The sequence below is a fragment of the Elephas maximus genome, chromosome 9, assembly GCF_024166365.1.
Source record: "Elephas maximus indicus isolate mEleMax1 chromosome 9, mEleMax1 primary haplotype, whole genome shotgun sequence".
NCBI lineage: Eukaryota > Metazoa > Chordata > Mammalia > Proboscidea > Elephantidae > Elephas > Elephas maximus.
The window spans coordinates 8003678-8075766 of NC_064827.1; positions in this window are offsets into that span (position 1 = coordinate 8003678).

A 72089-nucleotide genomic window follows, 5' to 3' on the forward strand; every position below is an offset into this window, starting at 1 on the left:
AGATTGGACAGGTCCATAAAACAAAATGAGACTAACGGGGCACACCAGCCCTGGGGCAAGGACTAGAAGGCAGGAGGATCAGGAAAGCTGGTGATAGGGAACCTAAGGTTGAGAAGAGAGAGTATTGACATGTTGTGGGGTGGTTAACCAATATTATAAAACAGTATGTGTACTAACTGTTTAATAAGAAACTAGTTTGTTCTGTAAACCTTCATCTAAAGTACAAAGAAAAAATAATTGGAACATGGAATGTACAAAGTATGGATCTAAAAATTGGGAGTCATCAAAAATAATATGGAATGCATAAAGATCAGTATCCTAGGCATTAGCGAGCTGAAATGGACTGGTTTTGGCCATTTTGAATTGGACAATTATACGGTCTTTTACGCCAGGAATGACAAATTCAAAAGAAATAGCACGGCATTCATCATCAAAAAGAACATCTGGAGATCTATCTTGAAGTACAATGCAGTCAGTGATAGAATAATATCCATATGACTATAAGGAGGACCAGTTAATACAATTATTATTCCAATTTATGCACCAACCACTAATGCCAAAGAAGAGAAAATTGAAGATTTTACCAACAGTCTGAAATTGATCAAACATGCAATCAAGATGCATTGATAATTACTAGTGATTAGAATGTGAAAGTTGGAAGCAAAGAAGACTCTGTAGTTGGAAAATATGACCTTGGTGATGAAAATGACGCTGGAGATTGCATGATAGAATTTTTCAAGACCAACGACTTCTTCACTGCAAATACCTTTTCTCAACAGCATAAACAGTGACCACATGGACCTCGCCAGATGGAATACACAGGAATCAAATCAAGTACATCTGTGGAAAGAGACAATGGAAAAGCTCTGTATCATCAGTCATAACAAGGCCAGGTACTAACAGTGGCATATGCAAGTTCAAGCTGAAGCTGAAGAAAATCAAAACAAATCCACGAGAACCAAAATATAACCTTGAGTACATCGTACCTCAATTTGGAAACCATCTCAAGAATAGATTTGACACACTGAACATTACGACTGAAGTCGAGATGAGTTGTGGCATTACATCAAGGATATCATACATGAAGAAAGCAAAAGATAATTAAGAAAACAGGTAAGAAGGACCAAAATGATGTCAGAAGAGACTCTGAAACTTGCTCTTGAACGTAGAGTAGCTAAAGAGAATGGAAGAAACAATGAAGTGAAAGAGCTGAACAGAAGATTTCAAAGGGCAGCTACGAGAAGACAAAGTAAAGTATTATGATATGTGTAAAGACCTGGTCTTAGAAAACCAAAAGGGCAGAACATGCTCTGCATTTCTAAGCTGAAAGAACTGAAGAAAAAATCCAGTCCTCGGGTTGCTATTTTGAAGGATTCTATGGGCAAACTGGAAACCCTGGTAATGCAGTGGTTAAGAGCTACGGCTGCTAACCGAAGGGTCAGCAGTTCGAATTTGCCAGGTGCTTCCTGGAAACTCTGTGGGGCAGTTCTACTCTGTTGTGTAGGGTTGCTATGAGTCGGAATCAACCTGACGGCAACAGGTATGGGCAAACTATTGAATGATGCAGGAAGCATCAAAAGAAGATGGAAGGAATCTACAGAGTCACCTTAACCTTACCAAAAAGAATTGGTTGATGATCAGCCATTTCAGGAGGCAGCATATGATCAAGAACAGATGGTACTGAAGGAGGAAGTCCGAGCTGCACTGAAGGCATCGGTGAAAAATAGGGCTCCAGAAATTGATGAAATACCAATTGAGATGTCTCAACAAACAGATGCAATGCTGGAGGTGCTTACTCGTCTATGCCAAGAAATTTGGAAGAGAGCTACCTGGCCAACCAACTGGGAGAGGTCCATATTTGTGCCCATTCCAAAAAAAAGATGATCCAACTGAATGCAGAAATTATCGAAAAATATTGTTAATATCACAAGCAAGTAAAATGTTGCTGAATATAATTCAAAGACGATTGCAGCAGTATATCACCAGCGAGCTGCCAGAAATGCAGGCCAGATTCAGGGGAGGACGTGGAACAAGAGACATCATCCCTGATGTCAGATGGATTTTGGTGGAAAACAGAATACTAGAAAGATGTTTACCTGCATTTTATTGACTATGCAAAGGCATTTGTGTGTAACATAATAAATTATCGATAACATTACGGAGAATGGGAATTCCAGAACTCTGAATTGTACTCATGTGAAACCTGTACATAGACCAAGAGGCAGTTGCTGGAAAAGAAAAAGGGAATACTGCATGGTTTAAAATCAGGAAAGGTGTGCATCAGGGTGGTATCCTTTCACAGTACTTATTTAATCTGTATGCTTAGCAAATTATATGAGAAGCTGGACTATATATGAAGAAGAGCACGGCACAGGATCGGAGGAAGACTCAATAACAACCTGCAATATGCAGATGACACAACCTGTGATATGCAAATGATACAACCTTCCTTGCTGAAAGTGAAGAGGACTTGAAGCACTTACTGATGAAGATCAGAGGCTACAGCTCTCAGCATGGATTGCACTGCAACATAAAGAAAACAAAAATTCCCACAACTGGACCAATAAGCAACATCATGAGAAATGGAGAAAATACCGAAGTTGTTAAGGATTTCATTCTACTTGGACCCACAATCAATGCTCATGGAAGCAATAGTCAGGAAATCAAATGATGTATTATTTTGGGCAAATCTGCTGCAAAAGACCTCTTTAAAGTGTTAAAAAGCAAAGGTGTCACTTTGAGGTCTAAGGTTCACCTGACCCAAGCTCTGGTATTTTCAATCGCCTCATATGCAAGCAAAAGCTGGACAATGAATAAGGAAGCCCAAAGAAGGATCGATGCCTTTGAATTATGGTGTTGGTGAAGAATATTGAGTGTACCATGGACTGCTAGAAGAACAAATAAATCTGCCTTGGAAGAAGTACAGCTAGAACTCTCCTTAGGAGTGAAGATGGCGAGACTTTGCCTCATGTACTTTGGATATGGTATCAGGAGGGACCAGTCCCTGGAGAAGGACATTATGGCTGGTAAAGTAGAGGGTTAGTGAAAAAGAGACAGACCCTTAATGAGATGAATCGACACAGTGACTGCAACAATAAGCTGGAACATAGCAACATTGGTGAGCATGGTGCAGGACTGGGAAGTGTTTTGTTCTTTCGTGCATAGGGTTGCTTTGAGTCGTAACTGACTTGATGGCACCTAACAACAGCACCACCACATTTTCACTGATTATAACTTACACTGAAGGGCTGACTTATAACGACTAGGACTATTCCTAAATGGGACATGTCCGAGCCATCTTGTTACCCGTAGCAGTTGCTGTCAAGTTGATTCCAACTCATGGGAACCCCATGTGTGTAAACAGGAGAACTGTGATCCCTAGGGTTTTCAGTGACTGACTTTTTGGAAGTAGATCGCCAGACCTTTCTTCCGAGGCACCTCTGGGTGGACTCAAACCCTTTCGGTTAGCAGCGAGTATGTTAACTGTTTGCACCACTCAGGGGCTCCGCCATCCTGTTATCTCCCTTTTATTCTCTTCTCCCTTGTGGCAGTGGCCAGACTTGGGCAAACTGGGCTAAGAGCTGGGAAAAGTCACTCCTTGTTTTCTGTCTGATTATGTTTCTGTCTTGGGCTGATAGGTCAGCTTGCTTTGGTTTAATTCAGAGAGAAAAAAAAGGGGGAGGGGGAGAGCTATTGTTTATACCCAAGCTTTTAGCATTGACTTGGGACTTTCAAATACAAATAATGATAGTCCTTTGCTTTCTGTTTGCCACTGTTTCTTGTGGATTTCTGTGCTTTGCGATTCTGATAAAGCAGGGTAGGGGTGGGGCTGATCGCTGAGGCAAGATTTTGGCACCTTTTGCCATCTAAATACTATCTATACTACTCCAATTTAGACACAATTTCTTTCGCCCTTAATGCTTGAAACAGTTTTGGTAATGAATGTAATTTGAGGTTTTATCTATTTATTCTGTGCCGCCAAATGTCATGCCAGTGCCTCAATTGGTTTTGTTAGAGTGGGCTTGGAGCCTTGGGTACATAGACCAATTAAATCCTTTCGCATTTTGCATCAATCACTGAAGCATGATAAATTTTTGATTGGCTATGTGATGTACGTATTTACTAGACACAAGTACAGTTATGATTTATGGGCGTTCGACTGGGGATGGCCAAGGAAATGCAGAAATGTTTGAGGTTAAAGAGAAATATATCAAATGTCCAGGCATCGATACGATGGCTAGGTGTTGAATCTAGTGGGAAAACAAGGGAAAACTTAGCCCGTCACCTCTGTAAATTATCGTAAGCTTTACCGATTTCACAGCGTGAGCTGGAAGATTTTTAGACGGGTTTTGCATTGTTTTCTAGCTGTTCATTGTGTTTCTGTTAAAATATGTAGGAGTTTATAGAGCTGGTCAGCACTTTGCCACCATATATGACTTCAGTAGTCTTAAATCTGTGGAAGTATAATGGGAAAAGGCGTAATTACGATCCTGGGCTTGAACTAAAATGCTGAAACAAAGACTTGGTTTATTTGTAACCAAGAATCCCCAGGTAATTTTCTTTTTCAGTTGTAGCCTGTACTGGACCATGAAAGAAGAGAGGAAAAAGAGCATTCTTTAGATCCTAACTCATATTACTTGCTCCCTGGGGAAGCCCCTTTACACAGCCTAGTTGCCATGATTCTAGTTCCATTTAATTGGAACAGAGATTGTTCATGGGAAGCAGGGAGCCCATGCAGAATGTCATTTTCTACCAAAGTGCCCAGGAAAAGGCTGCCAATGAAAACCCAAGTAGGTCCTATGCAGAGTGACACATGAGATCATGCGGTGATATTTTCCAGAGAAGGGTCTTTGCTTTTAATTAGTATGTATGTCTAGCTTCCTTTGTGTCCACATAACTGGGCGCAAACTTCAGCAAGACATCTCTTTTTTTTTTTTTAATATTTTATATTTGTTGTTGCTGTTGAGACTATACACAGCAGAACATACACCAATTCAACAATTTTTACATGTGCAACTCAGTGACATTGATTACATTCTTTGAGTTGTGCAGCCATTCTCACCCTCTTTTTCTGAGTTTTTCCTCTTCCATTAACATGAACTCACTGTCCCTTAAGTCTCTCATCTAACCTCTCCAGTTGCTGTATATAGATAGATCTTAAAAGATCACAACGTTCAAGGCAGATATTCTTTACTAGTTAAGCTAAACTATTGTTCGGTTTTAAGAGGACTTCAGGGGGATAATTTTGGTTTAAGGTTTAAGGATTATCTCAGGGCAATAGTTTCAGGGCTTCATCCAGCCTCCATGAATCCAGAAAGTCTGACATCTATGAGATTTTGAAATTCTATTCTGCATTTTCCCCCTTTTGATCAGAATTCTTCTATGGCATCTTTGATTAAAATGTTTAGTAACGATAGCCAGGAACCATCCAGTTCTTCTGGTCTCATGGCAAAGGAGGCAGTTGTTCATGCAGGCAATTAGCCACACATTCCATTTCCTCCTCCTATTCCTGACTCTCCTTCTTTCTCTGTTGCTTCAGGTGAATAGAGACCAAGTACTGTGCTGTGAATGGTCTCTGGCAAGCTTGTAAGACTCCAGGCACTACACAGGGAACTAGGAGGTGGAACCGAAGCACTGAACAAGTCATTAGGCCAACTAACCCTTTTGTGCCTGGCAGTACATATACTGACCACAAACTTTTTCAACCTCTAGGCTTTATTGGGAAGTTGCTGTACCGCTGACAGTGCCTGCTGCCACAAGGCAGGGGCCTTTATGAGTGTTTGAAACTGAAGAAATGGGTGTGCGCCACAAATTACTGTTTTTACAGGTTACTGTATGAGGTATCTGATTTTTGGTAGGAAAAATAGAAATTTTGAAAAATTTTGTTATACATATGTACCAATAGACCCTGGCGGGAACTCTGGGGTATAATTTGTGGTACTTCATATGGACCACTAAACATTTAGGGTAGACTTGTGGGAGGGAGCAACAACGACAACAAAAAAAATACCACTTACCAAAAATTCAGACACGCTCAATGATTCAGCATGCTTCCATTAATGAAAACACATGCTATCAACAAAAAATTCAAAGCAGAAAATAATTAGGTTCCTTGGATTGGAAGTTTAGGGCCATAGTTTCATTAGGTTACCCAAGGCTGTAATCTTTACAGAGAGGAGCCCTGGTGGCGCAGTGGTTAAGAGTTTGGCCGCCAACCAAAAGGTCAGCAATTCAAAGCCACCAGCCACTCCTTGTAAACCCTAAGGGGCAGTTCTACTCAGCCCTATAAGGTCACCATGAGTTGGAATTGACTTGACAGCACTGGGTTTAGTTTTTGGTTTTGTGCTCTCATCTAGGCGGCTCCTGGTCTTTGTCTTTTCTTGGCTTGCCACAGAGGAAAATGGACATGCTCCATCACCTGATGGGGCTGTGAGCTCAGCCCTCTGTTTTTCAGTCTCTCATTGTTAATCCTCAGTGCAGAGAACCCCCAGTGTGGTAAGACCCAATAAAACACTCACAGGCCCCACGCAATGAAGATAAGAAGTAAAAATCTCTGCCACAGAAGCTAATTGTGCATTTTTACTTAATTGCTACAATTAGTCCCACTCTTTTCAGTTACACTTTTCTATAACAATGTCAGCTGGAATGCTTCTGGAAGTGGCAATTCTAACGGTCAGGGACTCTTCAATTAAAACTCTTAATATGTGCACTTAGCTTCTCTTCATGTTTTCACGGCAACCCTAGGAAGTGACAAGTGACATGGTTGAGACCTTACCATTGCTAGAATGAATGGCATCAATCCATTTTCATTGCCTGTAATTTTGATAGCATACAAACTTTATTTTAGAGAAAGTAAATTATCTAACCAAAAAACCAACCCAAGCCCATTGCCGTCAAGCCAATTCCTCGTAATAATGAACCTGTAAGATAGTACGAAATTAATTGATGATTTTACCTTACATTTAGGATCATTTTAAAAGATCTAGTCTTTTCTCCTTTGTTTATTAAATTTTGACAAATAATACAAAGGATAGTAGGTGTTGGATAGTTAAGGATTTGGAGAAAAATGGTTTTCAAGCATCTCAACTAAGCACTTCAGAAGCATCTTTAACATATTATTAATAAACATATTTTCAATCAGCATATTTAACTATTCATTACAGCCAGGCTTCTTTAGGATCACCAAGAGAAAAGAAGAGGCTAGTTATACTTTTTATTATATCCCTGGGACTCATAAAGCTTTTTTCTTTTTTCCATAAATACTTAGACTTTTTGGTTTGTAACCCAAGATTTTATTATACAGTAGAGTTCTCTTTCAAATAGAGCTGGTGCAGGGTGACCATAATGGTATGATTATTAAATAAATGAGACAGAATATTTTCTACCACCATCTATTTTTGAAAATTATTGTGAACTACTCGGTTGGACATACATACAGAAAAGTACACAACACATAGGCCCTGAGATCGGAGTGTGACTGAGAAACAGCAAAGAGACTGGCATGGTTAGAGGAGAAGCAAGTAAAAGAGAAATAGACTGTACTATCAGGGAGGTAATAGGGGGTTAAGTGTGGAACCTAGAGACTTCTTAAGACAGGGAACACAGGGGCCCCCAAATCTGAAAACAAAGTAACAAGAAATGGGCCGGGGTGCAGAAACAAAGCCATTCCCCAGAACAGTGGGGCAGGGTGTCTAAAATTAGCCCACAAACTTCTTTAAAGTTGCCTTTCAGAAGCAGCTGGAGAAAACCAGCCCCAGGGACAAGTGCAGAACATCCACCTGTGACCACTGTGTGACCTTCCACCAGGGGCAGCGAGGGGCTACAGCCCCAGCTGGGGAATTGAGCCCAGGGAGCGAGAGACTGGGCAGGCACGATCCCCCATAGTAAGTCGTGCTACGAATCCCAGAGGCCTCCGGGACAGGAGCCATCTTGGAAAGCTGCTGTGTGGACACCTTAGTTAACATATCCCTGCCTGTGTCCATGAATAAACATAAATCTTTTCCTGCCCAAGAACTTTTAAAAATTGGCCAGTCTTTTTTCTGTGAGATGGGGGTATGTGTTGCTCTAGGCCCTCCTCATCTCCACTTGCAAGCCTCTTTAATAAAGCTTTGCTCGTGTAGAAAACCACGTGCCTTACCTGCTCATTCTTGACCAGTGAGAGGCAAGAACCTTATTCCAGTAACACACATACAAACACACAGCTCAGTGGATTACTGCAAAGGTCTTACAGAAGCTGTAGCTACTTCACGCACATTCCTGAGATGCCTGTCTAAGCTATATGCTCGGCCAGGTTATAAAATCTGGTAAGGGAGACAGACCGCAGACACCTCACCGAAATTCAACATAGGACCTTGTGCTTATAAGGCAGATAAGAGAGAGATAGGCCATTTTTTCTTGCTTGCTTTTTTTTTTTTTTTCCTTTTCCATTTTTTCAATTGCTACTCCTAAAATCCTGGCACCTGGCCCATAGAATATTTGTATTCATTATACGTATTACTCACATGAAGCACTTGGCTCCACTCCCAAGGTGGAAGTTGAAATCAGTAAATGGCCTCTTTATTTGCTTTATAACTAAGCTCCATTTCCTTTCCTCTTTTATATCGTGGAGCCTTCCTAATACATACATGGCATAAAAATGTATATGAAATAACAAGCCATTACTTGCAGAGTACCTTTTTTTTTTTTTTTTTTTTTGCCTCCTGGGGGCCTTATTAGCAATTGATAATCTCAAAATGTCATCTCCTAAACAGGTTCCTCACCAGGTATCTCCTGACCCCATTCTGTTAAGCATCCTGGCCACTCATTGTTAAGCCATCTGCAAAAAAAAAAAAAAAATCTTAGAAAATCCCCGGGGGGTGGAAGGCGAGGAGCTGCAGCATCTAGCTCCTCCTAGCAAGAACAAACACTAAAACTGGTCAGAAGTCACATCATGTACCTTCAGAATCAGTCTTCTGCAGTTTATGCTTAGCTTGACACCCGACCTCAGTAATGATATGCTTGACGTGAGTCACACGCTAATGACTTTATTACTATTCCAGAAGCTTCCTTAGCAGCAGTCCCCTACTCCTGTATACTCTCACACTTGGAAAGGGCTAACACCTAAAAACACCATCTTAATCACATCCCTGAAGATGAAATAAATTCTAGCACGCTCTGTTTCTGTTCACTTCCCCCAACTACAACCTTCAACCATCTACACCAATGACGCTCAACATCAGAATTTCATCACAGTTTCTCAGAGGGAACTCTTGCATCTTTGAATTTAAGAGGGCTTCAAGAGCCTTCCCCTAACTCCGATAGCGGTGACAATTGAATGGTTTTTCTCTTTCCTTAAATTAAAAAAAGAAAAAAAAAATTTTACGCCCTACATTTTTAATTTTGCCAAACAGTTTTCAGCTGTCAGAGGCCAAAAAAAAAAAGTAAATACTGAATTCTGAATGCCAACCTTTAAAAAAAAAAAAAAATTTTTATTTAACCTTTAACTTGGAATTTAAAAGTAGGTCACGAAGACACCTGAGCAGTCAAAATAAATGAACAGCCTCCACGATCACATTCAAATTTTTGTTTAAACAAAAATTTGGTCAACCAGGTCACACAACATTTCAGAAGCGGTAAACTGGAAATAGAAATATGGTAGCCCTACTAAGTCAGATACATCGCCATAGCCAAAGAGGAAGTCGTCTGATAGGAAGGGAGCAAAGAAAAAATGACCATCCTGTTTTATTGTGAGGGGGAGCCACCGGGTGGAGGGACATGTCGCTCTACAGAGGTCAGTGGTTACTGAGGGTACCATGATCGCTGCTGTTCGTGGCCATGAGCCCAAACCATTACGAAAAGTGCCCTCTGTTTAAGTGGTCGGGGAAGAGTGCAATCTATTTTAGAGTTATTTTTTATCAGTGCACGTAAAGTACGGATAAGGACTCCCTGGGTGGTACAAATGGTTAAGGGCTCAACTACCAGCTGAAAGGTTGGTGGTTTGAACCCACTCAGAGACACCTCCACAGACATGCCTGGCCATGTGCTTCGGAAAGGTCGTAGCCTTGAGAACTCTGTGGAGCAGTTCTACCCTAGATACATGGGATCACCACGAGTCAGAATCGACTCAAAGACAGCAAACGACAACAGCAAAGTGTGGGTATTCCTGCAAGTTGTAATCAGTTATGTGAAATATCCATGGATGTGCTACAGTTTATTTTCTGTACCCTGATAAATCTGATTCATTGACAAACACCTAAGCACTGAAAGGACTGACACAATAGCCTCAGCAATGAAGTCACACTTATCGAAATCAGGAAGATGACACAGGGCCGGCAGTCTTTCGTTCCCTTACACCTTAGGGTGCCGCAAGTTGGAGCCACCTCAAAGGCGACAAACAGCGACAAGGATCATTCAACAGGATTGTTGCTGTTAGGTGCCATCGAGCTGGTTCCAACTCATAGTGACCCCAGGTGCAACGGAATGAAACGCTGCCCGGTCCTGCGCCACCCTCACAATCATTGCCATTTTTGAGCCCATGGTTGCAGCCGCTGTGTCGGTCCATCTCACTGAGGGTCTTCCTCTTTTTCACTGACCCTCTGCTTTCCCAAGCATGATGTCCTTCTCCAGGGGCTGGTCCCTTCTGAAAACATGTCCAAAGTATGTGAGATGAAGTCTTGCCATCCTTGATTCTAAGGCACATTCTGGCTGTACTTCTTCCCAGCAGATGTGGTCATTCTTCTGGTATCTAATTCAATAAGATACCATTTTCAAAGAACAGCATTTCTTTTAGACTGAATTATGAAAGAGCTAACAAAACCTAGTGTTGATATTTCAATAACAGATAAGGAACATATTGAAAACAACACACGTAGCACCAAGGGTTGAAAACCTCATTACTGTGCTCTCTTGTCCAGGCATGTGTATGTACAGCAAGTCTTATATGTAAAGGTGATACTACTGATCGTGGTTCAGGTAAAAGAGGAGACCTGTGTTGGACCACAACGCTTTCCCCCGGGCCAAGGAGCAATGATTTCCTCATTTGTCTGCTCTTTTGTTCTTAATGCCTCCTCTCCTATTAATAGCCATTTGCCAAATTCCAACAGCCAGATTTCCTCTATCACTGTCTGCCATACTTACCAAGCAATCAGCATCCATCTCTACAACATGGCTTATCTTGCCAAAGGTCCAGGAGACTCAAAGTCAGTTGGCTTCAATTTCCTATAATAGAGACAGCCCTGCCAATGGGACCATAATAATTGAAATCTCTTGCCAAAAGCTCCCTGTACTTTGGATGGCATCTGGAAAGGTACAGTCAGCTTCTGCCTCTACGTTTCTCTTCTTACACCCATTTGCATGTCTGAGAAACCCCTTTTTGGCCAATATATCCCTTCACTAGTGACATTAAAACCTTGGAAAGCTGGTCTTATGTGGCTGGCATGGTACTGGGCTGTCTTGCTAAGGTGACACTTCTAATCTTGGTTATGAGCCATTATGTTCTGATTGTAGAGTTTATGCCTGGGTGTAATCTTACTCATTTAGATCTGGGTTCTGGAGGATGTTGCCTTTCTTTAGTATCCTCACATCAACACTTACTGCATAGCACTATCTACCACTGCTTTATCTCATCCTCACATCTAATTCATTAGCAAATCCTCTTGGCTCCACCTATAAAATACACCCTGATTCCACCCACTTCTCACCATCCCTAGCCCAGGCCTCCATGATTACTCACCTAGATACTCACCTACTATCCTCCTAACAGGTCTCCATACTTCTAGTCTTGTCTCTTGGTCTCTTATCCACACAACAGGCAGAGTGATCCCTTAAAACACAGATATACTTACACCATACTTCTGCTCAAATAATCCAGCTATTTCCTATGATAGAGTAAAACCCAAAGGCCCATACATTGGCTCCAAGGCCCTACATGATATGAGACCACCTTTTCATCCTGTCCTCTACCATCTCCCCCTTGCTCACTCTGCCTCATCTATGTTGTTGTTGTTAGCATCCATCTAATTGGCTCTGAATCATGGCAACCCTGCGTACAACAGAATGAAACGTTGCCCGATAGTGCAACATCTTTACAATGGTTGATATATTTGAGTCCGTTGTGACTTTTGTGTCAATTTTCTCATTGAGGGTTTCCCTCATTTTTGCTGACCCTCTACCTTACTAAACATGGTGTCTTTCTCTAGTGATTGGTCTTTACTGATGACCTTCAACACTATATTGGGCAGTATTCTGTTGTGATTCATAGGGTTTATACTGGCTATTTTTGGAAGAAGATCAATTTCAGAAGAAAGAAGACAGGTCTTTCTTCCCAGTGTCTCTCAGTCTGGAAGCTCCACTGAAGCCTGTCCACCATGGATCAACCTGCCGGTATTTGAAAATATGGGGTGGCATATCTTCCAGCAACACACACGTCACCACAGTACAGTAAACAGACAGACAGGTGGTGGGCTTCATCTGTACTGGCCTCCTTATTCTTCTTCCAACACGCCCAGTTATAGTCCTGCTCAGGGCTTCTGTACTTGCTATTCCCTTAGGGGAAGAAATGTTTTTCTCCCAGACCCCCATATGTTTCGTTCCCTGCCCTCATTCTGAGCTCTGTGCATGCATCTCTGCACTGGAATAGCTCTCTGACCACCTGATCTAAAACGGCAGCCTCCTGCCCCAGACACTATTGCTCAGCTCTCTTCTCCCTCTCCCGCCACTAAAGTATCAGCCCCTTCCAGGTGGGGCTTTTTCTGCTTTGGTTACAGCTGTATCCCCAGCTCCTAGAACAGTGCCTGACACCTAGTACCCGTTGCCATCGAGTTGATTCCGACTCAAAGTGACCCTACAGGACAGAGTAGAACTGCCCCATAGGGTTTCCAAAGCAGTAATCTTTGTGGAAGCAGACTGCCACATCTTTCCCCCTGAAAAGCAGCTGGTGGGTTTGAGCTGACTTTTCAGTTAGCAGCCGAGTGCTTAACCACTCCTGCACCAGGGCTCCTTTGATACCTAGTGGGTACTCAATCTAACTGACAGGTTGGGTCCTTATCTTATTTAATTCTCACAGTACTTCTTTCAGGTGTTAACCCAGATCCCATTGCCATGGAGTTGATTCCAACTCATAGTGACCCTATAGGAGAAAGTAGAACTGCCCCATGGGGTTTCTAAGGAGTGGCTGGTGGATTCAAACTACTGACCTTTTGGTTAGCAGCCGAGCTCTTAACCACTGCGCCACTGTATTAGGTGTTGGTATTTCCATTTCGTAAATGAGCTCAAAAAGCAGGCTCAGACAAGTGAAAGTAGGGACTCCAACAGATACACGTACACCAACGTTCATTGCAGCCCTGTTCATGAAAGCCTAAAAATGTGGCAACAAGCTAAGGGTCCATCAGCAGATGAATGGGTGAAGAAAATGTCCATACAACAGAATACTGTTCAGCCCCAGAGAGAAAGGAAGTTCTGATATATGCTACAACATGGCTGAACCTTGAAACCTTCAGGCTGAGTGAAACAAGCTAGACACAGAAGGACAAACATCCTATGATCCCGCTTTTATGACATATCTAGAATTGGCAAATACGTAGAGACCAAAGTTTACTAGCGGTTACTGGGGCAGGAGGCAGGTAGGTACCAGACATATGAGAATGGTTGACAAAGGGGAGTCACCACTTTCCGGGCACCCAGGTTTTGTTAAAGGGAAAATTCAGATAGCAGTGAGAGGGGTACAACATGATAAATGTAATTAATGCCACCAAATGCATGTGTGAAAATGTGGAAATGGCAGATACTTTGCTGTTCATATATATTTGATATTGTTGCTAGTTGCGGTCGAGTTGATTCCAACTCATGGAGACCCCACGTGCACACAGTAGAATTGCTCCGTAGGGTTTTCAAGGCTGCCACCTTTTGGAAGCAGGTCGCCAGGGCTGTCTCCTGAGGTACCTCTGGGTAGGTTCAAACTGCCAACTTTCTGGCTAGTAGTTGAGTTCCTAACAGTTTGAGCCACCCAGGGACTCCATATATATATATATATATATATATATATATATATATAATTACCATAGTTTAAAAAACTTTCATTTAAAAAAAAAAACAAGGCTCAGTAACTTGCTTAGAGAATGTAACTACTAGAAATCTGGGTTTTGAACTTTGACCCTAACGACCCTGATTTCTGTGTTCATCACGTCACACTGTCTAGCCCCTTCGAGTGCTGTGGAGCGTGTGAAAATGCTAGATGGCATTGCAGAGCTGGGCCGCTGATGTTCAATGGCTGGGCAGAAGCTTTGAGTTACGGCTGATTTTACTTACAGCTGATACCAGACCCGTTTAAGAAACTAAGATGTGGTCTGTCCACATATCTATCAATCCAGCCTCCTCAGTCTCCATATAGGGAATATGGAGCGTGAATTTCCATTTTATTTATGCTCTGTTCTGAATTAACAGGTAGATGACTTTCTGATTAGTCATTGTGTTATAGTAGCTATTGCTTATTTCCCTAACCCCTCCCAGAGAGATTACTAGGTCCTAAGAGGAACTAGGGACTCCCTGGGTAGTACAAACAGTTAAGGTGCTCGACTGCTTGCTGAAAGTTTAGAGGTTCAAGTCCACCCAGAGGTACGTCAGATGAAAGGCCTGACGATCCTCTTCCAAAATATGAGCCAGTGAAAACCCTATAGAGCATAGTTCTGTTCTGACAGGTGTGGGGCCGGAGTTGACTTGCTGACAACCGGAGCAGGAGCTGGAGTGTGTTAGTCTGGACCCAGAGCGAGAGACGGAAGTTAACCAGATCAGAATCTCTCATTCAGGGAACAGAATGTTAGATGTTAAATTTTCAGTAGCAGGGTCTCCTTCTTAATGGCTTTCTGGCCTGTCTTAGTCATCGAGTGCTGCTATAACAGAAATACCACAAATGGATGGATTTAACAAACAGAAATTTATTCCCTCACAGCCTAGGAGGCTAGAAGTCTAAAATCAGGGTGCCAGCTCTAGGGGAAGGCTTTCTTTCTCTGTCGGTTCTGGGGGAAGGTCTTTGTCATCAATCTTCCACTGGTCTAGGAGCTTCTCAGCACAGGGACTCCGGGTCCAAAGGATGCACTCTACTCTTGATGCTTCTTTCTTGGTGCTATGAGGTCCCTTTCCTCTCTGCTCACTTCTCTCTCCTTTGATCTCTTGTAAGATAGAAGGTGATACAGGCCACACCCCGGGGAAACTCCCCTTACGTTGGATCAGGGATGTGACCTGAGTAAGGGTGTTGCATCCCACCCTAACACTCTTTAACATAACCTAATCTTGCCCCATTAACCACAGGTGGAGATCAGGATTTACAACACACAGGACAACTACATCAGATCACAAAATGGAGGACAACTACATAACACTGGGAATCATGGTCTAGCCCAGCTGACACATATTTTGGGGGGCCACAATTCAGTCTGGAACATGGCCCATCATAGGAATGACTGGCTGGCGTTAGGCAGAGGGGGCACTGAAGACTAACCAAGTGCCCACACTGGCCTCTTGATGCCGCCTCTTAGGCCAGGGCAAAGGCAATGTCAGCAGCCAGGCTGACCCTGCAGGTGTGTGACTTCCAGGAAAGCATCTTGCATGCAAGGCCCCAACAACAGGGAGTCAAGAGCTCCCCCAGAGTGGTTGCTAGCATCTGTTTCCCCATTCCTCTCTGAATGGACAATGCTGACTGTCTCATGGGTCGATGCCCTTTGGTTTTTACTCATGTGCTAAAATTCTACAGACTTCTACACCCTGTCTTAATTTAAACGGCGGCAGATACAAGTCGGTTAAAACTCCAGGAAATAAGTGGTTCTACGTAAACATGCTTTAAAAAATGAAGGGCACAGGAATGATGACTCAACCTGAGTCAGCAAGGTTGTGATATTGCCTAGGGGGCAAGTGTGATTCCGGAACATGAAAATGGGAAGCTAGCACAAGTTTCTTTTTAAGGCACACCTTTTTTTAATGACATATTTTTAGAACATCTCTTATATGCCAGGTAAAGTATTACATGCTGGCAATACAAGATATAAGATCCAGTCCAATTCTCAAGGAGTCTGGACTCCAGCAACTTCTCTGTTGGCCACTTCTAGATGCTTATGAACCTGTTTTCTTTTCAGCTTTCAAGAATTTTACAAGGCGAAATAAAACTGTGAGATAAATGAAAAAGAAATTGATCAGTCTGAAGGCAATTTAATTGTGCATTAGGGCAAAGACACAGAGAGTATACCTGGTAGTTCATCTCCCCTCACACCTAATGAGGTCTAAGGAGCTCTGGTGGTGCAGCAATTAAGCGTGTTAACCGAAAGTTCAGTTGTTCGAACCCACCCAGCGTCTCTTCAGCAGAAAAGCCTGGCATGTGCTCCTGTAAAGATTACATCCAAGAAAATCCTATGGGGTAGCTCTACTCTGTCACATGGGGTCGTTGTGAGTCGCAAATTGACTCGCTGGTACTTAACAACAAGTATGCAACCAGAGAGAAGACTTTAAGACAAGATAGGTGTAAAGATTTTCCCTTCTTGATCTTAAAGCAGTAAAAATATTTACATGTATGTGATATGTAATCATTTATATTTGAGAATTTGAAAACAAAGTGTATATTTTTAAATTTATATACTTTTTAATAAATTGTAAGCATTTTATTTTAAATATTTAAATAAAATTTATATTTTTAAATTTATAAAATTTCTTACAAGTGTATAAATATGTAAGATAATTTCTATTTTTATTGTGTGGACTCCTTTGAGAGTCTGAATAAAGCTACAAATCCTCTCTGTTAGAAACATACACATACACAAATATTTGGCATACAATTATGAGGCTAAAGACTCCAGTTCTTCCCCACTAGTACAGCTACGATTTAAACACACACACACACACACACACACACACACACACACACAGAGAAAACAAGGTGTTGGTGAGGGTGTGCAGAACTTGGAACCCTCATCCATTGCAAGTGGGAATGTAAGATGGTGTAAGGTAAGATTGTTGTGGAAAACAGTTTGGCAGTTCCTTGAGGAACACCCAAGAACATAGAACTACCAAATAGAAAAACCAAACTAACCTGTTGCTCTTGAGTCAATTCCAACTTACAGTGACCCCATGTGACAGTGTAGAGCTGCCTCATAGGGTTTCCAAGGAGCAGCTGGTGGATTCGAACTGCTAACCTTTTGGTTAGCAGCCTTAGCTCTTAACCACTGTGGCACCAGAGCTACCATATGACCCAACAATTTCACTCCCAAGAGACTTGTAAGCAGCTACACAGACATGTGTACCCTAATGTTCATTGCAGCACTTTTCGTAATTGTCAAAAGGTAGGAATGGGAGGATAGAGAGAGAGGGAAGCCGGCAAAACTGTCAAGAAAGGAGAGACTGAAAGGGCTGACTCAAGACGGGGAGAGTAAGTGGGAGTAGGGAGTGAGATGTATGTAAACTTATATGTGACAGACTGATTGGATTTGTAAACGTTCACTTGAAGCTTAATAAAAGTTATTAAAAAAAAAAAAGGTAGGAAAAAACTAAATGTCCCATCAACAGGTGAATGGATAAACAAAATGTGGTACACACGTATGGTGGAATATTACTTAGCCGTAAAGAGAAATGAAACTCTGCTGCATGCTACGGCATGGATTAACCTTGAAAACACCATGCTAAGTGAAATAATTCAGACATGAAAGGACAAGTATTGTATGACCCCACTTATGTTTACTAATGTGTGGAAGGAGGGGTGGGGAGTCATTGCTTAGGGGATACTGAGTCAATGGTGGTGGAATCATTTGGAATTGGATAGTGGTGATGGTTGCATGACACGATGAATGTAATCAATGTCTTTGAATTTTATATGTAAAAAAAGTCGAATTGAAAAATATTTCATAATATACATTTTTTTTAACCACAGTAAAACAAATATTAAAAAAGAAAAAGGTCTCCAGGCCTAAAGATTTTTAAGAACTCAAAAAAACTGGACATCTGCTATATCAGGGCTAATTGAGAAAGCAACATTCTCAGGAGCTGGGTCATGCTGTGCTGGCTAAGCTCCATGGTGGATGGAAACAGTGGCGACTGGATACTCTACCTACGTAGATGGTAACTGCTGTACGTCTTTACTCACTCACTCATCCAGCGAACGATTTCTGAGCTCCTGCTGTGTACCAGGGAAGGAGCCCTGGTGGCACAAAGGTTAAGCGCTCAGCTGCTAACCAAAAGATTCAAACCCAACAGCAGCTCTGTGGGAGAAAAGACCTGGCGATCTGCTCCCGTAAACATTACAGCCCAGAAAACCCTATGGGGCAGTTCTGTGTTCTATAGGGTCACTATAAGTTGCAATCAATTTGACAGCAACAGGGTTGGTTTTATTTTTATGTTAAGAGAAAGGAGCCCTGGTGGTGTAACGGTTAAGCACTAGGATGCTAACCAAAAGGTCGGCGGTTTGAACCCACTGGCCACTCCTGGGGAGAATGATCTGGAGATCTGCTGCTGTAAAGATGACAGCCTAGGAAACCCTATGGGGGCAGATCTACTCTGTCCTACAGGATTGCCATGAGTTGGAATCCACTCCACGACAGCTAACAACAATGACAACATGTACCAGGAAGCCCCTCAATGAAATGGGCTGACACAGTGGCTGCAAAAATGGACTCAGACGTACCGAAGACCATGAAGATGGCACAGGACTGGGGAAGGTTTCATTCTAACTCCACAACAACTAATAACATGCACCAGGCACTCAGCTAGGTACCAGAAATACGAGAATGACTGACGCAAGGATTTGTCTTCAAGGAACTAGTTATCAATGGCCACTTGTACGCTGGGAGAAGCCATGGCGAACGCATGAACAGAACACCCAGCTATCGAGGCGCTCTTCCCGGTCTGTATTACAGTTGGTATTGAACTACAGATGGTCTCTTTCTTACTTATTTTTCCTGTTTTAAAGTCCTGTATTTTCTTTTTTTTACCTTCTCTAGTTCTTCCTCCCCTTTTTTTTTCTAAATAAGTAAGAATTGGATATCAACGCAAGATTTGTAGCCGTTGGGTTCTGCTCACAGGAAGTCATTCAGATCAGAGAACACGATACAGTGATCAGCCTTTGTGTTAACTCTGACCTGGAGCCTTATCATCTGCCTGAGTCAATTCCAGAGAGCGAGCCAACTCCCGCAACCTCTTCCCCGTGTTTAAGGCCATAAATAGGTGCTGGGTCTCTGCCAAGTCTGGGCACCATGGCTCACAAGGGACTCTCATCACCTCACAAACATTATACAACTGTAAAATTACCATGCCACCCGGGGTGACCCATAAAACCTGTCCCTCTTAAAAAGGGAGTACCGGAAATATAACTGCCTGGCCATTGCTACCATGTGGCCATAAGCTCTGGATCTCAGCTGAGTGCCCAGACAAGTCCTCAGAGAAATCTGGGGAACCTAGCACTGATTTACCCTGGGCGGGCATTAGGAAGCAGTCAGAGTAGAACTTTTGGATGTTTTTAATCCAGGATTGTGATAAGGAACCCTAGTGGCGCAGTGGTTAAGCACTTGGCTGCTAACTGAAAGATTGGCAGTTCAAACCCACCAGCTGCTCCTTGAAAAGACCTGGCAATCTGCTGCCATAAAAATTATAGCCTGGGAAACCCTATGGGGCAGTTCTACTCTGTCACACGGGGCCACAATAAGTCAGAAGCTACTCAACGGCACCCAACAACAGCAGGATTGTGATAAAATGTAAATGATGTTTGATATCTACTCATAACTAAAGGGAAATTTGAATTCAGGCCATAAATAGAGGCTGGGTCTCTGCCAAGTCCAGGCATTGTGGCTTGGCATGTTACTGGGGAATAAGAATCTTAACAAAGGCTAAAACATAGCCGCAAACATTCTCTAAGCCTCATACTCCTCAATCCTTGCATGCTTTCTGTCCTGGGGGTCGGGTCACTGCTTCACAAGGCAGGTAGGTCTGTCTTTTGATAACTCTCCGAGTTGACAAAGCCTTGCTTGAATTGAATCCCAATCTCTTTCCCTATAACTGTCAGGGCTCCAGCATGCAGTTCTACCCCCGGGGACAATACTGAAGCTGAATGAAGACCAATTTAATCATAGATAGCTTTTCTCAAAGTGTGTTCAATGCAGTATTCTTTTTGTAGGATCCTCAGTGTGGGGTGGTGGATAGAGAAGGTTCTTTGGTCAGATCCATTTGGGAAACGCTTACAAGCTCTTCCTTTGGAAGATTTGCCATTCTTCAGATTAAATGCTTTTATAATCCTGCAGCAAAGAAAACAGCCAAACTAAATTTTAACTCAGCATTTCCCAGCCACCCTAACTTGGAAAATCCCCTTCTCTTCTTTTTGATAGCCATTCTACAGAGTACAAATGGAAAAGTTCCACAAGATTCTGACCTCATCAGTGCCCAGCCTTTAGTTTGGATACTGTGTCCCACTGGTCACTCTGCACCATGGTCGATGCATCAGTTAGCTCTGTTGTGCAGCAAACCACTCCAGTCCTTAAAATCCAAAACCAAATCCAACACAGTTGAGTCAACCCCAACTCGTGGTGATCCCATCTGTTCAACAGAGTAGAACAGCTCCATAGGGTTTTCTTGGCTATAGTCTTTATAGAAGCAGATCACCAGGCCTTTCTTCTGTGGCACTGCTGAGTAGGTTTAAACTGCCACATGATTGGGCCTTAAAAGCTCACCTAGCTTCCCTAAGTCATTTGGGGGCTGTCAAGTGTTTTTTGAGCCATCCTAGGTAGCTTGAAAAATCCTTTGGCCTCCTTATCTCATGTGTTCTGACTGAATCATACAAATCACTGGCACCAAAGTATATCTTACTTTAAAATAAAATAAAATAATAAGTTCATATATAGATTTTACATCCTGGAATATTGTGATATTAACTTAAAAAATCAAATAGTCTTATTATGTTCACCTTGATCACATGTTGCAATTAAAAAAAAAAGTACAATGTACCAAGCCTCACATCACCAATGAAAGTACTGTTGTACAAGCATATATTACATCTTCTTTATCAATAGGGGCGTTGGATGATTAATATTTGAATGGCAATGCCTTTTTGTCTCAGTATAGTTATTGGAAACTTTTGCCTTCTAAATCTGCAAATTACACTTCACTGGAAGCTAAAAGAAGCCCTGGTGACACCATGGTTAAACACTATGGCTGCTAACCAAAAGGTCAGTAGTTTGAATCACCAGCTGCTCCTTGGAAATCCCTTGGGGCAGTTCTACTCCATCCTATAAGCTCGCTATGGGTCAGAATTGGCTGGACAGCAATGGGATTGGTCTGGGTTTTTTTTTTTTTTTTTGAAGCTAAGAAGATAAGTGTTAGTGTTACGTGGTTAAGAGTGAGGGATCTAAAGGTGTCAGCAAACAATGGCCCATTGGGCCAAATCTCGGCCACTGTCTATTTGTGTAAAAAAGTTTTATTGGAACACAGCCATATCCATTTTTCATGTAGTGTCTATGACCACTTCAGTGCTACAACAACAAAGTTGAGTCGTTGCGACCAAGACCATACGGCTTGCAAATCCTAAAACATTTACTCTTTGGCCCTTTCATAGAAAAAGTTGGCTGACTCTTGATCTACAATAAAGCTCCTTGAGTTAGAACCCTGGCTCTGCACTTTCCAGCCTCTTTGTGCCTTAGTTTCCACAACTGTAAAATGAAGATAATATTACCTGTCTCAAAGGGTGGTTAGAAGCAATAAGTAAACATGTAAAGTTCTCAGCATAGTTCCTGGACCAAGTAAATGCTCAACAATAGCTGTTATTATTACCCAAACAATTAGCCATAAACTAAATTCATAATGAACTTGCTTAACTAGGGGCAATTTATAATTAAAAGGGAAAATTAACAGTAATCAAAAAACTGGACTAACTCAACTCAACAGTGGCAAGGCTCCTTCCTAAGTGTCCTTTCTAAAAATTTGCAGGAATTCTATTTTAAAATGGGGCATGCCCAGTGGAGCCTTGGAACATTGGCAAGCATTGCCTGGCACTCGGCCATCTTAGGAGAATATAGAATTAGTCCATGGTAAACTCTGGCAATACACTAAGTTTAGTTTAATTACAACACGTTAGTAACCCTTAATATTTCACTCAGAAAGTTACCGGTAAATAGCCCCAGCCAGTCATAAAAACAGAAGACGATGGAATTAAATTGTTGTTTGGTTCTGTTCATGGCCCACCAATAGGCTGTGCAGATTGTACTCTGAAGATGTTTAGCCCTAACCCCGTCCAGCATCGGTGCGTCAGTGGTAGAATTCAAGCCTGCCACGCGGGAGGCCCGGGTTTGATTCCCAACCAATGCAATGTTCCGTTTGGAGCCCTGATGGCATAGTGGTTAAGACCTCGGCAGCTAACCAAAAGGTTGGCAGTTCAAATCCACCAGCCGCTCCTTGGAAACCCTGTGGGGCAGATCTACTCTTTCCTGCAGGGTCACTATGAGTCTGAACTGACCCCACGGCACCTAACAACAACAGCAACCCTAACACTTTCCTGTCTGGATGGTGGAGAGAATCCAGTTTATGGATTCAGCGAACACCGTTTCATGGATATGATTAACCAAAGAGTTGCAGTTGACTCTGACTCATGGCTCCACCATGTGTGTCAGAGTGGAACTGCGCTCCACAGGCTTTTCAATGGTTGATTTTTTTTTTAAAGTTGTAGAGAAATTTTATTTTTTTCATTCTTTTTTTTAAATTGTACTTTAGATGAAAGGTTATAGAACAAACTAGCTTCTCATTAAAGAATTAGTACACATTGTTTTGTGACATTGGTTACCAACCCCATGACATGTCAACACTCTGCCTTCTCGACCTTGAGTTTCCCATTACCAGCTTTCCTGTCCCCTCCTGCCTTCTAGTCCTTGCCCCTGGGCTGGTGTGCCTACTTAGTCTCATTTTGTTTTATGCGCCTGTTTAATCTTTGGCTGAAGGGTGGACCTCAGGAGTGACTTAATTACTGAGCTAAAAGGGTATCCAGGGGCCATACTCTTAGGGTTTCTCCAGTCTCCGTCAGGCCAGTAAGTCTGGTCTTTTTTGGAGCGTTAATGGCTGGTTTTTTGGAAGTAGATCTTGAGGCCTTTCTTCCAAGGTACCTCTGGGTGGACTTTAACTGCCAACCTTTCATTTAGCAGAGGAGCTTGTTAATCATTTGCAACACCCAGAGACTTCTTAGGACTTCAATCCCCTACTGATAGCCTCACTTGATTTCTCCTGTGGCCACTGGCTGTACCTTTCACCAAGGTTGGCAGTCACAAATTGACTCCTGGCAAGACTGGAAAAAATAACCCAGTATAGAGTCAGTAGCATCATGTTTGGTGAAAGGGTGTTTATAAACCAAGAGAAGAGGGCAGCGGAGGTGGCTCCCCGTCTTCCTCAGGGTTCATGTGAGGTCGTTTGGTGATTTTTTCCATGACGGGGTGGTTTTGCAATTGTATGGCTGACAACGAGAACTGCAGCCATAAAGGCTGAACTGCATGTTTTAATTAAGAGCTGGAAGCATGCATAGAAAGGTCTTCGCCTGGGCTTTTGGTTGGTAGGATCCTTATCGCTGTCAGAATTCTCTTCACAAAATCTTGAAATGGAACGCAAATAATCACTAACCTGTGAGCAGGAGTGGAAAAGAGCCCCCGAGAACGTCCCTCGGAGGCATGGAAGGACTTGTTCATCACAGTAAACTCATCACGTGGTTTCGTTTTAGATAGCCAACAGATTAAAAGACAAAAGAAAAATCTCACAAATGGTTCTTGCACAAAACGTTCCACACTGAATATCTGGTCTTTTCTTCCTTGGGATCTTTTGTTGGCAACCTCCCCAGAGGCCGTGGGGATTCCACACCTCCTGGCTCTTTATTTCCTCAAGTTCTGCCCACTATCCCGAGACCTCCCTCCTTGGGTCTCCACCCTCCCCCATGGATTGGAATCTTTTTTCAGTCCTGTTCTTGAAGGTTCCTTGCAAGGCAGGTCTCACTTCTAGCAAGTGAAAGTCAGCTGTCCACACCCACTTGTTTCCCCAGGTCCGAAGTGATTAGGTGACAGAACACTGACAGAAAAGAGGATGTGAGGTGACGTGTGGCACAAAGGTTAAGCGCTCCACTGCGAACTGAAAACTGGAGGGGAGAGGGAGGGAGGGAGAGAGGGAAAGAGAGAGGGAGGGTGGGGGGAAGAAGGGAAAGAGAGAGAGAGGGAGGCAGGGAAAGAGCAAGAGAAAGAAAGAGCACCTAGTGGCACAACATTTAGTCACTCAGCTGCTAACCGAAAGGTTGGCAGTTCAAACCCATGCAAGAGCTCCACAGGAAAAAGACCTAGTGATCTGCTTCTGTATAGATTATAGCCAAGAAAACCCTATGGGGCAGTTCTCCTCTGTCACATGGGGTTGCTATGAGTCACCTGACAATAACAATGTGTTTGTTTACAGTTCTTGTTCACCTGGCTTCGTTTTTAAGACAACATGTATATTCTGATTATAGAAGAAACACCTGTTGTAGGAAATCTGGCAAAATAAAGAAAGCTAACAAAGGAAAACAAAATTACCCATAATCCTGCTACCTAGAGGTTGTGGTGGTATCGATCCTGACTGATGACGGCCCCATGTGTGCAGAGTAGAACTGTGCCACATGGTTTTCAAGGCTGTGACCTTTCAGGAGCATATTACAGGCCTGTCACTGGGCCTGGCATCTCTGGGTGGGTTCAATTTGACAACCTTTTGGTTAGTAGTCTAGCACTTAAAGGCTTCTACCACCTAGGTACTCCTCCACCCAGGAGGGACTATTACCCAGAGGTAACCACTATTAATATTTTGTTGTGTTTCTTGTATTCTTCATGTATATATTAATCATATATATACACCCAGATAGTTACCTGTTAAAAAAGTTACATCATACTAATACAAAAAACCATTGCCTTGAGTTGATTCTGACTCCTGGTGACCACAAGAGTGTCAGAGTAGAACTGTGCTCCATAAGGTTTTCAATGGCTGATTTCTTTGGGGGGGGGGTGTAAGTATATTGCCAGGCCTTTCTTCCACGGTGCCTCTGAGTGAGTTTGAACTCCCAATCTTTTGGTTAGTAGCTGAATACTTAGCCTTTTGGACCACCCAGGGACTCCGACATCATACTGATAGTCCATATTTATAGAGTGCTTACTATATACTGGAAACACTGGTGGCATAGTGGTTAAGTGCTATGGCTGCTAACGAAGAGGTCAGCAGTTTGAATCCACTGGGGGCTCCTTGGAAATCCTATGGGGTAGCTCTACTCTGTCCTATAGGGTTGCTATGAGTTGTAATCGACAGCAGTGGTTTTTTTTTACTATGTACTAAATGCTGTATGAAGCATTTTATGCATATTACTTAATTTAATCTTCACTATAACCCTATGAAGTGTGACCTATATTATTCCCATGTTACCAAAATAAAATAAAATAAAATAAAAAACACTGCCGTCGAGTCGATTCTGACTCATAGCAACCCTATAGGACAGAGTAGAACTGCCCCATAGCGTTTACAAGGAGCAGCTGGTGGATTCTACCCTACAGGGTAGAATACAACTGCCCCATTGGGTTTCCAAGGAGCTGCTGGTGGATTCTAACTGCTGACCTTTCTTTGGTTAGCAGCTGAGCTCTTAACCGCTGTGCTATCAGGGCTCCATTAGAAATGAGAAAATAGGGCCCAAAGAATGAAGCCACTTGACCAAGGTAAGTAAGGAGAAAAATTCAAGCAGTTAACAGACCGTGGTATTTACTCTATGCTCTTTTGGTCACAATTCCGCTCCATTAATAAGAGACCTTATTATTTAAATTTAACTTATTAGCAATTAGAGGATTTTTTCTTAACCTAATGAGTTATTATCTTTGGAAAAATTAATTTAATATATATTAATGATAGCTCAAATACATGAAATCAAATTTCTTAACAGTTCATTTCGTTAGCTCACAAAAGAGGCACCTGTAACTTCTCCGCATGCTGCCTCCCTCCGGCTCCCTGGCAGAATGACCATCAGCCCCCTGGGGGCATAGAATCCATTCCTCCCTTTGTGAGTCCAACCTCTTGCTACTTCCCCATTGGCAACAGTTATGGGATGGGCTGGTCTCATGAAATGCAGAAGCTGTTGAAGGAAGTTCCCAGCCTTCCTAGCAACACCCGTCAAAATGATCGTTTCCCTTATATTACGTTGTTGTTGTCATTAGGTGCTGTCAAGTTGGTTCCAACTCTTAGCAACCCCATGTAAAACAGAACAAAACACTTCCCACCCCTGCACCATCCTCACAATCATTGCTATGCCTGAGCCCATTGTTGCAGTCACTGTGTCAATCCCTTGCATTAGAGGTAGGACCAAATGTATATAAATGGTTTACTGTTTGTTCTGAACATTACATTTTATCAGCATATAAAACCATTGCCGTCCAGTTGATTCTGACTCATACTGACCCTAGAGAACTGAGTAGAACTGCCACATAGGGTTTACAATGCTGTAATCTTTATGGGGAGCCCTGGTGGTACAGTGGTGAAGAGCTTGAGCTCAAGTTTTTGCTAATAAAGGGGCCTCCAAACTTTTTTTTATTTCATTGTGGTAAATATATATATTACAAAACATTTGCCGTCTCAGCATTTTTTACATGCACAATTCAGTGATATTATGTTCATGTTGAGCAACCAACACCCCGTCCATATTTTTCCATCATCCTTAAGAGAAACATAGTGTCGCCTAAGCAGTGACTAAGGCAGCTTCCAAATATTTTCTAAGGCATATTATCTGGATAATTAGATATTGTGCCGTTGAAGCTGTTAGTGGAGAAGAGTCAAAGAAGTCACCAATTCGGCATGGGTGGCCTTAGAATTCAAGGATCACTAGGTCATCCCAGTGGAGGTGAGCACGTTTTCTTCAAGGCTGTCTTAGGCTGGGTTCTCTAGAGAAGCAAAACCAGTAAAGCGTATAAATATATATATCCCAACAACCCAGTGCCGGCGAGTCGATTCCGACTCATAGCGACCCTATAGGACAAAGTAGAACTGCCCCATAGAGTTTCCAAGGCGTGCCTGGCGGATTCGAACTGCCGACCCTTTGGGTAGCAGCCATAGCACTTAACCACTACGCCACCAGGGTTTCCGCAAATATATATAGAGAGAGAGATTTATATTAAGGAAATGGCTCACGCAGTTGTAGAGGCTGGAATGTTCTAAGTCCGTGGGTCAGGATAGAGGCTTCTCCTGATTCACATAGCAGCAGGGGCGGCGAACCCAAGATGAGAAGGTCAGAGAGCAGGGCTCTTGCTCACAGGCTGTGAAAATCGATGAATCCCGAGATCGATAGGCAAGACAGAGGTAAGGTGCTAGCCCAAGTCCCAAGAACTGGAGGTCGGACGGACAGGAGCCAGCTGCAGAATCCAGCATGAGCAAAAAGCCCCAGGCCTTGTCAGAATGGCCACGTATATTTGATGCAGTCCACATGTCCAGGGAAACTCCCTTTCAGCTGATTGGCTACTCACAACAGATCCTGCTATGGTGGTGATAATATATCGAATCTCAACAGGGAAGTGATCACAACACTATATGAACACCAAAACACTGAGAATCATGGCCCACCCAAGTTGATACACAAGTTTAAACATCACAAAGGTTCCTCTAGACCCCGTTTGGATAGACTAGGGAACTCTGTTTCGCTCTAGAGAAGTGATTGTGTCCAAGCTTGTCTTTTGAACAGAGCGTTCCTGAGGATGGGGCTGCCTTCTTCATCTTTGTATCTCCAATGACAAGCTTAGTAACTGACATATCACAGGTGCTTGGTAAACATTCCTTGGAATGGAGATGGCATGGGACAGGACGGGACAGCATCCAAGATAAACGTCCCAGGTCTGCTGGGCAACCGCTGTCCATAGTTTTTCACAGAGGAGCTTTTGTTCTTCCCGTATTTCTGGATACTAATGCTGTTCTCCTGACCATGATGAAAACTTGAGTCATTAGAAGCACTTTCTTCATTTGTAGTATTTAAAGACGCATGGAAATGAGGACAGGCCTATGTAAGTACATTCGATCTGAGGAAAGCTTCTTATGCCACATGTCTTCATTCAGAGGTGACCTTAAGTGTTTTATTCACACCTGTCTTTATCCTAATAATGGCAGTACTGTTTATTCCCAGAAGCAAAACAGACTGATGGCAGCATTAGAAGTTTTATGAAGCCCCTTGTGATGGCTACGGCTGTGTGTCAGCTTGGCTGGGCCATGATTCCCAGTGGTTTGGCAGTTATGATAGTTCAGCAGTTGTATGATGTGATTATTTCCATGATGAGATTTGGTATAATGTGGTCACCTCCATGATGGGATCTGTCGTGATAGCCAATCAGTTGAAAGGGATTTTCCTTTGGAAAGTGGCCTGCATTCAATATTGATGGACTTTCTGGCAAGGGTCCAAGGCTTTTGCTCATTCTGGATCCTGCAGCTGGCTCCTGTTCATTGTGGATGACTTGATCCAGCAGCTTACTTGCCGTCTTGCCTGCTGATCTTGGGATTCGTCAGTCTTCACAGCCTGTGTGCCAGAGCCCTGCTGTCTAACTTGCCAATCTTGGGTTCACCAGCCCCTGTAGCTGTGTGAATCAGGAGAAGCCTCCAGCCTGAACCACAGACTTGGGAAGTTCCAGCCTCTACAACCACGTGAGGCATTTCCTTAATGTAAACCTCTCTCTATATTTACATGCTTTACTGGTTTTTGGAAACACTGGTGGTGTAGTGGTTAAGAGCTATGGCGGCTAACCAAAAGGTCAGCAGTTCAAATCTACCAGGTGTTCTTTGGGGAAGCTCTACTGTGTCCTATAGAGTCACTATGAGTTGGAATCAACTCAACGGCAATGGGTTTTTACTGGTTCTGCTTCTCTAGAGAACCCAGCCTAAGACACCCTTATATGGAAAAAAAAAAAAATTCCCTGGGTGGTGCAAAAGGTTAAGTGCACAACTACTAACCAAAAGGCTGGGCCATTTTCACCAGGCACCGTTTAAGGCAGTCAGCTTCTTCCATCTAATGTCGCTAAGTTCCTCGGAGTCCTCTCCTTTCAGCAGGCTTTGCGGGTCAGGTCTGGAAGTGGTTTCTTGCTTCCTGCCCATTTCCCTTAGATGCGAATCAGTCACGTGCCACGTCTTACCGCAAAGCATGCTGGGAAGTGTGGTCTAGCTTTGTGTGTTCAGGAGGAAAAGAGAACTTGCTTGGTAAACCACTGTCCCATCCCTGGCTCACCACCTCTTGTCTCTCCACTGAATCCTCACGTCATTTATTTTTTGTATTCTTCTTCACATATCTAACACTTTCTTCATTGTATTCATTCACTGAAGCGCAACGGGCTCACCTTCGTCCATTGCTGGTGGTGTAGTTGCAAACTGGTGTAGTCGCTGTGGAAAGCAGCTTGGTGGTTCCTCAAAAAGTTAAACATAGAACTACCATATGACCCGGCAATTCCAGTCCTAGGCATACACCCAAAAGAACTGAAAGCAGGGACGCAAACAGAACCCTGTATGCCAGTCTACTTGTATATATGTGTGTGTAATATACTCAGCCATAAAAAGAAAGGAAATCCCGACGCGTGCCACAACACGGACGGCCCTTGCAAACACCACGCTGAGTGAAATCAGTCAGTCGCAAAAGGGCAAATACTGTGTGATCTCAGTTATGTGAAATAAGCAAATATACAGAAACCAAAGATTAGTGTTGTTTTGGGGGGGTGGGAAGGGGAGAGATTTTGCTTAGGAGGGGTGTTGAGTTTACGTTTATGGTGGTGGAATAATTCGAAAAGAATAGTGACAACGGTTGTACAACGTGAAGAACCTAACAACGTCACTGAATTATATGTGTAGAAATCGAGTAGTCTAATGCTTTGTTGTATATACTTTCACCACTAAAAAAAAGAAAACACACACAATGGGCTTTTACAACATGCCAGTTGATGCGATTTTAAAGGAAAGTCAGGGGCCGGACCTGCCTAGCTCAAGTGGCTCTCACGCTTGTTTAGAATATTTGGAAGTCAGGAAATACTATCTAGTTTTATGATCCTAACAGGAAATAATAGGATTATATGACTTCCACAAAATACTTAAAGTTCTTTGAGCCGCTTAGGTGTCCAAGTTTTACCCAAAATATTTATTTTTTGCCCTTTTATAGTCCTGCTGGCACTCTATTGGCATAGTGGTTAAGAGCTTGGCTGCTAACCAAAAGGCCGGCAGTTCAAATCCATCAGCTGCTCTTTGTAAACCCTACGGGGCAATTCTACTCTGTCCTGTGGGGTTGCTGTGAGTCAGAACTGACTTGACAGCAATGTGTTTTTTGGTTTTTTTATGGGTGTGCTAGAAACAAGGAGAGGTAGATATCCAAGATCTAAGGAAAATAGATAAGTAAAAAACTTGAAATTCTCTCTGTAAATTTAATTTACCTTGAAAAACTGGAAAAGTTTTTATTCTGTCTTCTTAGAGGGTGCCAGAATTGAGAACCAAGTCTAGTTTCCAGCTACCTGTGGACATGGCACTTCTGTTAGTATGTAAGCAATCTGAGATTAAAGACCCTGTCTAACAGAAGATATTTCTTCTCTATTCGCCTAAGCTCAGTCCTTATCCACCCATCTCATCAAATTTTCTTTTTAAAAAATCATTACTTGTACAATTTTTACATGTATTTATTGTGGGAAAAGTCGAAAATATAAATAGCAAAAAAAGCAAAAGTCAGAAAATTCCATTATCCTACTTCCTATAGGTAAATCCTGTTAAGATGAACTAAAGCACTATGAAAACCTAGATTAGTTCTAAGTCAGTGTTTTTTTGTTTTTTGTTTTTTTTTCCATCATTGCCCCCACTAAGGAACATATATGGAGCTCCTGGGTGGTGCAAACAGTTAACACACTTGGCTGCTAACAAAAAGGTACCTCAGAAGAAAGGTCTGGCAATCTGTTTCTGAAAAACCAGCCATTGAAAACCCTATGGAGCACAGGTGTTGGAGTTAACTTGACAGCAACTACAAGGGGCATTTTTAGACATTTTTCTTAATCACCTCCATCTCCCGTGAAAATTTAACAGTTCAGATATGCCATATGTACAGTTGAGCTTTGGATGGTAACAAACCACCGTGATATCTAAGATTTTCTTCTTCCTCAAGAACGAATTTTCACTCCCTTGGGGCAATATTGCTGCCATTGAGAATGCTATTGTTGTTAGGTGACCTCGAGTCATTTCAACTCATAGTGACCCCCTGTGACAGATTAGAACCGCACCATAGGGTTTCCGAGGCTGTAATCTCTATAGGAGCAGATAGCCAGGTCTGTTCTCCCACAGAGTTGGTGGTGGGCTCCAACCTCCCACCTTCTGGTTATCAGCACAGTGCTTTAACCACTGTGCCACAAGGGCCCTGTTGAGAATGTTACCGTCAAGTCAGTTCCAACTCAGAGGACCCTACGGGACAGAGTAGAACTGCTCCATAGCGTTTCCAAGGAGCAGCTGGTGGATTTGAACTGGTGACTTTAGGTTAGCAGGTGAATGCTTAACCATAAACACTATTGATTTTAAATGCCGAAGGCCTTGACATGCCTATAGCATTTTAAATGGCTGGCAGTGCCCATACAAATGAGTGGAGGTTCCGTGAAATCTGAAAGTGCAGAAAAAGAATCTGCTAGAGAATAAAAATCATGAGAAATTGAAAGAGATGAAAGCTTTCTAGAGAGGCAGCTAATATGATTTAATCTTATCATAAAAAGGAAACATAAAAGAAAGGTTCGAGGGGCAGTAGATAGAAGGGAAATTGTGCTGGGTGAGAAAGTTGAAGGAAATAATAACAATTTTTCTTTGTTTCGGGTGAAGCTTACTATAATAACTAGGCAGCTTTTCTCTGCTGTTTGAAAAGGAAAGATTAAACACGATTGAAAGTGAGAGGCATGTCATGCATTGGGGACAGTTGGAAACATAGAGGCCACCACTCATCTGTCAGTATGTCGTACTGTGGTGGCTTGAGTGTTGCTGTGATGCTGGAAGCTATGCCACTGTTTTTTCAAATACCAGCAGGGTCACTCATGGTGGACAGGTTTCAGCAGAGCTTCAAGACTAAGATAGTCAAGGAAGAAAGGCCTGGCCATCTACTTCGGAAAATTAGCCAATACAATCCTATGGATTACAACGAGAACACTGTCCTATAGAGGTGCTGGAAGATGAGCCCACTAGGCTGGAAAAAAACACCAAAACCAAACTGTTGCTGTCGAGTCTATTCTGACTCATAGTGATCCTATAGGACAGAGTAGAACTGCCTGATAAAGCTTCCAAGGAACAGCTGGTGGAGTTGAACTGCCGACCTTTTGGTTAGCAGCTGAATGCTTTAACAACCACGCCACCAGGACTCCTCGAATGTGTAGATAGATACCTTTATCTTACAGATGCATAAATGAAGATAAATAGAAACAACAAAGTTAACTGGGTTATAAATTTCGTGTTTTGTTTCCTGCTCATCTTTTAGCATCCAAAAGCAACTGGAAATACAATTTTGAATCTTTGCTTTTCTTCCTGAAAAAGTTTTGTTTTTGAATTTGTGTAAGAGCTGAATGTTGACTCTGCAGTTTGCCGACTCATGGCAATGCCATGTGACAGAGTAGAACTGCTCCTTAGGGTTTTCTTGGCTGTATTCTTTATGGAAGCAGATCACCAGTCCCTTCTGTGATGCTGCTGGGTGGGTTTGAACCACCAACTTTTAGGTTAGCAGCTGATAGCCAGCCACTTGCACCACCAAGGGACCTTTTGAATATCATACATGTTGGTTTTATATAGGGCACCAAGATTTTTTAGGTATATGCTATCTGTAAGTGATCACATATAAACGGAGGTCTGGGTGTGCACAGTCACTGCTGGGTTGTACTCTCCCTGAAGGCAGAATTCGTTGCACATGAGCTTAGCCAGGCCCTGGAACATGGTGGTGCTTGGTGCACATTTATTGATACAAAGGAGCAATTGTTTCCTACTTTCTTCATAGAATGTCTGCCAAATTCATAATAATTTTCTTTTCTCTGGGAACTCAGAAGTGGTGTTGGCCAGCTCTTCCCTGAACTCCTGCCCTCATCCGCCCCCGGCCATAGCTAACTGGCTAGGAATGACAAAACTCCCATTCTTGAGATTTGGCATTTGGGACATAGGGGTTGGGGATCAGTGTTGGTGGCTAAACCTGGTAGTTAGCTTCTGTCAAATCAGCTCTTGACACATGGGGACCCCATGTAAAACAGATCGAAACACTCCCTAGTCAGAGGCCATCCTCATGATCAGTTGCGGATCGGACCATCACGATCCATAGAAGTAGACTGCCAGGCCTTTTTTCCTCGCCTGTAAGTTCCACTAAAATCTGCTCAGCATTATAGCAACACACAAGCCTCCGCTGGCAGATGGGTGGTGGCAGCGCACGAGGTGCCTTGGCTGGGAATTGAACCCGGGTCTCCCACACAGAAGGCAAGAATTCTACCACTGAAACACCAATGCCCATGGACTGAGGAGTGGAGAAAGCCAGGCTTCCCAGGTAGAAGGCTGATACAACCTACAGAGAAGAGCAGACAGAACATGAAGACGGAACCTGATGGGATTCCAGCCCATTTTAAGTCTTGATTGCATTTGATTGCATGAGACTCCCTGCTATTCTCACAATAAATTCTCTTTCGTTAAACTTGGCTCAAGTTGATTTTTATTACTTGTAACTAAAAATCTTCCACCAATGTATCAAATTTTCAGGTTTTCCATTTTAACGAAGAAAATCATACCAGGCATAAAAAATATATAAGAAGGAGAGACCGAACTTAGTTTAAAATTTATAAACATAAATCATTTGGGAATCTTATAGTATTAAAAATGGATTTGGAGGGATTGGTGGAATAATTTGAGGGGCTCTGTGCATTGTTATTTTTGAAGCAATAGGGAATATTTCTTTCAGGACAAAGTCAGAGCATGAGAACAGAAAAATAAGTGCCTAAAAACAATAGGAGCCTCTGTGTGGTACAAATAGTTAAAATGCTTGGCTGCTACCCAAAAGGTTGATGGTTCAAGTCCACCAGCAGTCCCTTGGAAGAAATGCCTGATGATTTACTTTCAAAAACTCAGCCACTGAAAACCCTACGGAGTGGGAGTTCTGGGAAGATGATGGTGTAAACAGACCATTGTTCAGACCCTCCTCCACAAACACAACAAGAAATACAAGGAAATGGTGCTCAGCTATGAGGGACTGAATCGGGGAGCAGAGGAAAGCAGTGGGGAACTGCAGACAGGCAAGAATCAACAAAGCACATATGGTAGGAAAATAGATTCTCCCACCATCTTTCCCCCCCACCCTAGCCATACAGGCCAATGGCTGCTGTGAATGGAGGAAATGCCCCCAGAAGAGGAGCTTGGTTCCCTAACCATCACAGTGCCTGCCTGTACAAAGAGACAGGACCCTAAACTTCTGCTCTAAATTCAAAAAGACAGACCTCCCTGGGAGTCTGTTTGTAGTGTGCCAGCACCTCCCCCACCTTGACACTGTTGTCTGCAAGCCTACTTCGAATTGTTACAGAAGGCCCTTGCGGTGGAGTCTGCTCTCATAGTCAACACTCTACCTGCCTCCCTATGCACCCTATAGCTCTGGCCTCTGAAACCAACAGTACAGACTTCTGAGGGAGTCAGCTCAGGTATGTTTGCTCCCCCTTCCAGTCAGTGCTGAGGACTGCTGACTGAGGCTGCTGTGGGCTAGGAAGCAGGCATCTTTAGTGGAAGCTGCACCGACAGCCAACATACTATGGGGGGGGGGTGAGGGGACTTTGATAGCAACAAGGCAGACTTCCCTGTGGGTCTGTTTGGAATGTTCCAGCACCGCCCCCACCTGGGCACTGTCAGCTGCAAGTCTGCTGTGAATTGCTACAGAAGCCCTGTGCAGTGGAGTCTGCTCCCACAGTCAGCACTCTACCTGCCTCCGCAACCATCCTGTAGCTCTGCCGTCTAAAACTAACAGGACAAACCTCCCTGGGAGTCAATTAGGGTTAGTCTGTCCCCAATTCCAGCTGGCACTGAAGACTGTTGACTGAGGCTGCTGTGTGTTAGGAGGCAGAAGTCTTAAAAGGAGGCTGCACTCACAGCAAACAATCTACTGGGGGAATTCTGATAGCAACAAGGAAGACCTCAATGGGGGTCCATTTGGAGTATGACAACCCCTCCCTCAACCAGTAACTGTCTACTGCTGGACTGATACAAACTCCTACAGAAGGTTCCCTACAGTGGAGTCAGGATGAGGGTCATCTAAGTGGAGACTGCTCCCCCCAACCACCACAGGGCCACTGGGGCTCCGGAACCAACAAGACAGATCTCTCAGATATCCTCCTAGGGAGTGCCAGCCCCTCCTCCTCCTGAAACATATGACTGTGCTTCCTCTGAATGACAGCTAAGATATAAGCAGCCCCCACAGAGCAGGGCAGGAAGCCTAGGGAAAAACTGAAGGGTGACACCCAGCCTCAAAGGGTGCTTGCTGGGTGCAGGTTTTCTGACAAGAAATGTGGCTGCCAAAACAGATAAGGGAAGGGAGTGATAATGAAAGAGAGAAGACCACACCCTCTGGTGATGTCTCGCCTGAGTGGCGGTGCCTGCTGGTGGACAGAATGGCCACAGTGTGTTCACTGGTGTGATTGGGAGAGACTACAAGTCAAAAACATAGATCTGGAACTTTTCAATCCTAATAAAACCAGGGAGTGAGAAAGCTATCATAGAGTGGGAGAGGAAACAGTAAGCAAAGGTCAAATGCTCTGCCTGCCTAAGAGTTTCTTGCAGAAAATAGTGTGGGCAAAAACACTAAATACTGGGGAAAACTAAGAAAGTCAAGACCTTTCAGAATTCCAATGCCCCAACAAAAAATCACAAGACACATAAAGAACAGAGAAACAATGGCCCACCCAAAGGAACATGAAAGAGGGAGTGAAAGCACATCTACAGATGACCGAATAATGAAAAAAAAAAAAAGGAAGAATATAATACAGCAACATTAAACATAATTAAATAACTAAGGGAAAACATAGACAAAGATCTAAATAAATAAGGAAAACAGTGCAAGAACAAAATGAGGATCTAAAAAAAAAGAGATATTGCAACCTACAGGGATAATAACTGAAACAAGAAACACAATAGGACTTCACAACAGATTTAATCAGGCAAAAGAAAGGATCAGCAAATTAGAGGACAAGGCAGTTAAAATTACAGACACTGAAGAGTAACAAGAATGGATGCTCAAGAAGACTAAGCACAGTTTAACGAAATTATGGGACAACTACAATCGACCTAATATACGCATCATGAGAATTCCAGAAGAAGATGAGAGAAACGGACAGAACGAATATTTGAAGAAATAATGACAGAATATTTCCCCAATCTAGTGAAGGACATCAATCTATAATCTACAAACCCACAAGCAGGATGAAACGAAAGAGATCTATACTAAGGCATATCATAGGCTCTCAAAGAGTAAAGATCAAGTTAGAATCTTGAAAGTAGTAAGAGAGAAAAAAACAGTTACACAAAGTATCCCCAATTTCTTCTCAGAAACATATAAAGTGCTGAAATAAAAACATGTAAACCAAGAATACTATAGCTAGTGAAACCACCTTTCAAGAATGAGGGTGAAATTAAAACATTCTCAGACAAACCAGAGTTGAGAGCGTTCATATCCACCAGACCAGCCCTACAAAAAATACTAATGGGAGTTCTGGAGATGGAAGGGAAAAGACACTAGAAAGTAATTCAAAGTTATACATGAAAAGAAAGATCCCAAATAAAAGGAAAGACATGGACAAGTATAAGGGCTAGTAATAAGGTATTTATGCTTGGTAATTCTAAATGTTTTGTCCTTCATTTTTTTTTAATAACAAATATATAAAAAGGATCTCTATGAATCATAGGGTCGCTATGAGTCAGAACTGACTTGATGCACCTAACAACAATGACAACATATAAAAAGCAAAGATGAAATTATGTAACAGGGTACATGAAATATAAAGATGTAATTAGTGATACCAAAAACAAAAGGGGGGGGAGAGGAACGGTGTATATATAGATCTTTTTGGTATGTTATGAAATTAAGTTTGTACCAACTTACCCTAGAATGTTATAAATACAAGCTGTTAAATGTAATATTCGTGGTAACCACTAAGAAAATATATCAAAAGCATACATAAGGGGAAATGAGAAGGGAACCAAAAAATGCCCACTACGAAAAAGCAACAAAACACTAAAACGAGCAGTAGTAAAGGACAAAGACAAAGGAAGCTTAAGACACACAAAAAACAAAATGGCGGAAATAAGTTACTCCTTGTCAGTAATTCCAGTGAATGTAAATAGACTAGTTGCTCCAATCAAAAGGCAGAAAGTGACAGAATGGATAAAAGAACATGATCCAACTGTACGCTTTTTACAAGAGACACACCTTAAACCCAAGGACACAAATAGGTTGAAAGTGAAAGGATGGAAAAAAATATTGCATGCAAACAATAACCAAAAGAGAGCTGGGATGCCAATCTTAATATCAGAAAAAGCAGACTTAAGACAAAATCTATTAGAAGAGATAAAGATGGACATTATATAGTGATAAAAGGGTGAATTAATCAAGAAGATTTTAGCAATCATAAATATATACGCACCCAACAATGGGCCACCTAAATACATAAACACTGATAGAATTAAAGGAAGCAATAGATAGTACTATGATAAAAAGAATTGGTTGATGTTTGACCATTTTGGGAGGTACCATATAATCAAGAACTGATGGTACTGAAGGAAGAAGTCCAAGCTGCACTGAAGGCATTGGCGACAAATGAGACTCCAGGAATTGATGGAATACCACTTGAGATGTTTCAACAAATGAATGCAGTGCTGAAAGTGCTCAATCGTCTATGCCAAGAAATTTGAAAGACAGCTACCCAGCCAACCAACAGGAAGAGATCCATATTTGTGCCCATTCCTAAAAAAAAGGTGATCCCATGGAATGCGGAAAATATCATAATATTGCACACAAGTAAAATTTTGCTGAAGGTCATTCAAAAACACTTGCAGCAGTACCTTGACAGGGGACTGACAGAAATTCAAGCTGGATTCAAAAGAGGAAGTGGAATGAGGGATATCATTGCCATCAGATGAATCTTGGCTGAAAGCAGAGAATAACAGAAAGATGTTTACCTGTGTTTTATTGACTATGCAAAGGCATTTGATTGTGTGGATCATAACAAATTATGGATAACATTGCAAAGAATGGGAATTCCAGAACACTTAATTGTGCTCATGAGGAATCTTTACATAGATCAAGCGGCAGTTATTCAAACAGAGCAAGGGGGTACTGTGTGGTTTAGAATCAGGAAAGGTGTGCGTCAGGGTTGTATCCTTTCACCATGCTTATTCAATTTGTATGCTGAGCAAATAATCTGAGAAGCTGGACTATATGGAGAAGAACGGGGCATTAGGATTGGAGGAAGTCTCGTCAACAACCTGTGAAATGCAGAGGACACAACCTTGCTTGCTGAAAGTGAAGAGGACTTGAAGCAATTTCTGATGAAGATCAAAGACCACAGCCTTCAGTATGGATCTCAACATAAAGAAAACAAAAACCCTCACAACTGGACCAATAAGCAACATCATGATAAACAGAGAAAAGATGGAAGTTGTCAAGGATTTTTACTTGGATCCACAATCAGCACCCATGGAAGCAGCAATCAAGAGATTAAATGAAGCATTGTATTGGGCAAATCTGCTGCGAAAGAGCTCTTGAAAGTGTTGAAAATCAAAGATATCACTTTGAGGACTAAGGTTTGCTGACCCAAGCCATGGTATTTTCAGACACCTCAGATGCATGCAAAAGCTGAACAGTGAATAAGGAAGACCAAAGGAGAATTGACGCCTCTGAATTATCATGTTGGCAAAGAATAGTGAATATACCGTGGACTGCCAAAAGAATGAACAAATCTGTCTTGGAAGAAGTACAACCAGAATGCTCCCTGGAAGCGAGGATGGCAAGACTTTATCTTGAGTACTTTAAACATATTATCAGGAGAGATCAGTCCCTGGAGAAGAACCTTATGCTTGGTAAAGTGGAGTGTCAGCAAAAAAGAGGAAGACCCTCAACAAGATGTATTGACACAGTGGCTGCAATGACCGGCTCAAACACAGCCATAATTGTGAGGATGGCTCAGGACTGGGCAGTGTTTTGTTCTGTTGTACATAGGGTCACTATGAATTGGAACAAACTGGACGGCACTTAACAACAACAACAACAACCAGGGGTGGAGGGAGGGGGAAAAGGAGGTTAATGAGGACCAAAAGATTGCATTGATTAAGGGTAGGGCTGCACAGCCGATTATTCTAATTGCAGTTAATAAATTGTATACCCGTAAAAAAAAAAAAAAGTATACTTATATGTTTTGATTGAAGTAAAACGTTTAAGGAAAAAAGCCCTATGGAGCACAATTCTACTCTGAAATACATGGAGTGATAATGAGTTGGAATCGACTTGATGGCAACTGGTGGTTTGTTTGTTTGTTTGTTCTAAACAATAAACAACAGTCAACGATAAAATAAGGGAGCAAATAGTTAAAACAGGATAACAAAAACCTGTCTTTTCTCGATGCTTCCTAACCTTCAGCTCTCACAATCATTCCTGTGTTTCAGCTCATTGTTGCAGCCACTGTGTCAATTCATCTCACTGAGGGTCTTCCTCTTCTTCACTGACCCTGTACTTTACCAAGCACAATGTCCTTTTCCAGGGACTGGTCCTTCCTGATAACATGTCCAAAGCAAGTGAAACAAAGCTTCGTCATCCTCATTTCCAAGGAACATTCTTGCTGTTCTTCCAACACAGATTTGTTCATTCTTCTGGCATTCCACAGTATATCCAGTATTCTTTGCCAACTCAATAATTCAACTTACATAGACTCTTTTCCAAAGACTGGTTTCGTACTTCAGTTGTTTGTACCTCACAGTTTCTCTTAGATTCTATGTGTCATGGGTTGAATTGTGTCTTCCAAAAGATAAGTTGAAGTCCTAACCTCTGTACCTGTGAATGTGACTTTGTTTGGGGACATAGGGTTGTTATGGATGCAATTAATTAAGATGAGGCCATTATGACTGGTGCACTTACAAAAGGGGAGAAGAGACGCAGACAGACGCGAAGGGAAGGATGCCATGTGATCACAGAGGCAGAGACTGGAGTGGTGTATCGACGAGCCAAGGAACCCCTGGGACCACCAGAAGTAGAAAGAGGCAAGAAAGGAACAGAAGTTTTTGTGCCGGCACCTTGATTCTGGACTTCTAGCCTTCAGAACTGTGATAGGATGAATTTCTTTTGTTTTAAACCACCTACTTTGCACATTCTTGTTATGGCAGCCGTAGGAATGTAATATTCTATGCTATTTATGAACAATGGAAGACTTGTCTTGCTTACTTTGGACATGTCATCAGAAGAGACCAATCTCTAGAATAAACATCATGTTTGGCAAAGTGGACGATTAGCCCAAGGGAGGGAAATCCTCCATGAGATGGATTGACACAATAGCCTCAAAGATGGACTCAAACATACCAACCATCATGAAGATGGCCCAGGACCGGACAAACTTTCATTCTGTTGTGTATAAAGTAGCCACGAGTCAGAGCTGACCCCATGGCAACTAACCATGACAACAATTCATAAACAATACTATTAATAATGCTAAAACCCTTTTATAAGTAGGGGTACGAACTTTTCAGTAAATAAAATGTAATTTTTTTTTTTAATGTCAGTAGGACTCCTGGACCAGCCCACAAAGGCTTGTTTAACCCACAGTGTCTCTACAACAGTAGTTTTAAGCCCTGAAAACTATTAAGCACCTGTGAACCCTGAGAGGGTTATGGGGGAGAACGGAGGGAAAGAGAATTCCAGTCACTTACTGACAATGCCCAGAGCTCCGTGAAGGGAAGATACTGCCAGAGCCACATTCTAAGGTCTGCACTTCTGGTAGTGAGCCGGGGACTGGGCAGAGTGATGGGAATGGGGGGAACTCTCGGAGACCATTAAAAGGAACAAGTTGTTCATAAGCCTGTTGATATGGATAGCTCTAGGATGAGTCCCTGACTCTCCATGTATATCCTGTTTGGAAATGTGTCACTCAGTGAAAGACACAACTGATTGTGCTGGAAGAAGACCTTCCTTTCATCTAGACTACAGAGGTAGTTGCACTTTTATTATTATTGATGAATATATACACAGTCGTATACCATTTCAACAATTTCTACGTATACATCTGTGGAGCAGTGAATTCTTAATACGGGCCTTCTAGCCATAGTCTGTGTGAAGGCATTTGACTGTGTGGATCATAACAAATTACGGATAACGTTGTGCAGAACAGGAACGTCGAAACACTTAATTGTGCTCATGAGAAACCTGTATATAGGCCAAGAGGCAGTCGTCCGAACAGAACAAGGAGATACTGAGTGGTTAAAAGTAAGGAAAGGTGTACATCAGGGTTATATTCTTTGACCATACTTATTCAATCTGTATGCTGAGGAAATAATCCGAGAAGCTGGACTATAAGAAGAAGAATGGGACATCAGGATTGGAGGAAGACTCATCAGCAAGCTACTTTACACAGATGGTACAACCTTGCTTGCTGAATGTGAAAAAGGCTTTGAGCACTTACTGATAAAGATCAAAGATCACAACCTTCAATATGGATTACATCTCAACATAAAGAATACAAAAATTCTCACAGCTGGACCAATAAGCAGTATCATGATAAACAGAGAAAAGATTGAAATTGTTGTCAAGGATTTCATTTTACTTGGATCCACAATCAAACCCCATGGAAGTGGCAGTCAAGAAATCAAATGGTGCATTGTGTTGGGCAAATTAGCTGCAAAAGACCTCTTTAAAGTTTTAAAAAGCAAAAATGTCACTTTAAGGACTAAGGTATACCTGACCCAAGCCATTGGTGTTTTCAGTCACCGTCTATGCATGCGAAATCTAGACAGTGAGTAAGGAGGCTGAAGAAGACTTGATGCCTTTGAATTATGGTGTTGGCGAAGAATATTAAATATGCCACGGACTGCAGAACAAATAAATCAGTCTTGGAAGAAGTACAACCAGGATGCTCCTTAGAATCAAGGATGGCAAGACTTTCTCTCACACACTTTGGACGTGTTATCAGGAGGGACCAGTCCCTAGAGAAGCACATCGTGCTTAGTAAAGTAGAGGGTCAGTGAAAAAGACGAAGACCCTGGACAACATGGATTGACATAGCGGCTGCAACAATGGCCTCAGACATAGCAATAATTGTGAGGATGGCAAAGAACCGGGCAGTGTTTCATTCACTTGCACTTAGGGTCACTATGAGGCAGAGCTGACTCAACAGCACCTAACAACAACAAACAGTCATAGTCTTTGTAACTCCCACCAAATGACTGGGTGAGGACTATGCAAATGAGGTGCTTTTGGCCCACCAAGGGGATTGATAGCTCGCTAATAATGTAAATAATATGCATGGCATCCTTGAGGGGACGGGACCTTGCAAATAAGGTGTATGGAACCCTAATGAGGGAATTGGTCAGTTCTGCCATCCTGCTAAAGTTAAAATGAGCCATTCCAGAGGCGGAGAGGGAAGAATCTCACCACCACCAAGAAAAGCCTGGAGTGGAGTATGTCCTTTGGACCTGGGATCACTGCACCAAGAAGCTCCTGGAATGAGGAGACCAAGAGAGAGAGCTGTAACAGCAAAGATGGCAAGAAACAGTAGCAGTGGCAGCAGAGGCAGGAGATCAGCAGGTTAACAGTAGGTGACAGCGTGGTGGGGTTTCCAGCCCACAGAGCGAGAAAGCTGAGCACCTTTGGGCAGGAGGCTTGCTGGAGGAATAGGGTGCCTCCAGGTACTTGGTGGAGCTAGGTTTGCCAACCCACAGAGCTAGGGCTGAGCCCCTCCAGGCCAAGGCTTACTGGCAAAGTGGAGTACCTTAGGGCACTTATTGCAAGAGCTAAAAGAGCTTTGTAACACTTGCCCAAGCAGGGCAGAGGCCAGGCCAAGGGGCCAAGGGCTGTGAGCATGACTTAGAAGGGGCTTCCCTGATTGAAGAACTGTATCCTGAGCCTTCCTAAACCTGAACTGTAACCTGCTACTTCCCTAATAAGCCCCGTAACTGTGAATATTATCTATGAGTTCTGTGTGGCCATTGCAATGAATTATCGAACCAGCAGAGAGGTAGAGGGTGCCATGGGAGGGACAGTTGGTGTCAGAATTGGTAAAAAGGTTGGAGGATGGAGGCATGTCTGACTTCCCCCTCATAGGAATCAGCCATGGGCTGTTGTTGATCTTGATTCTCCTTGCTTCTTGTGAAGTTAGAGTAGGTCAGATGCCACCACCAGGCCATTTTTTCAACATCTCAGTGACATTCATTACATTCTTCGAGTTGTGCAAACATTCCCACTGTCCTTCTCCAAGTTTTTCCACTGTCGTTGACTTAAACCTGCTGCCCCCAAGCTTCTCATCTAACCTTTCAAGTTGCTATTGTCAATTTGATCTCACACAGATGATTTTTGAAAAAAGCATGATGGTCAAGGCAGACACACTTTACTTATTAAGATAAACTATTTTTTGGTTCCAAGAAGACTTCAGGGGATAGTTTTAGTTTAAAATTTATAGATTATCTCAGGACAATAATTTTGGGGGTTCATTCAGCCTCAGTGGCTCCAGAAAACCTGGATTCCATTGAGAATTTGAAATTCTATTCTGCATTCTTCCTCCTTTCGATCAAAATTCTTCTATAAAATCTTTAATCAAAATGATCAGTAATGGTGGTAGCTGCACTTTTTTGCTAGAATCTGTGTATCAACACTGCAGGCCCAAAGGACAAAGAGGGAAGGAGATTCTAAAGGTGGAAGGAGATTCTAAAGGTAGAAGGATTGGCACAAAAGCCCCCTAAGAGCAGGGGTAGTGGAGTCAATTTGCAGAGGTGATGACAGATATGGATCTCTGGCAAGAGGGTGGACGGCACTCAGGGAGTGAGAAGGAAGGAAGTGAGAAGAGAGAACACAAGTTCCTTGCCTGTGAGTACAGGGACATGAAAAATTCTTCCATTTCAATGACCAGATGTTCTGACAAATATTCCCGGAGCATGGCTCCCAAGAGAGGCCAGTTGCTTCAGCTAAACCTTTTTTGAGAATATCAGTTTTGTCTTAGAAAGAATGGTCTGGCTGCAAGGTTGAGAAAACTCTAAAAGCCAGAACATATCAAATTATAGGAACAATTACATGGCAATGGGTTGCTGTTTTAATGAAATGAGTTAGTAAGTGGGGCTCTGAAAAAGCTGGAGTGTTGAAATCCCAACAAAGAGGACTGCCTAAAATTAAACCCGGCGTTCTTTCCAGAGAGTTTGACAAATGCAATCCATGCTGTGAGCAGTGCAGGGATTCTGAGAGAACACATTTCTCAGGAATTCATCTCCATCTTCCCTTTCACTCAGGAGGGGGCCTCTTATTTGTGGCTGTCGGTTGTAACCAGTGAACTGAATACTCGAAACCAATTTGCTGGCTTGACAAGAGGTTATTGATTCTCACAGCATGTATAGGCTTGGAAAATTTCAGTGTTTAACTCTGCACATGAAGCTTTTGCCTCGAACTACGTTAAGCCAGGCAGGCTGATGAGGTGCCTGGGCTTGCCTGTTTTATTGGAGGTTCCTCGGTGGTTTTAATGGTTTTTGCTCAACTACTAACCTACAGGTTGGTGGTTCAAACCCACCAGAGTCTCCGTGGAAGAAAGACCTGGCGATCTGCTTCCAAAAAGATTTACAACCCTGGAAACTACATGGAGCGGTTTTACTCTGTCCTGTAGGGTCGCTATGATTTGGAATTGACTCGACAGCATACAACAACAGCCTCGTATTAAGCTTGTCATCACACCTATTGTCATATTGTCCTATGTTGTACCTGTGCTAGTGGCTCCTTGGACCAAGGTCCTGCACTTGTTCCTATTAAATTTCATTATGTTATGATTTGACCCATTGTCCATTCTGTCAAGAATGTTGTCATCCAAAATGCCTGCTTCTTCCTTCCAACTTCCTGCTATCAGAATGTATCATTTTGCTTTCTGTATCATAACCCATGTTCCTGATTTAAAATATTGCATGAGGCAGAGTCTCGTGGCACATTGCTGGAAACCGCTTTCCAGTTTGGCTGCCATTCCCATCCCACTCTGGGGGAGGAGGGAATTGGAGTTGGGAAAATGACCCTCCTGTAGGACAAATTCCAGGGACTACCCCATCCTTCCACTTATCAGTGGACTTGTCCTATGTCTTACTCCACTGATCACAGAGTTGCCCTAATTCTCAGAACTGTCTTAGAATTCTGGGTATATGGCCCTGGAGTACCATCTAATCCATTTAGGTTAAGGATATATCCAAGGTTGAAGAGAAGAAATCAGCAGTATTATATAACGCCATAAACTTGCTTAATTGTTGTTACTGTTAGGTGCTGTTGAGTCGGCCCTGAATCATAGTGACCCTATGTGCAACAGAAAACTATGTTGCCCAGTCGTGTGCCATCCTCGCAATAGTAGGTTTGTGTCAGTCTGTGCCAGTCCATCTCTTTGAGGGTCTTTCTCTCTTTTTCACTGACCCTCTACCAAGCGTGATGTCCTTCTCCAGGGATTGGTTGTTCCTGATAACATGTCCAAAGTAAGCAAGACAAAGTCTCACTGTCCTCACTTCTAAGGAGCAGCCTGGCTGTGTTTCTTCCAAGACAGATTGATTTGTTCTTCTGGCAGTCCACGGTATATTCAATTTTCTTTGCCAACATAGTATCATTCAATACCACAAACTCCTTAATTGTAGTATCCCCCAGGCCTTATATTTATGGCTTTTTCATGAGAATATCTTGGGGTATCTTAGCAAACGCCTTTTGAAACTTCAGATGTCCATTTTAGAATGACTTTTCCTAACCTATACATTTTCCCATCTAATGATCCTGGCCAAAAAAAAAGCTGCATTAAATCTGGTGTGACTTCTTAGCCAATGTCAGTGCTTAGTGAATACTGGTTGGCTCAAGCGTGATTTTTCATTGACAAACAAATGGGAGCTCTTGCTCATGGCTCTTGCTATGAAAAGAGACTATTTCTTTACACCTGTCAAGAACATCTGTCATAGGAAGTCCCATAAACAGCTTAGGTCTGCATCAGAGTACCAATTGACTCTTTGCTAAACATGTAAATATTATTGCTGAAGCTAAAATAAGATTGAGACTGGAAGTGTGAACTAAATGCAGGAAGTGCCAGGTCTTTAATGTAAGCAATTAATTAGGTATCATCTTTAAGTCTCGTGATAGGTCCCAGGGTGTTAATCAAATCAAATATCACCAGCAACTGAGAAAACAGGCTCCTTCAGGGCACATTCCCTACACAGAAGGGGAGTAGGATGTGGCATCGAAATGGATTTCCTGAGGTGTCAATAGTTAAGGGCACCTGGAGAGGAATCACAGGAAACTTATGTAGTAACACCCGTAACGGATCAGAAAAATGTCTTGAGTCTGCAGAAGTCATGGAAAGAGCATAGATTTGGAAGATAGAGCTAGGTTCAACTCTTGGTTCCACCTCTTTCTAGACTTGGAAAATCCCATTTGAGTCTTTGTTATAAAATGTTATTTGCCATAAAATGGGGATAGCCAGATCACCCTGTAGGATTTTGTAAGGACAAGAAACCTTACGTATAACAGAAAGAAGCATTGCCAGGTCCTGCACCACCTCCACAATCGTTAGTATACTTGAGTTCATTGTTGGGAACATCGTGTCAATGCACCTCATTGAGAGTTTCCCTTGCCTTTGCCTGGCCCTCCAATTTCCAAATACAATGTCCTTCTCCAGCGATCAATCTCTCCTGATGATGCAAGTTGAAGTCTTGGACAATAGTCTGTTCTGATCCATAGAATTTCCATTGACTAATTCTTGGAAGTTGATAACCAGGCCTTTCTTCTTAGTCTTAGTCTTGAAGCTCTGCTGAAACCTGTGCACCATCGGTGAGCCTGCTGGTATTTGGAATAATGGTGGCACAGCTTTCAGCATCATAAAAAAAAAAAAAAAAACAACACACTCAGTGCCGTTGTCCATTCTGACTCATGGTGACCCTATAGGACAGAGTAGAACTGACCCATAGAGTTTCCAAGAAGCACCTGGCAGATCTGAACTGCCAACCCTTTGGTTAGCATACGTAGCACTTAACCACTACGCCACCAGGGTTTCCTTCAGCATCATAGAAACATGCAAGCCAACACAGGAGGACAAACTGACAGACAGGTGGTGGCTTAAAAATATAGTGTTAAAAAAAAAAAAAAGAAATAGAATGAGGCTTATAGCAATAATATTTACATACCTTAAAGTACATGCATACAAAACTACATGTTTTATAAGAACCCACGCTAACAAAGATACGTTTTTAACAAATTAGAGTGGTTGCCTTGGGACAGGGGAGGAATAGGAATGGGATAAAGGGGAGAAAGAAATACATTGAGAGAGTCCTTGTTGGACTGAAGATGATAAAGAATTATTCAGAAGTATGATTAATTCAGGCCTCAGCATCCGAAATCCAAGTAAGAGTTCCATCAAAATAGATGCAGTTGGAGAATTTAAAAAAAGTATTTGTGATAGTTAATGTTATATGTCAACCTGGCGAAGCTATGATTCTCAGTTGTTTGGCAGACACTGGACTGGCTGCTCTGCCATGATGTAATATAATGTAATCATCTTCCATGATGTGATCTGATGTGATCCACCAATCATTTGAAAGGGGAGTTTCCTTGGGGTGTGGCCTGCCTCTGATATATACAGTTGTCCGTTGGAATCTATGCGGGATTGGTGCCAGCACCCCCCCATACCAAAATCCATGGATGCTCCAGTCCATTACATAAAACAGTGTAGCATTTGCATATAACTTACACACATCCTCTTGTATACGTTAAATCATCTCTAGACGTTGGGGGGATCATCTGCCTCTACACCACCCATCCAGGCTGCCTAAGTAAAAGTCTTGGGCCCGGAGCATTCTCTGATAAGGAGGCTGGGAATTTGGTTGCCTTCTCTCTCCTAGTTCCTTTTCCTTATCAGAGAAGCCTTCCCCCTGTTCTGGGTACACAGTAGCTTTCTCTGTCTCTTGCACATGCGTGGCACATGGCCAACCCCACTTCTATATCCATTCCCGGCAGGGAGGGAATGGGGTCTCTCACGCTAAGACATGAGAGGGGGAACGTGCTAGATTGTAGGAGCCAGCCTTGAGGATGGGCTGAAGGGAAAACAGGCTTTGCAAGACCAAACACGAGCGCCCTCATGTGGTCTGCTAGTTCACTACCATTTGCTGAGTCATTCTTACGTAAGCCCCTGGCTTGTAGCCATTATTGTCCACTACCACTATAAAACTTCTGTCCTCCCACTGTAGGGCACAGGGATCTGCTTTGGTCCTGTGGCTGCTCAGGACTTGCCTCGTCTGTAAGTCACCTTAATAAATGCTTTTGCTGTCACCTTGTAGTCGCCCACCTCTTTCTTCAATTTCTAGGAGCCCTCCATTTTTGGAGGCAAGTTTTACAGCACTGGTCCATGCCTGGACACTAGATTACTTATAAGACCTAATAGAATGTAAATTCTATGTAAAATCGTTGTTATAGTGTATCGTTTAGGGGATAATGACAAGAAAAAAAGTCTGTTTTTTTTTTTTCCCCAAATATTTTTGAGCCATGGTTGGTTGAATCTGCAGAAGTAGAACCCACAGATACAGAGCGCCAACTATAAATGGATGTTCAGGCAAATCTCTTTTACTCTCACTCAACCCTGCAATCCTGCACACTCTTCTTGTCACTTGACTTCTGGCTCCTGGAATGTGTTGTTGTTGTTAGGTGCCACTGAGATGGTTCCTACTCATAGCGACCCTATGTACCACAGAACAAAACATTGCCCTGTCCTGTGGCATCCTTACAATCATTGTTATGCTTGAGTCCATTGTTGCAGCCACTGTGTCAATCCAACTCATTGAGGGTCTTTCTCTTGTCCGCTGAGCAAGCATGATGTCCTTCTCCAGGGACTGATCCCTGCTAACAACATGTCCAAAATATGTAAGATGCACTCTTGTCATCCTTGCTTCTAAGGAGCATTCTGGTTGTACTTCTTCCAAGACAGATTTGTTCACTCTTTTGGCAGGCCATGGTGTATTCAATATTCTTTGCCAACGCCACATTTCAAAGGCATCAATTCTTGTTCAGTCTTCCTAGTTCATTGTCCAGTTTTCACATGCATATGGTGCAATTGGAAATACCATGGCTTGGGACAGGTGCACCTTAGTATTCAAGGTGACATCTTTGCTTTTCAACAATATAAAGAGGTCCTTTGCAGCAGATTTGCCCAATGAAATGCATCTTTTGATTTCTTGACTGCTGTTTCCGTGAGTGTTGATTGTGGATATAAGTAAAATGAAACCCTTGACAACGTCAATCTTTCCACCATTTATCATGATGTGGCTTATCGGTCCAGTTGTGTGGATTTTTGTTTTCTTTATGTTGAGGCGTAACCCATACTGAAGGCTGTGGTCTTTGATCTTCATTAGTAAGTGCTTCAAGTCCTCTTCACTTTCAGCATGCAAGGTTGTATCGTCTGCATAATGAAGGTTGTTAATAAGTCTTCCTCCAATTCTGATGCCCTGTTCTTCTTCCTATAGTCCAGCTTCTTGGATTACTTGTTCAGCACACAGGTGGAATAGGTATGGTGAAAGGATACAACCTTGATGCACACCTTTCCTAACTTTAAACCATGCAGTATCCCCTTGTTCTGTTTGAACGACTGCCTCTTTCTCCATGTACAGATTCCTGATAAGCACAATTAAGTGTTCTGGAATTCCCTGAATAACATTCCATTATTTGCAATGTTATCCATGATTTGTTATGACCCACACAGTCAAATGCCTTTGCATGGTCAATAAAACACAGGTAAACATCCTTCTGGTATTCTCTGCTTTCAGCCAGGATCCATCTGACATCAGCAATGATATATATCCCTGGTTTCACATCCTCTTTTGAATCCGGCCTGAATTTCTGGCAGTTTCCTGTGGATATACTGCTGCAGTCACTTTCGAATGATCTTCAGCAAAATTTTGCTTGTGCGTGACATTAATGACATTGTTCAACAATTTCTGCATTCGGTTGGATCACTTTCTTGGTAATAGGCATAAATATGGATCTCTTCCAGTCAGTTGGCCAGGTACCTGTCTTTCAAATTTCTTGGCATAGATGAGTGTGCACTTCCAGCGCTGCATCCGGTTGTTGAAACATCTCAATTGATATTTCGTCAATTCTTGGAACCTTGTTTTTTGCCAATGCTTTCAGTGCAGCTTGGACTTCTTCCTTCAGTACCGTTGGTTCCTGATCATATACTACCTCTTGAACATTGACTAATTCTTTTTGGTGTAATGATTCTGTATTCCTTCCATCTTCTTTTGATGCTTCCTGAATCATTTAATATTTTCCCCATAGAATCCTGCACTGTTGCAAATCAAGGTTTGAAGTTTTTCTTCATTTCTTTCAGCTTGAGAAATTCTGAGCCTGTTCTTCTCTTTTGTTTTTCTATCTCCAGCTCTTTGCATGTGTCATAGTACTTTACTTTGTCTTCTTGAGCCGCCCTCTGAAATCTTCTGTTCAGTTCTTTTACTTCATTATTTCTTCCTTTTGCTTCAGCTGCTTGACATTCGAGAGCAAGTTTCTTAATCTCCTCTGACATCCACTTGGTCTTTTCTCTCCTGTCTTTTCCATGACCTCTTGCTTTCTTCATGTATGATATCCTCGATGTCATTCCACAGCTCGTCTGGCCTTCGGTCATTTGTGTTCAATAGGTCAAATCTGTTCTTGAGATGGCCTCTAAATTCAGGCAGGATATACTCAAGGTCATATTTGGGCTCTCGTGGACTTGCTCTGATTTTCTTCATTTTCAACTTGAATTTGCATATGCAGTTGATGATCTATTCCACAGTCGGCCCCTGGCCTTGTTCTGACTGATGATATTGAGCTTTCCATCATCTCTTTCCACAGATATACTAGATTTTATCCCTGTGTATTCCGTCTGGCGAGGTCCATGTCTATAGTCACCATTTATGTTGATGAAAAAAGGCTCTTGCAACGAAGAAGTCGTTGATCTTGCAAAATTCTATCATTTGATTTCCGGCATTGTTTCTATCACCAAGGCCATATTTTCCAACTACCAATCCTTCTTCTTTGTTTCCAACTTTTGCATTCCAATCACCAGTGATTATCAATACATTCTGATTGCATGTTTGATCAATTTCAGACTCCAGAAGCTGATAAAAATCTTCAATTTCTTCATCTTTGGCCTTAGTGGTTGGTGCATCTCCTAGTCTGTCTTAGTCTGGAAGCTCAGCTGAAACCTGTCCTCCACTGGTGACCCTCCTGGTACCTGAATATTGATGGCATAGCTTCCAGCATCACAGCAACACTTGAGCCCCCACAGTGCAACACACTGACAGACACATGGGGGTCCTGGGATGTAAACCTGCAGAAATCTCCAGCCTGTCTCCTGATCTATAGATTTTGGATTCAACAGCCCCTGCAATCCCATGAGCCAATAGTGGCCTGTAACCTGCTGCCTGACCTACACATTTGGGACTTGCCAGCCCGCACAATTAAATGAGACATTTCTCTGTCTCTCTCTCTCTTTCTGTGCGTGTGTGTCTCACTCATTTTGCTCCTCTAGAGAACCCAGACTAAGGTAGTATTCAAAAATTAAACTATAGCTTTCTTGAGTAATTGGCTTTTATTTATTTATTCTCCTTGCGGTTTCAGAAAGTTTTTACAGTTACTTAAATAAGTATCTTGAAGTAGACAAAATTAATATAAAAATAATTGAACAAGGAAAGCAGAACAGAGTATATAAAATAGGAATAAGACAAAAAAACTATGCCAAGATGTCCTCCAAATTTTCTAGGGCAAGCTCTCAGATTTGATGCTAACCTGAGCAGCAGGCACTGAAAAGAAGGAGATGCCTTGACATACGTGATTCACATTGTCTGTAATAACAACCACCACACAACCACTCCAAGTACTAAGGAGTCGCATAGCTATTTTCCATTCTGAGATCAGAGAGATTTTTCTCCCTTGGGCTCTCCTAAGGAGGGCACTGTGTAATGGAATGAAGAGCGACCTAGAAAACGAATTTTTACAGAAAGGCTCACTCCAAAGCCATGCTAAATATCAATATGCTAATTTACTCTAACAGGATTTGGGCTCCTTGGATGTCTGCAAAATTTGGTGTTTTGAAGCGGGTCCGGATTAGGTCTGAAACATTCCTGTGTATGCAATAAACCTGCGCCCCCACCACCCCAGACGTGTGGACTCTTCCATTTGATCAGGAACCACAGGGCCAGAAATTCTTGGTCATTTCAGCAATAGCTAAGGAAAGAAAAAAGAAAAGGATGCTCAGCCCAGATTCAAGAGTACCATTTGCCTTTATGGAGAGGAGATGTTTATGGGAGGTGAGGAGGGAACTTTTTCCTTCCTCTCTCCCTGGAACAATTTAGGTGTTGTTAGTTGCCATCCAGTTGAACCTGACTCATGGTGATCCCATGTACAATGGAATGAAATAGTGTCCAGCCCTGAGCCATCCCCATGATCAGTTGTGGATCCGACCCTTGTGATCCATAAGGTTTTCAGTGACTGATTTTTTGGAAGTAGATCCCCAGGCCTTTCTTGCCACTCTGTCTTAGCATGGAAGCATCATAGCAACACGTATGCCTCCACCGACAGACAGGTGGTGGCTGCCCATCAGGTGTCTTGGTCAGGAACTGAACCTGGGTCTCCCACTTTGAAGGCGAGCATTCTACCACTGAACCAAAGCTATCTTAGCAGAAATTAAATTTGTATGGACTAAAAATCAAACAAACTGTTGTAGAGGCCACAGAAGATAAAGCTGCCATGTGGAAACAGGAAAAAAAAAAAAAAAAAAAGCATAATCTATACAATGGAAAGGTTTAGGATTTAGTGGTAGGCATCTGCAGAAGTACTCCGCCCTGAGAAGTGATCTTCAAGTGGACATTTGGAGTGTGTGTGTGTGTGTGTGTGTGTGTGTGTGTGTGGCAGAGAGGAAGGAGAAGAAGAAAGAAGAGGAGGGAGAAAGAGGAAGAGTGGGAGAGAAGGGAGGAGGGAAGGAGGGAGAGAGGGGAAGGGATAGGGAGAAGGAGAGAAGGAAGAAAGATGAAGAAGAGGAAAAGGAGAAGGGAGGAGGGAGGAACGGGGGGACAGAGAGACAGAGGGGGACAGAGGAGGAAGTGACGAGAGAATGAGCCTGGCGCTCTGCTGCCTCATTCTGGTCTGGTTTCGGAACAAGGATAGTTCATCAAGTCCTTTTGAAGCCTGGTTGGAAAAAACCCCTGTGTACCACCCAATTATCTTCAATTTTGTAGTCATTAAGCAACCTCTACTTATTAATTCTGTTTCCAATTGCCTGAGAAAGGAAAGTATGGCAGATTGATGCCAAGTTATCCGTGATTATCTTTCTCCCTGTATCCAGGTCCTGTGCAATGTGACTTTGCAGCACACACCATCAGTGAAAACCAAACCAGTTGTCACTGAATCGATTCTGAATCATGGCAACCCCATGTGTGTCCACGGAGAACTATGCTTCACCGTGTTTTCAGTGACTGACTTTTCGGAAGTAGATTTCCACACCTTTCTTCTGAGGTGCCTCTGAGTGGCCTCGAACCTCCAACCTTTGTAGTTAGCAGCTGAGTGTTTAATCACTTGTGCCACCCAGGTTTGTCTCCTCCCATCCGTAGGTGGAGATATCGTTTACCCTTTGAAACTGGACTGGCCGTGTAACTCGCTTTGACCAATAGAGTTGCGTGGACGTGATGGTGTTCCAGTTCAAAATCTAGGTGTCGAGAGTCCTTGAATGCTTGTCTCTCTGTCTGTCTGTCACTCTGTCTGTCTCTCTGAATGCTGCACAGCCACCATGAGAACACGCCCAGGCCAACCTGCTCACTGACGAGAAACAATTGGTCCATTTTATCCCGTTTCTTTGCTGATAGCCAGACAACAGTAGATGCGTGAGTGAAGCCAACCTAGATCATCTAGGCTACAACTGAACCACCAGCTGACCACAAGTGCCTGAGAGAGCCCAGAGGTGATGAACGGAGCCTGGCCCAGATGAGCAGAACTGCCCTGCTGACTCTTAGATGTGTGAGCAAGCACCAGTGTTTGTAAACAAATGTTTATCTCAGTCTGGGGTGGTTGTTATGCAGCGATAGCTAACTGATACAGGAGGGTGCCCTGATATGAATATTATGAATTTAATATAGATACAGAAAATTGTGCCCACCATTACAAATGAATATCTTGGCATTCTGATCTGTGCCTTAGGATCTTATGGGTCAGTTAGCATGGAAGTCCCTGAGAACCTGACCAGCTCTGACACGTGGACAAAGTTGAATGTCTGGACGTGCAAATAGAGGGTCAGAACCTAGACAAGTGACTCTTTTGAGACACTCCTCTCACTAGTATATGCATGTGTGTGGGATATAGTCACATGGCTCCTTGTGAATAGAATTTCTTCAAACTGAACGGTCACCATTTCCCCATCTCCTTCTTATTGATACAACAGAAGGTTATTTTTTCTTAATCAAAACCAGTTGCCATGGAGTTAACTCCGACTCATGGCAACTCTATGTGTGGCAGAGGAGAACTGTGCTCCAGAGGGCTTTCAGTGGCTGATTTTCCACCACCCAGAGGCTTCACTATTTTTTCACGGAGTATCTTTAATTACTCCTGAGCTGCTTCACACCCACTACTGTGAATTGTATACCATTCCTTCCTTAGGGCAGTGTTTTCCAAGCTGTTGGGCTATATCCTGTCACCTCTCCTCAGGGACATGAGGGGGAGCCATACATGGAAATACTTGTCACTAGCGAAGCTGGAAAATGCCAACTATTAATTGGGTTCTGCGGTGGTTTCTGTGACCAGTTCTGACCCCCTGGCATTTTAGCTTTCTTGCGTTTGGTTGTCAGTTTTATCGTGAGGAACTCGGGCTTAATGTTCGCAGCAGAGGGAGCAACACAGCAGGCACTGGACCCTGTCCCTGTGAGTCACCGGCATACATCAGGCTGTGTGGCTGAGTCTCATTACTGCCACTACTGCTGGGCTGGCAGATTTTTTGTGAACATGAACAAAGGGCTCTGGGATTCCCTGACGACTCCTGGGGAGGCGTAACAGGGGTGTAACTGCCTTGGGGATACCACTGTGAACGTGTGCCTGTCTATGTCCTGTATGACATGGAAGACTTCTCTCGCTTCCTAACAACAGCTAAAGTCTGTCTTGGAAGCACAGCCAGCATGCTCCTTAGAAGCAAAGATCATGAGACTATGTCTCACATACTTTGAAAATGTTATCAGGAGGGACCCGTCCCTGGAGAAGGACATAAAAAAGTGCTTGGTAAAGTAGAGGGTCAGGGAAAAAGAGGAAGACCCTCGACAAGATGGATTGACACAGTGGCTGCAACGATGGGCTCAAGCATAACAACGATCGTGACAAGGGCACAGGACTAGGCAGTGTTGTGTTCTGTTGTACATGGGGTCGCTGTGTTGGAACCGACTCGTTGGCACCTGACAGCAACAACAAAGGAGGCTGTACCAGAATTCTTGGGGTATCCATGCAAGCAGGGTTTAGGATTCATTTTATAAGATATCTAGGAACTTTGGGGGGTGTTTTGTGAAACTGAGAAATTTCTCACTCACTTTCTTCTTCTCAGTAAGGAAAAAATGGAAGCATTATAGGACAATGATTTTTGAAATGGAAAATAAGAGTGCCTGGATGGGAGGCACTCTTGGCAAGCATCCTGTTTCTGCCATGTTAACCACGTTCCTTGTGGCACCTTACCCACACCTTTTCTGAAACATTAATCCTCACTGCTGCAAAACATCTCTTTATAGGGTTAAAAACTAAAGATGTCACCTTAAGGACTGAGGTGCGCCTGACCTAGGCCATGGCGTTTTCAATCCTCTCATTTGCATGTGAAAGCTGGAGAATGGATAAGGCCAAACCCAGCCAAACCCACTGCCAGTGAGTGGATTCCGACTCATAGCAACCCTACAGGACAGAGTAGAACTGCCCCATAGAGTTTCCAAGGAGCACCTGGCGGATTCAAACTGCTGACCTCTTGGTTAGCAGCCGTAACACTTAAGCACTATGCCACCAGGGTTTCCAATGGATAAAAAGACCGTAGAATTGATGTGTTTGAATTGTGGCGTTGGCAAAGAATATTGAATATACCATGGACTGCCAAAATAACGAACAAGAACTTCTTGTCTTGGAAGAAGTAAAACCAGAATGTTTCTTAGAAGCAAGCGTGGCGAGACTACGTCTCACATACTTTGGACATGTTGTCAGGAGGGATCAGTCCCTGAAGAAGGACGTTATGCTTGGTAAAGTAGAGAGTCCCGTCTTGGAAGAAGTAAAACCAGAATGTTTCTTAGAAGCAAGCGTGGTGGGACTACGTCTCACATACTTTGGACATGTTGTCAGGAGGGATCAGTCCCTGAAGAAGGACGTTATGCGTGGTAAAGTAGAGAGTCAGCAAAAAAGAGGAAGATCCTCAACAAGATGGACTGACACAGTGGCTACAACAACGTGCTCAAGAATAACAACTATTGTGAGGATGGTACCAGACAGCGTAGTATTTCATTCTGTTGTACATAGGGTTGCTATGAGTAAAAATCAACTGGACGGCACATAAAAACAACAACAGTCCTCACTGTGAAGTGAGAATGATATTAAACTTGGCATGAGGATTAACTAATTTAAATGTGTAAAATTTCTAGCGTAGAACCTGAAACATATAGACACTTGATAAATGTTTGTTCTTTCGTTTTCCCCTTTTTCTTACTTTTAGTTTGATTGTTGTTGTTTGCTAGCTTTCTTGCTTATAAACACTCAGCAACTAGCTGAAAGGTTGGTGGTCTGAACCCACCCAGAGATGCCTTGGAAGAAAGGCCTGGTGATCTGCTTCTGAATGGTCACGGCCTGGAAACCTGTATGGATCACAGTTCTACTGTGCACGTAAGGGATCACCATGAGTTGGAATTGACTTGATGGTAACTAAGAACAACAATAACATGTATTTTTATCTATAGAATGAAATTTTTGGGTTTTTGGAAAACAAGACGATATTTATACCAGAATCTTTAAACTCTGTGCTTTTTACCTAATAATCTCACTTATGCAAACGTGTACTAAAATAATTGTCCAAATACACAAGAAAAGGGACAAAGTTATAGTTACAAAGAGATATATTGTAGATTAAAAAAAAAAAATCTTTCCTGATCATCTTCCTAATTGGCTTATTTAAACAAGGGACTTTCTTCACTCTTATTTTTTTTCTATCATTTGTGCTACTTCTCTTATTAATGTTTCCATGTAGCCAGGAAATTATCACTCCTTTCCCAAAACATTAAAAAATAGACCAGTATTAATTCCCCATGGGATAATAGATTGGAAGTTTGAACCCACCAGCCGCTCCACGGGAGAAAGATGTGGCACTCTACTTCTGTAAAGATTACAGCCTTGGAAACCCTGTGAGGCAGTTCTACTCTATCCTGTAGGGTCGCTATGAATTGAAATTGACTCGAGAGCAGTGGGTTTGCTACAAACTCATCACTATTCTGCGTTCTTCCAGGGTGTGACTCTCAAAAAAATTTGCCAACAGGCATTATAATTTCATATGTTATGAATAGAAAACTGAAGCCCCAAGGCTTCAAGTGTTTACCTACAAAGCTATCATTTAAACAAAGGGTCGCTTGGCTTGAAAAACCCTGTTTTTGCTTCTATTCCAGCTGACTCTAAGACAGTGGGTTCTTGCCCTAGGCTCTGCAATGGAATCATTCAGAAAGCTTAAAAAAAAATAGCAACACCCAACACAGCAGTGAAGAAGAGGGCAAAGTTGGAAGACTCACACACACTACACAATGTCAAAACTCAAAAAACCAAACCCCCTGCTGTCTAAGTCAATTCCACTTCATAACGACCCTAGAGGACAGAGCAGAACTGCCCCATAGGGTCTCCAAGGCTGTAATCTTTACCAAAGCAGTTTGCCACATCTTTCTCCTGCCAAGCAGCTGATGGGTTTAAACTGCTGATCTTTCGGTTAGCAGCTGAGCACTTTAACCACTGTGCCACCAGAGAGCCTTTTACTGTGCAGCATAAACCACAGAAACCAAACCCACTGCATTCGAGTTGATCCCAACTCACAGTGACCCTATAGGACAGGATCAACTGCCCCATAACGTTTCCAGAGCTGTCATCTTTACGGTAGCAGACTGCTGTATCCTTTTCCTGCAGAGCAGCTGTTGGGCGTGAACCAGCAACAGTTCGGTTAGCGGCTAAGCGCTCTAACCACTGAACCACCACTGTCCATACTGTGCAGGGTGCTGTTAGGTGCCGTCAACTCACAGCGACAACAGAAGGCAACACTGCCTGGTCCTGCACCATCCTCTCAATGGTTGCTATGTTTGAGCTCATTGTTGCAGCCACTGTGTCAGTAAATCTTGTTGAAGGTCCTCCTCTTTTTCGCTGCCCCTTTACTCTACCAAACATGATGTCCTTCTCCAAGGAGTGGTGCCTCCCGACAACATGTCCAAAGTAGACGAGAAAAAGTCTTGCTATCCTCCCTTCTAAGGAGCATTCTGGCTGTACTTCTTCCAAGACAGGTTTGTTCGTCATTCTGGCAGTCCATGGTATGTTCAGTATTCTTTGACAACACAGTAATTCAAAGGCATCAATTCTTCGGTCTTCCTTATTCATTGTCCAGTTTTCACATTCATATGAAGTGATTGAAAATACCACGGCTTGGATCAGGCACCCCTTCGTCCTTATGGTGACATCTTTGCTTTATAACAATTTAAAGTGGTCTTAAGCAGCAGATTTTCCCAATGTTGTTTGATTTCTTGACTGCCATTTCTATGAGCGCGGATTGTGGATCTAAGTAAAATGAAATCCTTGACAACTTCTCTCCATTTATCATGATGTTTCTTATTGGCCCAGCTGTGAGGATTTTTGTGCTCTTTATGTTGAGGTGTAATCCATACTGAAGGCTGTGGTCTTTGATCTTTAGCAGTAAGTGCTTCAGTCCTCTTCACTTTCAACAAGCAAGGTTGTATAACTGGCATGTTGCAGGTCGTTATTGAGTCTTCCTCCAATCCTGATGCAACCTTCTTCTTCATATAGTCCAGCTTCTCCGATTATTTGCTCAGCATACAGATTGAACAAGCATGGTTAAAGGGTGCAACCCTGACACACACCTTTCCTGACTTTAAAACATCCAGTATCCACTTGTTCTATTTGAACTATTGCCTCTGGGTCTAAGTTCAGTTTCCTCACGAGCACAATTAAGCGTTCTGGAATTCCCATTCTTCTCAATGTTATCCGTAATTTGTTAGGATCCACAGAGTCAAATGTCTTTGAACCATCAATAAAACACAGGTGAACATCTTTCTGGTATTCCCTGCTTTCAGCCAAGATCCATCTGATATCAGCAAGAATATATATCCCTCACTCCACACCCTTTTCTGAATTCAGCTTGAATTTCTGGCGTTTCTCTAGGTACTGTTGCAACCGCTTTTGAAATATATTAAGCAAAATTTTATTTGCATGTGATATTAATGATATTTCCTATAATTTCCACATTCTGTTGATTCACCTTTCTTTAGAATGGTCACAAATATGGATCTCTTCCAGTCGGTTGGCCAGGTAGCTGTCTTCCAAATTTCTTGGCATAGACGCGTGAGTGCTTCAAGTGTTGCATGAGTTTGTTGAAACATCTCAATTGGTATTCCGTCAATTCCTGTACCCTTGTTTTTCACCAGTGCCTTCATTGCAGCTTGGACTTTTTCCTTCAGTTCCATCTGTTCTATATCCTGAAATGGCTGAACATCAACCAATTCATTTTGGTACAGTGACTCTGTGTATTCCTTCCATCTTCTTTTGAAGCTTCCTGCATCATTCAATATTTTGTCCACAGAATCCTTCAAAATTGCAACTTGATGATTAGATATTTTCTTCAGTTCTTTGAACTTAAGAAATGCAAAATGCATTCTTCACTTTGGTTTTCTAACTCCAAGTGTTTGCACATTTCATTATAATATTTTATTGTGTCTTCTTGAGCCACTCTTTGAAATTTGTTCAGCTCTTTTACTTCATCATTTCTTACTTTTGCTTTTAGCTATTCTACCTTCAAGGGTACCTTTCTGGTCTCTTCTGACATCCATTTTGGCCTTCTCTTTCTTTTCTGTCTTGTTAATGACCTCTTGCTTTCTTCATGTATGATGTCCTTGATATCATTCTACAACTCATCTGATGTTCGGCCATTAGTGTCCAATGCGTCAAATCAATTCTTGAGATGGTCTCTAAATTCAAGTGGTATATGTTCAAGGCCATACCTTGGCTCTCATGGACTTGTTTTAATTTTTTGATCCTCAGCTTGAACTCGCATATGAGCATTTGACGGTCTGTTCCTCGGCGGGCTCCTGGCCTTGTTCTGACTGATAATATAGTGGTTCTCCATCATCTCTTCGCACAGATGTAGTCAATTTGATTCCTGTGTATTCCATCTGGTAAGCTCCACATGTATAGTCACCATTTATGTTGTTGAGAAAAAGTATTTGCAATGAACAAGACTTTTGTCTTGCAAAATTCTATCATGGTATCTCCAGTGTTCTATCACCAAGGTCGTGTTTCCAACTTTTGCTTTTCAATCACCAATGCACTTTGATTGTGATTGCATGTTTGATCAATTTCAGACTGCAGAAGTTGGTAAAATCTTCAATTTCTTCATCTTTGTCCTCAGTGGTTGGTATATAAATTTGAATAATAGTCATATTAACTGGTCTTCCTTGTAGGCATATGGATATTATCCTATCACTGACAGCATTACACTTCAGGATAAATCTTGAAATTTTCTTTTTGACAACGAATGCAATGTTGTTCTTCTTCAATTCGTCATTCCCAGCATTGTAGACCATATGATTTTCCGATTCAAAATGGCCAATACCAGGCCATTTCAGCTGAAATGACAATTTCCTATTTTCCTAGATTCATACTTCATACATTCCACGTCCTGATTATTAATGGATGTTTGCAGCTGTTTCTTCTCATTTTGAGTCATGCCACATCAGCAAATGAAGGTTCTGAAAGCTTGACTCCATCCACGTCATTAAGGTCAACTCTACTTTGAGGAGGCAGCTCTTCCTCAGTTGTCTTTTGAATGTCTTCCAACCTGAGGGGCTTATCTTCTGGTACCATATCAAACAATGTTCCACTGCTATACATAAGGTTTTCACTGGTTAACTTCTTTTTAAAGTAGACTGCCAGGTCCTTCTTCTTAGTCTGTCTTAGTCTAGAAGCTCAGCTGAACCCCATCTACCATGGATGGCCCTGTTGGTGTTTGAATACCAATGGCATAGCTTCCAGCATCACAGCAACATGCAAGCCCCCACAGTACGACAGGCTGACAGGAGAGTGGGGCTGTGCGGTGTGGTCATGCCTAATTAGAATGATATTGATGGTTGTAGTTCTTGGTTACTGTTAAGTTGATTCTGACTTATGGCATTCCCATGTGTTCAGAGTAGACCTGCTCCATAGAGTTTCAAGGCTGTGATCTTTCAGAAGCAGCTCTCTAGGCTTGTCTTCCAAGGTGTCCCTTGGTGGGTTTAAACAGCCAACCCTTTGGTTAGCAGCTGAGCGCTTAACCACTGCACCACCAAGACTCCTTACCCATTGTCAAGACTTACTATAAATCTTCAGTACTCAAGATGGCATGGCATTGGTGAAAACATAGACATATAGTTGAATGGGACAGAATGGAGAACCCAGAAATAGACCCAGACAAAGATAGTCAACTGATCTTTGACAAAAGAACAACGGTAATTTAATAATTTTAAAAAGGGGTAGTATTTTCAACAAATGGTTTTGGAACAACTGGACATGTATAGTCATGCACTGCAAAATGTCCATTTGGGCAACACCCGACCGCATATACGTCTGTGGTCCCATAGGTTATAACAGAGTCAGAAGTCCCTACTAGAGAATGGGGCATAGAGGATGTAACTGGAGGGAGCAAACGCAACAGGTTCCTGCATTCAACACGTGTACCTCATGTCTCTTTGTGTACAAAGCAATTACTCTGCCAGGCATATAATGGTACAGTACATACATAACCTGTGATTCACATGTCTTGATGGTCATCATAAACACCTATGTTACTGGCTGATGTATGTACTATAGTTTACTTTCTATCACTGTTTTAGTGTGAACTTTCCCTACTTACCAATAAAAAGCTTCCCATACGTCAGTGTATGCACTGACTCACAGGCAGCAGCGTGCAGTCTCGTGTGTCTCCCGTCTCTTGAGTGTTGTAGCGTTATCTCTCTGTTTAATTTGCTTTCGAAGTTATTACCATCGAGTGCACCATGGCTCGCATGGCAAAACCAGCGCTAGTGATAGCAGCAGGAAGAGGCAAAGCACTGATCTGGAAGTGAAACGAAACATTACTAAACAACACAAAGGTGGAAAATCAGCGAGTGCTACTGCTTGCTATTTAGGCATATTTGTACAACGTCCATGGAGCCCTGGTGGCACAGTGGTTAAGTGATACGGCTGCCAACCACAAGGTCGGCAGCTCAAATCCACCAGCCACTCCTTGGACACCCTATGGGGCAGTTCCACTCTCTAGTGCCACTATGGGTAACAGTCGGCTCAATGGCAACGGGGCACAGTGTCCAAATCACATAACATCCTGTTTCACAGAATGTTTCGTGGATGTTAAGTGACACAAAACTGTACACGGAAAAAAATTTAACCTAGACAGAGCTCTTACACATTTCACAAAAATGAACTCAGAATGGGTTATAGACATAAATGTGATATGAAAAACTATATTGGAATCTGTGTTCTATCTTTGCAATTTTTCTGTAAACCTAAAACTATTCTAAAATAAAAGAGTTATTTTAAAAAGAAATAGCCATGCCTGGGTCCCACCAGTGAGTTTGGGATTTTATTGGCCTGGGGTGTGGCCTGACCTGCAGGGGTTATATAAGCTCCCTGGTGAATTGAATATGTAGCCAGAGGAGCACTGTTCTAAGGGAAGGGAGGATTTCTACAAGCCAACTGCTCTTTCTTCCTTCTCCTCTCTTGTTTAATTACAATAAATGGGATGACCTTGACTCTGGTAAATTGCAGTGTAACACAATGATTTTGGTAGTTTAAATACAGCAGTTCTTTAGATGTCCAGCCAGTCATAATAAATAAAAAATCTTGTCTAAGAAGCTTAAAGCGCCATAAGCCATTTAGGTAAAGAGACAAGGAAGGGCAGATTATGCTAATATACTGCCAGTTTAAATGTGTATATGGTAGAAATGCCTTTCATCTCCCTCTGCTATGCAATTTTGTGCATACTTGGAAGCAAAACAGCCCCTAAATTTTAGGTGTGACGGCTTTGGCTTTAATTAGATTGTAGACATATTCTCCAGGGCCCAATTGTGACAAATGGTGTAAAAGCTTTAACAGTTGGCAAACTCGGCTTCAAAGTTCAGGAACTGTGAACTGAGCCAAGCCTTCAATTTCTCTTGCACAGGGAACTGGGCTCCTAGGGGTCTTATCTGGTGGTGCTGGAGATGAACGGCCCCACAGTCAGGGAGGAAGGGGTCCTGTCCACCCAGCACCAAGGTGAACTGCAGTCAAGAAGCAAGGCCAAAGAGGCAAGGGGCGCTGCTTCCTCACTGGATGATTAGGGCACTTTGTTTTGAAATGGTGAGGCTACACTTTTGGATTTAGACCATTTGCATAAAACTCCCACAGGCCAGGAAATTGCCTCATACACACTAATGTCTGCAAACAGTTCATTTTCCCTATCATTTTTTTCTACAGAAATGGTCGTTACTAGGAATTCCTGTTTTCCTTAAACCTCTACAAATATTAACCACCAGAAAATATTTGTTGATTGTGACTTACACTATGCAAGGCACTGAGGGAGGTAGAAAAGAAATTAAAAAAAAAAAAAGTGGCTTTGTATTCATTCACTTAAGCAATATTTGTTCTTGTTATTGTTAGGTGTTAATGACTCGATCCTGACTCATAGCAATCCTATGTGCTGGCCCATAGGGTTTCCTAGTGTCTTAGTCATCTAGTGGTGCTATAACAGAAGTACCACAAGTGGACGGCTTTAACAAAGAGAAATTTATTCTCTCACAGTCTAGTAGGCTACAAGTTCAAATTCAGGGCATCAGCTCCAGAGGAAGGCCTTCTCTCTCTGTCAGCTCTGGAGGAAGGTCCTTGTCAACAATCTTCTCCTGGTTGAGGAGCTCCTCAGCACTGGGACCCCGGGTCCAAAGGACACACTATTCTCCTGGCTGTTGTTTCTTGGTGGTATGAAATTTCCGCTCTCTGCTTGCTTCCCTTTCCTTTTACATCTTGTAAGATAAAAGGTGGTGCAGGCCACACTCCAGGAAAACTCCCTTTACATTTTTGGATCAGGGATGTGACCTTAGTGAGGGTGTTACAATCCCACCCAACCCTCTTTAACACAAAATTACAATCACAAAATGGAGGACCACCATACAATACTGGGAATCATGGCCTAACCAAATTGACACATATTTTGGGGGTACACAATTCAATCCATGACACCTAGGCTGTCATCTTTACTGGAGCAGATTACTAGATCTTTCTCCCATTCTCCCACAGAGCTGGTGGGTGCATTCAAACCACCGATCTTTTGGTTAGCAGCCAAGCATATAACCATTGTACCACCAGGGCATACTGTATATCGCCAAGTACTCTGCTAGGTACTGGAGATTTAATTTTTTTTTTTTTTTAATTTACTAAGTGTTATGTTTGTTAAAGCTACCCACTTGTGGTATTTCTGTTATAGCAGTACAGGATAACTTAGACTGAATTTGGTACCAAGAGTGGGGTGCTGCTTTAACAAATACCTACAATGCAGAAGTAATTTTGGAATTGGGTAATGAGTGGAGGTTGGAAGAGTTTTAAGGTGCCTAGGAAACCCTGGTGGTATAGTGATTATGAGTTTGGCTGCTAACCAAAAGGTTGGCAGTTCGAAGCCACCAGGTGCTCCTTGGAAACCCTATGGGGCAGTTCTACTCTGTCCTGTAGGGTCACTATGAGTTGGAATTGACTTGATGGCAATAGGTTTGGTTTTTTTATTTTAATAGTAAAAGCCTAGATTGCCTTGAAAAGACTATTGGTAGAATTATGGACGTCAAAGGAAATACTGGTGAGGGCTCAGAAGGAAGTGAGGAGAGCTATAGAGAAAGTCTCTATCATCTTTGAGAATACATATGGCACCAGCAACAGAATGTGGCTAGAAATGTGGATGTTAATCTGGTGAAGTTTTAAAAGAAATTGATGAACGTGTGATTGGACAATGGAGGAAGGATGACGCTTTTTATGCAATGGCAAATTTGTCTGAATTGTGTTTAAATGTTTGGCGGAAAGCAGAACTTGTAAGTGATGAACTTTGATATCTGGTTGCCACTTATAGTAAAATGCAAGAGGAAAGAGGTGGTCTTAAAAATGAGCTGTGCAAAATGAAAACAGAATTTAAAGATTTGGAAAATCTGTCATACACACTAAAGACACATGTCTTAGAATGTTCACCAAGGACATGGCCACACAATCTTTTGTTAAAGAGATTAAGCCTGTGACTGAAAGATCTAACTAATTACCACAGCAGAAAACCCAACAGCTTAGACTAAAGAAGACAGACAAAGATTGAAAGGAAAGCATACTGTCTGCCTTTTGGAATTCTACGGGCAGGAACCAGGCCAAAGGAGCTACATCTGTTTTCAACCAAGAAAAGAAAAGGACCATCCACAGTGCAGCTCAGAGATCAACAAAACTGCTGGAAAGAGCACGGGAAGCAAGGCCTTCTCAGTTTCAAAGGGCGGAGCCACAGTGTCTTAGATACAGTCTCCTAGATTTCACAAGAATTGGATCTTCACCAACTCGGTTCTGGAGTGTGGTTTTGCGGTTAAGGTGTGCCAGGAGGGTGGCGCCATTGCCCAAAGCCAAGAGGGTGAGGCTACCATGTCCAAGGGGCAGAAGAATGTGGCCTGCCAGGGCTGAGGGGGTGGGGTTGCCACCCAGGCATACTAGGAAGATGGCACGACTTAAAGCCAAGGGAGCAGAGTTGCCATCCAGAGGGCCTGGAAAGTGGAGCTGAAGTCCAAGCCTGAGGGGACTCTACCCAGAATCTAGAGGGCATGGCCCACACCCAGAGTCTGGAGGGTGGAGCCATTCCCTAGGTGGTCTCAGAGAACAGAGGATTATTTTCAAGCCTTGAGAAATAATGTATATTGTTCTGTTGGGTTTTAGACTCATTCGTTGCCTGTTATCCCTTCTTTCCCTCCAATTTCTCCCATTTCTAATGGAAATGTCTACTTTGTGGGTGTTCCATCGCTTTACTTTGGAAGCAGATAACTTGTACTCTAGATTTCACGGGTTCACCGATGGAAAGGAATTTTGCCCCAGGATAGAATTTGGACTTGGGGTTGATATAAGACTTTTGGAATGATGTGATGTGGTGAATGTGTTTTGCATGTAGCAAGGACATGAATTTTGGGGGCCAAAGTGTTATAAATCCTAACCTCTATGTCTGTGGTTATAATCTCATTTGGGAATGGGTTGTTTTATGTTATCAAGACAGGATTAGTGAAGGGTGTGTCTTGAATCACTCTTTTGAAATATAAAGGAGATTAGACAAGCAAGCAAAAGAAGGAGAGATGGGGGAAGAGAGATGCCAAACCACATGAAGATTGTCCAGGAGCCTCCAAGCCAACAAAGAAAGAGCTGTCTCCTGGAGCTGGCACCCTGAACTCATGCTTCTAGCCTCCTAAACTGTAAGAAAATTAATTTCTGTTTGTTAAAGCCACCCGCTTGTGGTATTTCTGTTACATCAGCACTAGATGACCAAGGTGCTAAGTAGGATTTGCTCTCCTTTCTTACGTAGTCTATACTTTACGTAGGCGACTGTCTAGGTCAGTGGTTGTCAACGCTGGGGTGATTTTGCCCCAGGGGACATTTGGCACTGTCTGGGGCATTTATGGTTGGCACTACTGGGGTGGTGGTGTTATTGACATCTAGTAAGTAGAGGCCAGAGTGCTGCTAAACACTCTACAATACATAGGACAGCTTCCTCAATCCACAATGTCAATAGTGCTGAGGACTAGAAATGCTTGGGCATTCCAGGGTGGTGCAAACGGTTAATGTGCTTGGGAGCTGACTGAAAGGTTGGAGGTTTGAGTTCACCCAGAGGTCTGGCAATCTACTTCTGAAAAATCAGGACTTGAAAACCCTATGGAGCACTGTTCTACTCTGACACTCGTGGGGTCTTCATGAGTCAGAGTGGACTCAATGGTAACTGGCTTTGAGCAAGCAAGGCTGTGTTATCTGCATGATGCAGGTTGTTAATGAGTCTTCCTCCAATCCTGATGCGCTGTTCTTCTTCATATAGGCCAGCTTCTCTGATTATTTCCTCAGCATGCAAATTGAATAAATATGGTGGAAAGGATACAAGCCTGATGGAAACCTCTCCTGACTTTAAACCACACAGTATCACCTTGTTCTTTTCAAACAACTTCTTCTTGGTCTATGTACAGGTTCCTCATGAGCACAAGTAAGTGTTCTGGAATTTTCACTCTTCACAATATTATTCATGATTTGCTATGATCCACACAGTCGAACGCCATTTCATAGTCAATAATACACGGGTAAACATCTTTCTGGTATTCTCTGCTTTCAGCCAAGATCCGTCTGACATCAACAGTGATAGTCCTTGTTCCATGCCTTCTTCTGAATCTGGCTTGAATTTCTGGTAGTTCCCTGCCAGCATAGTGCTGCAACCATTTTTGTATGATCTTCATCAAATTTTATTTGTGTGTGATATTAATGATATTGTTTGATAATTTCAGCATTCTGTTGGATCCTTTTCTTTGGAATGGGTACAAATATGGATCTCTTCCAGTCAGTTGGCCAGGTAGCTGTCTTCCAAATTTCTTAGCATAGAAGAGTGAGTGCTTCCAATGTTGTATCCATTTGTTGAAAGATCTCAATTGGTATTCTGCCAATTCTTGGAGACTTGTTTTTTGCCAATGACTTCAGTGCAGCTTGGATCTCTTCTTTCAGTACCATCAGTTCTTGATCATATGCTACTTCCTGAAATGGTTGAACATTGACCAGTTCTTTCTGGTGCAGTGACTCTGTGTATTCCTGCCATCTACAGAGCCAATAATAACACAGGTGATGATTATGCTTTGTAGTTCAATTCACGCAAAGAAGACTAATGGGCACACCAGCCCAAAAGCAACGTTGCAGAGAAGGGAATTCCAGAACACTTAATTGTGCTCATGAGGAATCTGTACACAGATCAAGAGGCAGTCGTTCAAACAGAACAAGGGGATACTGCATGGTTTAACGTCAGAAAAGGTGTGTGTCAGGGTCATATCTTCTCACCATGCCTATTCAATCTGTATGCTGAGCAACTAATCCGAGAAGCTGGACTATATGAAGAAGAACAGGGCATCAGGATTGGAGGAAGACTCATTAACAACCTGCGTAACGCAGACGACACAACCTTGCTTGCTGAAAGTGAAGAGGACTTGAAGCACTTACTGATGAAGATCAAAGACCACAGCTTTCAGTACGAATTACACCTCAATATAAAGAAGACAAAAATCCTCACAACTGGACCAGTAAGCAACATCATGACAAACAGAGAAAAGAATGAGGTTGTCAAGGATTTCATTTTACTTGTATCCACAATCAACACCCATGAAAGCAGCAGTCAAGAAATCAAAAGACACATTGCATTGGGCAAATCGGCTGCAAAAGACCTCTTTAAAGTGTTGAAAAGCAAAGATGTCACCTTGAAGACTAAGGTGCGCCTGACCCAATCATGATGTTTTCAATTATCACATATGCATGCAAAAACGACAGTGAATAAGGAGGAACGAAGAAGAACTGATGCCTTTGAATTGTGGTGTTGGCAAAGAATATTTAATATACCATGGACTGCCAAAAGAATGAACAAATCTGTCTTGGAAGAAATACAACCGGAATGTTCCTTAGAAGAAAGGATGGCGAGACTATGTCCCACGTACTTTGGACATGTTATCAGGAGGGACCAGTCCTTAAAGAAGGACATGATGTTTGGTAAAATAGAGGGTAGGCAAAAAAGAGGAAGACCCTCAGCGAGATGGATTGACACAGTGGCTGCAACAACGAGCTCAAGTATGGCAGCAGTTGTGAGAATGACACAGGATCGGGCAGTGTTTCATTCTATTGTGCAAAAGGGCACCATGGGTTGGTGCTGACTCGACGGCACCAAACAACAACAACAGCCCAAAAGCAAAGATGAGAAGGGAGGAAGGGGCAGGAAAAATGCAAGAATGGTAACTGCGAACCCAGGCACAGATGAGGAGAGGGTTGACACATTGCTGGGTTGGCAGCAAATGTCACAAAACCATTTGTGTATTAACTGTTTAATGAGAAACTAATTTACCTGTAAGCTTTCACTTAAAGTACATGTAAAAAAAAAAAGTAAAGAGTATAACATGCCAATTAAAAGACAGAGATTGTCTTATTGTATAAAAAGCCAGGACCAACTATGTGTTGTGCTCAAATACAATCTACTTTAAATATAAAGATATAGATAGACAGACAGAAAGACAGATTAGATAGACAGATAGATAAAGTAAAAGGATGCAGAAAGATATATCGTAAATATTAATCCATGGAAAGCTGGAGTGGCTATATTGTTAGGAAAATGAATATTATTGGGGATAAAGAAGGACATTGTTGTTGTTTGGTGCCATTGAGTCGGTTCCGACTCATAGTGGCCCTGTAGGACAGAGTAGAATTGCCCCTTAGGGCTTCCAAGGAGTGGCCAGTGGATTTGAAAGGTCAACCTTTTGGTTAGCAGCTGAGCTCTTAACCACTACACCACCAGGGCTCCTATATTATCAGGAAAATAAATATTACCAGGGAAAAAGAGGGATTTAGTTAACGATAAAAAGGCCAATCCAACAAGAAGACATAATAATCCTGAATGTTTTATGCACTAACAAAAGCATGACAAAATGCATAAAGCAACGCTAATGGAAATGGAGAAACAGACCAATTCATAATAATAGCTAGAGATTTCAAAACTCTTCTCTCAGTCATCAATAGAACAAGTTGACCAAAAAAAAAATCACTGTATGAAATATCTACACTGTCAAATAAATACCCCTAACTGATATTTGTAGAATACACAGCAGTAACAATGTATGCATTCCTTTCAACCGCTCTGGAACATTCACGAAAATAGACTATATTTGTGGCCGTGTTAGTTATCTAGTGCTTCTATAACAGCAAAACCACAAGCGGATGGCCTTAACAAACAGAAACTTATTTTCTCGTAGTTTAGAATGCTAGAAATCCAAATTCAGAGCACCAGCTTGAAGGGAAGTCTTTCTCTCTCTGTTGACTTTGGAAGAAATTCCTTGACTTCTCAGGTTCTGCTTTCTGGTTACTTGGACATCTCCATGTGTCTTGAAAACCTCATGGAGCAGTATTCTATTCTGACACATGTGGGGTCTCCATGAGTCAGAGTGGACTCAACAGAAACTGGTTTTTCTTGAAGTTCTGCAAACCCACTGGGCCCTTGGTTAAATGGAGAACACACTTGCCACAGGTAAATAAAAACAAACCAAGATTTAAAGCCAGCTCCTGCCCTCTCCTTGCCAGGTGGGGTTGGAACAGCGAAGGGCCTCTGACTGAGGGAAGAGTAAAGGCTTAGCCCTGCCATTCAAGTGGGGGACAGTGGCTGTTCAGAGACAGGTCACTGATTCTGTCCACTGCCCAAGCCAGAGGGCATGTCCAGTGACATAGGTTGCCCCGGGAGAAGACCGCGTCCTTCTCCTTTTTATTGTGAGCAGCCAAGCTTTTACAGTCAAGGGAAAATATGCTCAAGTCCTTTCTAGAAATGTTACTAAAAGCCAAACCAGCATATCCCTGTTACCAAAACTAGGTAAAGACACCACAAAAAAAGAAAATTACAGACCTATATCCCTCATGAACTTAGATGCAAAAATCCTCAACAAAATTCTAGCCAATAGAATTCAACAACATATCAAAAAAGTAATTCACCACGACCAAGCGGGATTCATACCAGGTATGCAGGAATGGTTCAACATTAGAAAAACAATTAATGTAATCCATCATAGATATAAAACAAAAGACAAGAATCACATGATTTTATCAATTGATGCAGAAAAGGCATTTGACAAAGTTCAACACTCATTTATGATAAAAACGCTTCGCAAAATAGGAATAGAAGGAAAATTCCTCAACATAATAAAGGGCATTTATACAAAGCCAACAGCCAACATCATCCTAAATGGACAGAGCCTGAAAGCATTTCCTTTCAGATCGGGAACCAGACAAAGATGCCCTTTTTCACCATTCTTATTCAACATTGTGCTGGAGGTCCTAGCCAGAGCAATTAGGCTAGATAAAGGAATAAAGCGCATCCAGATTGGCAAGGAAGAAATACAAGAATCTCTATTTGCAGATGACATGATCTTATACACAGAAAACCCTAAGGAATCCTCAAGAAAACTACTGAAACTAATCGAAGAGTTCAGCAGAGTTATCAGGATACAATATAAATATACAAAAATCAGTTGGATTTCTCTACACCAATAAAAAGAACATTGAAGAGGAAATCACCGAATCAATATCATTTACAATAGCCCCCAAGAAGATAAAATACTTAGGAATAAATCTTACCAAAGATGTAAAAGAAACAAAAAGAGACCTACATGAGTGGAAAAACATACCTTGCTCATGGATAGGAAGACTTAACTTTGTAAAAATGTCTATTCTACCAAAAGCGATCTATAGATACAATGCAATTCCGATCCAAATTCCAATGACATTTTTTAATGAGATGGAGAAACAAATCACCAACTTCATATAGAAGGGTAAGAGGCCCCAGATAAGTAAAGCATTACTGAAAAAG